Source organism: Arachis hypogaea, chromosome 7, assembly GCF_003086295.3.
Source record: "Arachis hypogaea cultivar Tifrunner chromosome 7, arahy.Tifrunner.gnm2.J5K5, whole genome shotgun sequence".
Classification (NCBI taxonomy): Eukaryota; Viridiplantae; Streptophyta; class Magnoliopsida; order Fabales; family Fabaceae; genus Arachis; species Arachis hypogaea.
The window spans coordinates 18,563,483-18,635,571 of NC_092042.1; the positions used below are offsets into that span (position 1 = coordinate 18,563,483).

At 35.1% G+C, this 72,089-nt stretch overlaps 1 protein-coding gene, 1 long non-coding RNA gene and 1 other non-coding gene across 6 annotated transcripts; 2 read left to right on the forward strand and 1 right to left on the reverse strand.

The window, feature by feature from the left end:
- Positions 1-24,662: 24,662 nt before the first annotated feature.
- LOC112702710 (UPF0481 protein At3g47200) lies at positions 24,663-26,905 on the forward strand. Its single transcript, XM_025753863.3, has 2 exons — positions 24,663-24,774; positions 25,494-26,905. Exon 2 carries the CDS (start codon positions 25,496-25,498, stop codon positions 26,771-26,773), a length of 1,278 nt encoding a protein of 425 aa, XP_025609648.1. The 5' UTR covers positions 24,663-24,774; positions 25,494-25,495; the 3' UTR covers positions 26,774-26,905.
- A 14,086-nt stretch (positions 26,906-40,991) lies between these two features.
- LOC112702711 (uncharacterized) lies at positions 40,992-44,326 on the reverse strand. 4 transcript variants are annotated; one of them, XR_011863801.1, is made up of 4 exons: positions 42,261-43,590; positions 41,912-42,074; positions 41,474-41,514; positions 40,992-41,248 (listed from the first exon to the last, which is right to left on the reverse strand). It is a non-coding gene; the product is annotated as an uncharacterized lncRNA (long non-coding RNA). The 4 variants fall into 4 exon arrangements; XR_011863800.1 differs by adding an exon at positions 43,957-44,326 and having other exon boundaries at positions 40,992-42,074; positions 42,261-43,005; XR_003154237.3 differs by having other exon boundaries at positions 41,474-42,074.
- Positions 44,327-67,646: 23,320 nt separating this feature from the next.
- Positions 67,647-67,754, forward strand: LOC112704837 (small nucleolar RNA R71). The gene has a single exon (XR_003155440.1). It is a non-coding gene; the product is annotated as a small nucleolar RNA R71 (small nucleolar RNA).
- Positions 67,755-72,089: the final 4,335 nt, after the last annotated feature.

Sequence of the window (72,089 nt, forward strand, 5' to 3'; positions counted from 1 at the left end):
TTTTAAGAAATTATACCATTACCCATCTCAAATAGTAATTATAAAATAATTTAATTATGGTTAAGATAATGACCAATTAGAATGTAACACATCATGAAGAATAACTTACATTTTATTTTAGAGAGAGTTGGATATAATAATAATAATAATAATAATAATAATAATAATAATAATAATAATGCACGTACGGAATGTCGGCAAAACGCTAGTAATAATAAAGTCGCTTTTATCGAGTTGACCAAATTGCGTATTAAAATTAGGAGAAATTAATATATCAGACCAATTAGAGTGCCAAACGATTTGAATTTATCGGACAGAGTTGCTTAATTAACTCGCCCAAAAAAAATGAGTTATATTAGAATTTTGAGTTTGCTAAAATAAAAAAAAGAGTCGATTTTGTTATAAAATAACTAAATAAATAAATAAGGAAGATGTAACAAATATAAAATAAAGAAATGTAAAGAGAGAGAAGTATTGCAAGGTAAGGGAGATAAAGAATAGTTTATTGATTGTGTGTGTAAAAGCTTCAGCCTATGCCCCTATTTATACATGTGCAAGGCTTTACTTTTTCAAATTATATTAAATACAATCATCCTTGGTAAACTAAGTCTCATGAAAAACGGTCATCCACATCATTCATCCTTATCACCACAATCCTTATCACAACACTCCCCCTTAGATGACCATTTAAGATTATTGCCTCGTTAAAACCTTACTAAAGAAAACCCAATAGGAAAAAAATTTTAGTGAAGGAAAAAGAGTACAATATCCTTTGTGATGGGGACTGCCTCATTAAAAACTTTGTCAAGAAAAACCCAGTGGGAAAAAACATGACTAAGGAAAAAAGAGTACAGTCTCCCCCTCTTGCCGACATCATTTAATGTCATGAAATCGGCGCATCCCAATCTCATGTACCAATCTTTCAAAGGAGGATTTTGGGAGTGACTTTGTGAACAAATCTGCCAGATTGTCACTTGAGCGGATCTTTTGGACATCAATTGTCCCTTGATTTTGAAGATCATGAGTGAAGAAGAATTTGGGAGAAATATGCTTTGTTCTATCACCTTTGATATATCCGCCTTTAAGTTGAGCAATACATGCTGTATTATCTTCAAACAGGACAGTTGGAGCTATCTTCTGATCAATCAGTCCACATGATGACAGAATATATTGGATCAGACTCCTCAGCCAAAAACACTCGCGACTAGTTTCATGTATCGCTAGTATTTCAGCATGATTAGAGGATGTTGTAATACCCGGTCTAACCGAAATTTATTAAATAATAAGTTAAGTAGGAGCGAATATGGTTGGAAGATGGCAATTGAAATTTGATGATTTAAATATGATATTTGGATTCAGTGAATTTTCCCGAGTCGGAAGACATAGTTTTCTGCGTAAAAGCGCGCAGTGGAATTTTGACCGGCAGTACCGGCTGAGATCTGTCTGGTACTGCAGCTGAGAAAACTGATTATGAGTAAATATGATTAAGAAATGAGGAATTATAATTAGGGGAGGTAGAAATATTTGAAATGCGATTTAGAGCGCTAATCTTAAAGGTTTTGGTCCAAAATTGGGCCAACGGGCAAAAATAAGTGAACCGGGCCTAAGTGGGCCCAAGACCCAACATATATAAACATTAGTTATGAGCATTTAAGCTTATTTTACCCTAAAAGGAAGGGTTGGGCCGCTGAAATTGAGAAGAGAGAAGAGAAGAGAGAAAACCTAACTCTCTTTGATCTTCAAACCACCATAACTTGAGCTACGGAGCTCCGATTGACGAGCCGTTTGCGGTCACACATCGCTCTTCTCATCCTCTACATTTTTATCTAAGTTTTGTGGTGAGTATTCCATTTATCTCTGCCCAATTTTTGAAATTCCCCACTGTTACACATTTTTGGGTAGTTAGTGTTAAAATCTTATGATTTTTGGGTGTTTAGGGATACTCCAACATGGATTCCAAGTGGGTTCTATCCCTACTTCATATGGGCTGAGGTAAGAAGTGCTCAAACCCTTGTGATTTGTCATTTTTATGAGCCCTAGGTTGATGTATGTATGTGATATTGGTTATGTTAGTGTATTTGATGATCTTGGTGCACAATTGGGAGATTGGTGTTGCTTGAGGAGCTTGGTGAGGCTTGGGACTAAGGTTGGTGGAGACTTCTAAAGAAGAGGCTCAATTGATTTAGCTACAAGAGGTACGGTTTAAGTTTCATTTAAGTACTGTGTGGTGTGATGAGAATTCCTAGGCTAGATGCCCCTAGGATTAAGTTTAGATTATGTAAATGGTTGGTGCTAATATGCATAGTTGGTATGTAATGTGAATTAATGATTGGGTTGAAAATTGTGTGGCCTTGTATGCTTGGTGTATTGAGAATTTGAAGTACTGGGTAATGAGTATTGATTTGTGGTTTATGCATTTAAATTGTGAACTTGGGCTGGAGGCCGAAAAGAGGTAAGGAAGGTAAGTTGATGTGTGCATTGTATGATGACACAAGCGATTGGATGAATTTCAGATAATGAATATATGAATGATTGGGTTGGTTATTAAATAATAAGGTTTGAGGAGTTGAAGTGTGGAATTTGGTAATTTTGGGTGAAGTTATATAGATGAGGTATGTTTGGTTTTGGTTGAGGTATGTTATGTGGTCATATATGTGATCATGATTATTGATGCCTTGATGGTATGATGATGCATGAGAGATATGTATGTTGTGATATATGCTTGAGAAATGATTAAGGTTGAATTGTGAGTGAAACCTTGTGATAGTGAGTATGATATTGATTATGTATAATGATGATTGATTGAAAATAGTATTGTTAGAAATTGGGATGAGGAAGGATGTATGACATGTTAATGTGTTTGTAATTTAGCCATTTGTTCGAAATGGGTAAAAATGGTTATATGGCGGTTTTGTGAATTGTGGTAATGTGTTAGTGTATGAGTTGAGGAGGTTTAATGTTGATTTTTATATACTTTTATTGATTTCAAAGAAAAGGGATGAAATTGGCATGTTTTGGTTGATTTTGAAAAGAGTTGGAAATGGTTTGTTTTGAAAATGGCACTTTGCGGTTTTGAGTGAAAACATGGTTTTTGGGCATACTTTGACGGGACATAACTTAGACTACATATTTCTATTTTGTGCCAAACTTGTTTAGAAGTGAAATTAGATTCAGGATGTCCATGCCGTTTGAAGAACGGGCAAAAAACGATTTAAAATGAGAAAGTTATGTCCGTCGGAAGATTGGGGGTTGAATATGTGAATTATGTAGCTTTTAACTTAGAAAATTTTTGGCAGAATGACCCTCCACGCGTAGGCGCACTTGGCGCGTACGCGTCGTTTTTCAAGAAGGCACCATCCACGCGTGCGCGTCGATGCGCTGCACCCATTGCCCAGCCATTTTCTCGAAAGTTGTACTAGAGTTGTGCCAGTTTTGTGCCTGGGGCGCAAATGCACCCACGCGTATGCGTGGTTGACGCGTACGCGTCGTCTGGCTATGTTTCAATCCGGGCGTCCACGTGTATGACGCATACGCGTTGATGAGCTTTGTGGCCATCCACGCGTGCGCGTGAAGTACGCGTGCGCGTGGCCCTGTTTTCATGCCAAAGTTGATTTTTGAGTTTTAAAAACTAAATCTCATACTTCTAAGCCCGGCTCACCCCTTATGTATTAAATCATTATGATATGCCTAGCAAAGAGGAAGGAGCTAGGGGATGTGGTAACTTGCGAATGAAGCAAGGGGAAAAGTTGTGATCAATGATGATCAAAGATGATTATATGAGATATGGAGGATGACAGTAGAAGTACCGTGTATGCCATGAGCCAAAGGGCTATATTTATGGATAAATGGCTGGTTCTTGATTGAACCATGAGCCGGATAGCTGAGTTATTGCCGGGTTACGACAAAGCCATTATTGATTATGGCTGAGTATAAATGCATGTATGATTAATGAATGAATATGTTAAATGGATAATAATGGTAAATGTTGAAATGTGATGTGTAACCCCGGGTAGTAGGCATTGGCGTTGTCCACTTGCTCCGGGTATGAGACAAAAAAGGATGTTTATGATAAATGAGTTTAATTATGGAGTTTTGAATGAATGTATTTGTGATGCCTGGGTAGTAGTAAGGGTTGTGGTTCGTCCCACTTGCTCCAGGTTAATGTTTGAGATTTGATAACAATGATGATTGCTTTTAAACTGAACGAATGTATGTTTTGAGATTCTGGGCAGTAGCAAGGGTTGTGGTTCGTCTCACTTGCTCCAGGTCAGAGATTGTGACGCCTGGGTAGTAGTGGCAGTAGTGGTGAATCCACTCGCTCCAGGTTGAGCTTTTGAACACCCGCCTGGGTAGTAGCCACAGTAGTGGTTATTCCACTGGCTCTGGGTTGAGCGGGTTGTAGCAAGGGGGTTGTAGCTCAAGCCTACTTGTTCCGCAAGGGGTGTTTCTGTCCAATGGTTAGCTACCAGGACATGTCGGGTTGGCTATATAACCAACAGATGATATCATCAGCCATAGGGCAGGCATACATCATTTACATATGTTTGAATTGTTTGGGTTTGCCTATTTGTTTTGGATTTCTACATCATATATGCTATGTTACCTGATTATGTGCTACTTGTTCTACTTGTACATTATTTGTATATTACTTGCCTGTATTGCTTGTGTTTGTACAACTGAGAGACCCCTCATGTTGGTGTCGGTGGATGTTGAGGCTGTTCTTGATGAGATGATTTGATGATATGATTGCATGATGATGATGATCATTGAATGAGATAATTTGAGCTCCATGGGAAGACGCAGTGATGTGGTTTCACTAGCTCCAGGTGAGGATAGATGTATTGATACAAAATTACTGAGGTAGAACAACTGGTGATGGTTTTGCTTATGATTCTGAGTCTCATTCGTGGAAGATTCAGCGAGTTGGGAAACATGTGTAACATGAACAAGATTTAGTATCCCCTTACGACAGTGGCCTATTCATGGATTAGTGAGAATCTAGACTGGATATTTGGTGAAGAAGTTTAGGATGCTTAGTGAGTTTTTATTGCAGTGCATTGTATTTATTTGGCACTTTTACCGTACTAGGAACCCATGGGCCCGGGGTTCTCATTCCGTATATATCTCTTGTTTTTCAGATACAGGTCCAGGTGCTCAGAAGTGAGCTGTGGTTCGTCTGAGAGACGGCGAATATATTTATTTTCTCTACTTTGTGTTTTGCTTAGAATCTCTCCACCTTTGTTTTGAAAAGATTATATTATGTATTGAACTCTTTTGGAACTTGCCTATAGAGGCTCTTATGTTTCCTTTGGGAGAGATTAGGATATACTGTTGTCAACTACTTTCATACTGTACCCTAGTTGGCCTAAACTTCGCGGGTCGCGACTAGTGGCTATTACTTATGTTATATATATCTATTTGTTATCTATCTCTTAATCTCCTTTATGCCTTGTCCGTATATCACTTTCGGCTTCACAGTTTAACTTTTCGTTATCGAAACGTGAGTGATACGTCTTCGCGATTTTATTTCTACTCTTTTCAGGCTTCTCGATTGATACTTCTTTTGAAATTACCTATATTTATATATTAAAAATCCACCTGAGAGTCGTACCACCGTAATATCATTGACTTATGACTCGAGAATAAGGATTTGAATATTAGGGTGTTACAGATGTTGCTGCAATCGTCTGTTTCGTGGACCTCCATGATATAGCTGTACCACCATATGTGAATAGGTATCCTGTTTGAGATCTCCCTTTATGTGGATCAGACAAATATCCAGCATCTGCATAGCCAACTAATTGTGACTTGGATCCATAGGGATAAAACAATCCCATATCAACAGTTCCATGAAGATATCGAAAGATCTGTTTGATTCAACTCCAATGTCTTCTGGTTGGAGAGGAACTATATCTTGCTAGTAAATTCACAGCAAATGATATATCAGGTCGTGTGTTATTAGCAAGATACATTAGTGCGCCAATAGCACTAAGATATGGTACTTCAGGACCAAGGATATCTTCATTCTCTTCTTTAGGACGGAATTGATCCTTCTCCACATCCAAAGATCTTACGATCATTGGGGTACTTAATGGATGTGACTTATCCATATAAAATCTTTTTAGGATCTTATCTGTGTATGTTGTTTGATGAATAAAGATCCCATTTTTTGTATGCTCGATCTGTAGGTCGAGACAAAATTTAGTCATTCCAAGATCTTTCATCTCAAACTCTTCTTTTAGAGTTTTTATAATTGTTGGAATCTCTTCAGGAGTTCCAATGATATTTAAATCATCAACGTACACAGCAATTATAATGAACCCAGATGCAGATTTCTTTATGAAAACGCATGGACAGATATCATCATTCTTAAATCTGTTTTTGGCCAGATACTCAGTAAGACGATTATACCACATTCGTCCAGATTGCTTTAGACCATATAAAGATCTTTGCAATTTGAATGGGTATAACCCTTGCGAATATTCATTGGATGGTTTAGATATCTTTAGTCCTTCAGGGACTTTCATATAGATATCCCGATCTAATGAGCCGTACAAATAGGCTGTTACCACATCCATTAAATGCATATGCAGTTTATGATATGCAGATAAGCTGACCAAATAACGCAATGTTATCGCATCCACTACAGGGGAATACGTTTCTTCATAATCTATACCGGGCCTTTGTGAAAAACCTTGTGCCACAAGTCGGGCTTTATAGTGCACGACTTCATTTTTCTCATTTCGTTTTCTCACAAATACCCATCGGTATCCAACAGGTTTTACATCTTCAGGTGTACGGACTACAGGTCCAAAGACTTCACGTTTTGCAAGTGAGTCTAATTCAGCCTTCATGGCTTCTTTCTATTTTGGCCAATCATTCCTTTGTCGACATTCTTCGACTGATCTTGGCTCAAGATCATTACTTTCGTTCATGATATTCAATGCCACATTATATGCAAATATTTCATTGACAATTGTCTTATTTCGGTCCCATTTCTCTCATGTAAAGACATAAATTTATCGAGATCTCATCATTTTCACAATTTTCAGGTACCTGAACGTCTTCTGGCGTTAACATTATATCAGAATTTTGGACAACTGCAGGTGTCTCTACTATGTCTTTTTCAACAGGAATAGTATTTACCTCTTTTCTCTTTCGAGGATTTTTATCTTTGGAACCAACAGGCCTGCCATGCTTCTGGCGTGTATTTGCTTCAGTGGCTATTTGTCCTATTGGGACATCAATTCGAATTGGGACATTTTCTACCCTACCACGCTTCTGGCGTGAAGTTTCTTCAATGGCTACTTGTCCTACTGGGACATCAATTCGAATTGGAGCATTTTCCGCTGGTATATAAGATTTCGTTATCCTCTTTGTATCAGAAAATGCATCAGGTAATTCATTTGCTATTCTTTGCAAATGTATAATCTTTTGAACTTCTAGTTCACATTACCCTGATCGAGGATCTAAATGCATCAACAATGATGTATTCCAATTAAGTTCCTTTTCATGAAGCTTATTCTCTCCCCCTAATGTTGGAAATTTTGATTCATCAAAATGACAATCCGCAAATCGGGCTTTAAATACATCTCCCGTTCGTATCTCAAGATACCTCACTATAGAGGGAGAATCATATCCAATATATATCCCCAATTTTCTTTGGGGTCCCATTTTGGTGCGATTAGGTGGTACAATGGGAACATATATCGCACACCCAAATATTCTTAAATGGGAGACATTTGGCTGCTGGCCAAAAGCTAATTGCATAGGAGAAAACTGATGGTAACTCGTTGGCCTCAAACGAATAAGTGCCACAGCATGTAAAATAGCATGCCCCCAAACCGAGGTTGAGAGATTTGTTTTCATAAGCAAGGGTCTAGCAATCAATTGGAGGCGTTTAATAAGTGATTCTGCTAACCCATTTTGTGTGTGAACATAAGCTACTAGATGTTCAACACTTATTCCATTAGCCATACAATAAGCATCAAAAGCTTGGGAAGTCACCAGCATTATCAAGGTGAATTGCTTTGATTGGATTTTCTGGAAATTGTGCTTTTAATCGAATAATTTGAGCAGTAATCTCGCAAACGCCAGGTTGCGAGAAGACAATAAGCACACATGTGACCATCTCGAAGATGCGTCTATTAGGACTATAAAATATCTGAAAGATCCACATGGTGGATGAATAGGTCCACATATATCACCTTGAATCCTTTCTAGGAATTCGGGGGACTCAAATCCAATCTTTACTGGTGATGGCCTTAAAATTAACTTTCTCTGAGAACATGCAGCACAACAAAATTCACTAGTTTTAAGAATCTTCTGGTTCTTTAGTGAATGTCCGTGAGAGTTTTCAATAATTCTCCTCATCATAGTTGTTCCCGGATGACCCAATCGGTCGTGCCAAGTTATGAATTCATTTGGACTAGTAAACTTCTAGTTTACAATGGCATGTGATTCAATTGCACTAATCTTTGTATAATATAACCCAGATGAAAGTGAGGGCAACTTTTCTAATATAACCTTTTTATTTAAATCATGAGTTGTGATACATAAATACTCATGAGTTCCCTCATTCGTTGTTTCAATATGATATCCATTTCGGCGAATATCTTTGAAACTCAACAAGTTCCTCAGAGACTTGGTAGATAATAGTGCATTATTTATTACAAATTTTGTTCCTCCAGGAAACAAAATTATAGCTCTTTCGGAGCCTTCTATCACATTGCCCGAGCCAATAATAGTATTAATATACTCTTCTTTTGGCACAAGATGGGTAAAATATATATCACTTTTAAGAATAGTGTGCGAACTTGCACTATCTGCAAGGCAAATATCTTTAGAATATGTCCTTACCATTTTTCTTCAAAAAAATAAATGATAATAATAATAAAATGAGTAGAAGTACATACACAGTAAAATTATTCATATGAATACTTAGCAAACACATATTAAACTATTCCATCATTGATCAAATAGCCAATATTTCCTTCAGAATCCTTAAAGAAATTAGATACATTATAATGAGTGGTAGAATTTTCATCATTTGAAACAAAATTTGTTTCCTTTTCTTTGTCATCCCTTTTCAATGATGCTTGATAAAGATCAACTAGATGCCTTGGGGTATGACAGGTACGTGACCAATGGCCCTTTCCACCACAACGAAAGTATTTATCCTCAATTGATATACTTTGCCCATTGTTTCTTTCTTTATCTCACTTCTGGTGAGATCTTTTCTTGTGAACATAATTTATTTTCCTTTCATAATTTTTCTTGTTATCAAAATCTTGCTATTTACCTCTTCTGTGGTTATAATTTGCCGCATTTGCTTCAGAAAATGGGGCGGCGCCAGTTGAGCGCGCTTCATAATTTCTTAAAAGCAACTCATTGTTGCGTTCAGCAACAAGAAAGTAAGAAATTAGCTCAAAAAAAAAAATTAAATCCTTTTTCTTGATTGCTACTGCAGGAGCACATTCGATGCATGGAAGGTCGAGAAAGTTTTCTCTAACATATCGGGCTTGAGAAGGTATCACCGTTTTTCATGATTATACCTTTTTCAAGGTCTTTCCACAGATCTGCAGGATCTTTTAATGTATGGGATATTCATTTTTCAATCATACTTCAAGATGACGACGAAGGAAAAATATGGCTTTATCTTTATCCTTCTGGGATATATTATTTTCAGCCTCAATGGTATTTTCAAGATCCATTGAATCAAGATAGATTTCAGCATCTAATATCCATGGTAAATAATTATTTCTAAATACATCAAAAGCATTATATTCAAGATGAAAAAGATTCGACATAATAAAAATTTGTTACCTGAAATCTTCCTAATAATTTCGTTAGAGCTTCGTGCTGATAACGTGTTATAAAATAACTAAATAAATAAATAAGGAAGATGTAACAAATATAAAATAAAGAAATGTAAAGAGGGAGAAGTATTGCAACGTAAGGGAGAGAGAGAATAATTTATTGATTGTGTGTGTAAAAGCTTCAGCCTATGCCCCTATTTATACATATGCAAGGCTTTACTTTTTTAAACTATATTAAATACAATCACCCTTGGTAAACTAAGTCTCATGGAAAATAATCATCTACATCATTCATCCTTATCACAACAATCCTTATCACAACAAATTTATTATTTTTTTTAAAGCCTAAAATAAAAACTACCCAAATTCATAAAATTTCAATTATCCAACTCAGAACAAATAATCATATCCTTAAACACAATTTACTTTCGTTAGCCTCCTCACTCATCCCTAATCTTACTTACAAACGCACAATTCACAAATTTGTATTTAGAATATTTGTTTATTTTATTTGGATAATGTTTTGATTGATTAAAGATATAAATAATATTTAAATAAATATTTTAGACCATATTTATTTTAATTTAAATAATATTTATTTAATTATGATGGTTTCAGTGGCTAAGAGAAGGGGGGGTTGAATCTTAGCCCCCTTTTTAAAGCTAACACTTGCTGACCCTTAGAAGAGACTTTTCTGTTTTTGCTCGTCACTTGACACGAGCAACTTTGTTTTGTCTCGTCCCTTGCCACGAGACTTTTTGTTTTGTCTCGTCACTTGGCACGAGATAATTCTGGCTTTTGCTCGTGTGTGGTAGAAAACAGAAATGGAGTAGAAAGAGAAGAAGATTGCACCCAGATATATCCTGGTTCGGCTGCTAAGTGCAGTGCAGCCTACATCCAGTCTCCATCACAAATATGATGGAATTTCACTATAATCAATCTGATTACAACTTGTAAAGTGCTAACCCAACTTACAAGGGGATTCCCACAGAATCATGATACACAACATAGATGAACAAAGGAACTCTAAGACATCTATGGCTTTTTCTTTTAATTTTGCACTCTCTGCCTTTTTCCGCTCTATGGCTTTTTCATTACAAACCTCACTTGTTTGCCTTTTACCATGAGACTCAAGACATGACAAAATTAAACAGAAAATTACAAAACAGAATACATTGAAGGAGATGAGAAATCTGTTAGCTCAGGTAGCTCTGAGAACTCTGTGCCTTGCACTCTCAAATTTTCTCCTTACTTCAAACAGTGGTTGTTCCCCCTTTTTAAAGAAAAAGGAAACCCTCCACACTTGAAGCCAAAACCGAACCAACTTTCTTCCTCCTTCAACAAACCGGTTCGGCCACACAAAGAGAGAAGAGATAACCATGCATTAACCAACATGCAATTACCTCTAGTCCTTTCTTGATCATCAACCTTCATCAATCCGGGCTCTCCATCCTTGGCTTCCTCTCCAAGATGGATTTCTGGCCCTTGATGACTCATGATGATGATGACTTCATCTGCTTCAATCTCTGCCTTCAACCATCACTTCGCCACTCTAGCTACTCCCTGTGGTGGTTGGTCAGAATCGAAGACAAGCCATGCTTCAAGAATCTCCCTCTTGGCCGAATCTTCTTCTTCCCTTTTTGAGCATGAAAGGCTCAAGATTACCTCACCAAATCTAACCACATTTGGTAGTAATCTCAGCCACAGCTCATCTTTCTTTTGGTATGTTTTCTTGCCATCATTAGCTTGATGGTCTTAGGCGCATGCAACATCTTCCTTTCGGTGTTGAAGAACATTTCTTCCATTGTTTCCTGGACAAGGACCGAATAGAGAAGAAGAAAGAGATGAGAGAGAATGAAAAGAATCTGAAGAAAAGCTATGCAAAGAGATTAAACAAATTAATTGGACATAGCTTGCTTTTACTCCCCTAACATAGAGTGGCGTGTTTGACATAATAGCCATCAATCACTTCAGCTGAAAATTTTTCTCTCTCATGTTCCCCATGCATTAATTAACAATGTAATAGATTTTGAAATCCATCACATGGTTACTACTTGGTTCCGTTGGAAGCATTTGGCTTTCATTTCTCTTTGGTTTCGGACCAAGCTTGGAAGCATTCATCACTTGTGAGACTTGGGCTTGTAGTGTTGAAATTAAAGCTGGCCCAATTTGTTAACATTTGCTTTCCTGATGAGTTGTGTAGCGGATCAAGCACAGGAAGCAAACAAGAAAACATTTGGTTGGGCTTGCAACATTAATATTTATTCTGGCCTAATTATAACTAGCTTCAACACACAGCTGAATGAAATAGTTGGGCTTTGTTAATTTTCTTTTGTTTCGGCCCAACAAAATCTGCACAACAAAATTATTAATTAAGCACATTTGAGTTAAGATCAAATTAATAATTTTGTAATCTTAATATTTTAATAATGTTTATTCATCATCAAAATTTAACAAGAGTTTTCCAAACTCATCAATCTCCCCCTTGATGACAAACATTATTAAAATTGAAATGGAAAGAAATTTAAAATATTGAGTAAAGAATACTCCCTTTGATTTTGAATTTCTCCCCCTTTCAAAATGTCACATGGCTCCCCCTTAATATATGCTACTTTACCAAGGGAAGCATAAACCTGTAACATTTAAATCAAGCTTCAAGTAACAATGTTATTTAGCAGATTTTATAATGCTAAATGCTTGATTTATGAGCAGTTTTAATTGACAATCAAAACTCATTTGATATCATAAACTGATTTACTGCTCAATCTAATTCATACAACACAAAGCTATCCAAATATTTTTCAAACATTTTCCTATTTTAGAATATCAAAGCGAAACAATATGATGAAAAATAATTGAAGAAACAAAACAAGGCAGTTTTGATATTTTACACAATTTAAAGGAACTGCCAAAAATAAATTTTTAATCCAGCAAGTTTATCAATGATGAATCAATCAGCCAGGCATCAAAATAAATCAATCATTATAAACCAAATGCCAAATAAACTAATCATGATAAACTACAACATGCAGTTCAAACAGTAATGATCATATTAAAACAGATGCATTAACAGCATGCATTCTTTGAACAAGGGTGATCATGAATTTTCAAATGAAAATTTCATCCCCTGTTCCCTTTGTTCATGAATTTTCAAATGAAAATTTCATCCCCTGTTCCTTTGTTTTTCCAGCCCCTGTTTCGTTCCAATTTCAATTTTGGAACCTAAATTTTCTCCCCCTTTTGTCATCAAAGGGGCACCTGCACAAACCATGATTAATATAGCAAGGAGTTCAAGATAAAATAGCAGAAATGGATCAAAGCATCCTAGGGATTATCCTAAAGCAGTGAGTATCAAGTCATGCTTATACAAAAAAAGATTGAGCCTAATGTAGCCAATATCAAACAGAGTAAAAATCACTAATCATCAGAGAACTGAATATCCTCTTCCTCAGCGCCTCCTTCACTATCAGCTCCCAAATCCTTGTTAAGGTGTTCCAGCATCAAGTTGACCCTTTCTTTGCAGTTTTTCCAAGCTTTCTCATTCTCATAAGCTTGCTTCCGGGCTTCTTTATGAGATCGAAACATCATGTCAGCCATGTTTGAGAATTCTCCCAAAATCTGTTGAATGGATCTGATTGTTTTGGAAGACTCTGGCCTTCCTTCATGCTCACTGTCCGATTTTCTCCCTTTGGTTTCTTTAGTCACTCCTCCACCTCGGATTGTAGACACATCGTTTTCTACCTTCTCATTCAACAAATAAACTTTAAAGTACTCAAATATTCCAGTTAAAAACATACCATAAGGCAGATTAGCCTTTCTGGTGCTTCTAACAGAATCCCACATGTGTCTAATCATAATATAACCAAAAGAGATAGGAGTAGAGGTAACCAAAGCAAACAATATGAGACAGTCAGAAAATGTTACTCGGTTGTGTGAGCCACTTTGGGGTGTCAGAATATGAGTGATGATTCTATGAAGCAGGGAGTTGACCGGCCCAAGAGATTTGTGGGTTAGAATGGTGCCATGCAATCCAGAGAGATTCTTGCAAATGTGTTGGAGAACTGTATTGTGTGAAACGCCAACTTGAGTGTCCCATTTTTCCACCATATATGCTCGCGGACCTTCATCCTTGAAGCCCAGGGCCGCTCCAACTGTCTCAGCATCAAGGGCTATTTGAACCCTTTTTACATAGGAATGAAGAGTTCCATCGATGAGTCGCATATTTGCATAAAATTCTCGAACAAGACTTGGGTACACTGGTTTTTTGATAAGGAGCAGAGGTTTCCAGTTGAGAAGTTCAAACAGAAAGGGAATGTTGGTGTTCTTGAGATTGTCGAGACTGACAAGATATGTAGTGCACAGATGACGTTTCTCCACAACCTCTTTGTGGAACTCATAAGAGGTGCATGAGTTAAACCTGCTTGGATCAAAGTGAGAGTGAGACTTGCCAAACTTGTCTCAGAATTCCATGGATTCCAAGTTCGCAGGTTCGGTTGTGTCATTTAGTGCAAACCCTTGATTTTTCTTTGAGCCTTTTCCGGGGGTTGTCTTCTTCGGTGATGATGGAGGAGGTGAAGGAGTAGGAGAGGTATGAGATTCTTGCTCTTCTTCTTCGACTGCGGGTTGTTTGTTCTTTCCTCGGCCTGAGCTCTTGTGAAGGAGAAGATGATGAGGTTGAGTGAATGTGGATATGAGTGTGGGTTTGAGGCGTTGGAGGTTTCTGAGAAAGAAGAATTCTCTCACTCTTTCTTGGCGCGGTTTTCTTTTTCATAGTAATGGAGGAATGAGAATATGAAGGGGTGTGGTTGACAACCGAGTGGAGTGGAAAAGAAGCAAGGTGGATGACGCATTTAATGTGGCGTGGAGAGAGAGAGTGATGGAAATAATGATCATTAGTGGGAGGTTAATGACCATTATGGGCGGTTATTGCCCAAAAAAATGATTTCCTTTTTAACTTTTGAAATCAAAAACTGAAAAGTGGTTACCTTAAATCAAGGGATTAGATGGAGAGAAGGATTTGATTTGATTTAACTAACAAAACTGTTATGGTGGGGTTATGAAAAATTTGGTGGGACCCATAAAATTTGAATTCTGCGTTGCCTCCCCCTAGACCACAGTTCTTTTATTGTGCCATTTACTTTTATCTCGTCCAAACCTACGAGCAAAACAGAACAGAGTCACAAATTCACAGATTTTCAATGAAACTTAAATCAAACATTCCCAAACTTTTTCTCAATGTACAGAATCTGTCTTCACAGAGAGGTTTTGTAAAAATATCAGCAATTTGGTCTTCAGATTTTACAAATTGAACATCAATAGTACCCTTTTGCACATGTTCCCTAATAAAGTGATATTTTATCTCAATGTGCTTAGTTCTTGAGTGCAGAACAGTATTTTTTGAAATGTTTATAGCACTCATGTTATCACAAAATAAGGGTATACTATTGATTTTTAATTTGTAATCTTCCAATTGTGTTTTTAACCAAATTAATTGTGAGCAACAAGCAGATGCGGAAATATATTCGGCTTCGGCAGTGGATAGAGCCACTGTGGCTTGTTTCTTGCTTGACCACATGTTGAGTGAGCTTCCAAGGAAGCAACACATGCCTGAGGTGCTCCTCCTATCTACTCGATCTCCCGCATAATCTGCATCACAAAAACCTACTGCACAAAAGTCATCAAATTTAGGATACCACAATCCATAATTACAAGTTCCCTTAATGTATCTAATGATGCGTTTAACAGCCGTGAGGTGGGATTCTTTTGGATGAGATTGAAACCTTGAACATACACCCACACTTTGGACTATATCCGGTCTAGAGGAGGTAAGGCACATGAGTGAACCTATCATTCCTCTATACCTTGTTTCGTCCACATCTTGGCCATCATCATCTTTTTCAAGTTTAGTATTGGGATGCATAGGAGTGCCCATTGATTTGGAATTTTCTAGGCCAAACTTTTTGATAAGTTCTTTTGCATACTTTCCTTGGTGAATAAAAGTGCCACTAGGAGTTTGCTTAATTTGGAGGCCAAGAAAGAAAGTAAGCTCTCCCATTAAACTCATCTCAAACTCACTAGTCATGAGTTTTCCAAACTCTTCACACAAGGAAACATTGGCCGAACCAAATACAATGTCATCAACATAAACTTGAACAAGAAGAATATCATCATTAGATGCTTTAATGAATAAGGTAGTGTCGGTGGTTCCCCTTTGAAAATGATTTTCCAATAAGAAGGCACTAAGCCTTTCATACCAAGCTCTTGGAGCTTGTCTAAGACCATAAAGAGCCTTAGTTAATTTGAAAACATAATTTGGAAATTCTTTATGTTCAAAACCGGGGGGTTGAGCCACATACACTTCCCTATCAATAAAACCATTAAGGAAAGCACACTTAACATCCATTTGAAACATTTTGAAACCCTTATGGGCAGCGTAGGCAAGAAGCAACCTAATTGCTTCCATTCTAGCTACCGGAGCAAAAGACTCATCAAAATCAATACCTTCTTCTTGATCGTAACCTTGGGCCACTAATCTAGCCTTGTTACGAACAACTTGTCCATCCTCACCAAGTTTATTCTTAAAAACCCACTTAGTACCCGTTACCTTCTTACCATCCGGATGAGGTACTAGTGTCCAAACCTTATTCTTGTCAAATTGAGCAAGCTCCTCTTGCATTGCTTTGACCCATGATGGATCCTCAAGAGCTTGTTTGACATTGTTGGGTTCTATTTGTGACAAGAGGGCAAGATTGCTAGGTTCGGATGGCCTTTTGGTGGATGATCTTGTTGTTACTCCTTGAGAGGGATCACCAATGATGAAGTCATGAGGATAACCCTTCATAGACTTCCATTCTCTAGGCTTTCGAACAGGTGTTGAGCTTTGATGAACTTCTAGTGGTCTCACTGTTTCAGTTTCTCGTCCCTGCTCAGGAGACAAATCGGAAGTTTCTCCTTCAATCTGACGAGACAAAACTGGACTGGCAGATTCTTCATTCTGGACAGATTTGGGATTTTCTTTGCTTGTTTCAGCTCCTTCTCCATCTGAATCATTATCTATCACAGTACTGGGAATTAAGTTAGAATCACAAAAAGTAACATGTATGGATTCCTCTATTGTCCTATGTTCCTTGAGATAAACTCTATAAGCCTTGCTTGTGTTGGAATATCCAACAAACATTCCTTCATAGGATTTTGGATCAAATTTTCCAAGATTTTCTTTATTATTAAGTACAAAGTTGCATCCAAAAACATGAAAGTACTTAAGATTTGGAGGGGTTCCTTTCCATAGTTCATAAGGAGTTTTCTTTAACCCTTTTCTAATGATTGTTCTATTCAAAATATAACATGCTGTGTTCACAGCTTCAGCCCACAAAAATTTAGGAATTTCATTCTCACATAGCATGGCCCTAGTCATTTCTTGAAGGCTTCGATTCCTTCTTTCAACCACCCCATTTTGTTGAGGTGTTCTAGGGCATGAGAAATTATGAGAAATCCCTAAGTCATCACAGAATTTTTCAAAATCTTGATTTTCAAATTCTCTTCCATGATCACTTCTCAAATGAGCAATTTTCAAATCCTTTTCATTTTGAATTTTCTTACAAAGGGTGGAAAAGGCATAAAACGCATCATTCTTATGAGCAAGGAAAAGTACCCAACCAAATCTAGAGTAATCATCAACAACAACAAGACCATAATGTTTACCTCCCAAACTTTGAGTTCTAGTAGGACCAAAAAGATCAATATGTAACATTTCCAATGGCCTTTTGGTTGATATTTCATCTTTTAATTTAAAAGAGGATTTTACTTGTTTGCCCAATTGGCAAGCATCACAAGTAAGGTCCTTATCAAACTTGATGTTTGGAATTCCTCTAACCAAATTCTTTTTGACTAGCTTAGAAATTTGGTACATGCTAGCATGTCCCAACTTTCTATGCCAAAGCCATTTTTCAGATTCAAGAGAGGTGAAGCATGTTACATTTTGTTCCTTTAAATCCTCAAGAGTTAATCCATACACATTATTGTATCTTTTAGCTTCAAATAAAACATCCCCAGTTTTCTCACAAACAACCAAACAAACAAACTTCTTAAAGATAACATCAAAACCTAAATCACACAATTGACTAACACTAAGTAAGTTATGTTTCAAACTATTTACAAGAAGCACATCATTTATACAAGAAGAAAAGTTTTTACCAACTTTCCCAACAGCCACTATTTTTCCTTTTGCATCATCACCAAAGGTAACAAGTCCTCCATCATATTCATCAAGCTTTATGAAGAAGGTTGTTTTTCCGGTCATATGCCTAGAGCATCCGCTATCCATGTACCACATATTTTCTTTTTTCTTGGATGCTAGGCAGACCTGATCTATCTCTTTTGCCATGAGACAGTGCTGTGATTTAGTCTCAGACTCTTCATCATCATCATCTGAGTCATTTTCCAAATCTTCCCAAGTAGCCATCAGTCCCTTCTTCTTCACCTTTTTCGGCTTCTCTTCTTTTTTCAACTTGGGACAGTCAGATTTGAAATGACCCATTTCCTTGCAATTGTAACAAGTTACTTTGCTAAGGTCTTTCTTTGTCCTCCTTGAGCTGCTGCCTTTGCCTTTGAGCTTTGCCATTTTCCTGAATTTTTTTGCAAACAACACAAACTCATTTTCAGAAGAGTTATCACTGGATTCATCATCCAGAGGGTTAGTCACAGAAGAAAAAGCGATTCCTTTCTTTTTTGATTCTTTTTTCAAATAGGAGTTTTCAAAAGCAAGAAGATTTCCTCTCAAATCATCAAGTGTCATGGAATCTAAATTACTACTCTCAGAAATAATTAAAGCTTTTGTTTCCCACTCTTTTGTGAGACATCTCAACACTCTTCTCACTAGCACAGATTCTAAATGTGTGATTCCAAGAGCATCTAAGCCAACAGTGATGATATTGAACCGTTCGAACAGTTCATCAATGGACTCTCCTTCCTTCATTGCAAACATCTCATATTCCCTATTTAACATGTCTGTCCGAGACTTCTTCACAATGGTAGTTCCTTCATGAGTGATTTGCAACTTGTCCCAGATTTCCTTTGCCGTTGTGCATCGTGATACTTGTCGGTATTCCTCAAAGCTGATAGCACAGTTGAGCAGATTGGTTGCCTTGGCATTTAACTCCACCGTCTTCCTATCTTCCTCAGTCCAGCTTGCTTCTGGTTTAAGAGAGACTACTCCTTGAGCATCTGTGGTAGTTGGAAATTTAGGACCCTCCAAGATGATCTTCCAAAGTCTGTAATCCACAGCTTGTACAAATATCTTCATCCTCTCCTTCCAATAGTTATAATTCTTCCCATTGAAGATGGGAGGTCTGTTGCTTGATTGACCTTCAGCCAGATTGTATGATAACACATTTGTGCCACTGTTTTTCGCCATGAGGATCTTTACTCCAAGCTGCAAAGCTTGATCTCTTTGAGACCAAGCTCTGATACCAATTGATGGTTTCAGTGGCTAAGAGAAGGGGGGGGGTTGAATCTTAGCCCCCTTTTTAAAGCTAACACTTGCTGACCCTTGGAAGAGACTTTTCTGTTTTTGCTCGTCACTTGACACGAGCAACTTTGTTTTGTCTCGTCCCTTGCCACGAGACTTTTTGTTTTGTCTCGTCACTTGGCACGAGATAATTCTGGCTTTTGCTCGTGTGTGGTAGAAAACAGAAATGGAGTAGAAAGAGAAGAAGATTGCACCCAGATATATCCTGGTTCGGCTGCTAAGTGCAGTGCAGCCTACATCCAGTCTCCATCACAAATATGATGGAATTTCACTATAATCAATCTGATTACAACTTGTAAAGTGCTAACCCAACTTACAAGGGGATTCCCACAGAATCATGATACACAACATAGATGAACAAAGGAACTCTAAGACATCTATGGCTTTTTCTTTTAATTTTGCACTCTCTGCCTTTTTCCGCTCTATGGCTTTTTCATTACAAACCTCACTTGTTTGCCTTTTACCATGAGACTCAAGACATGACAAAATTAAACAGAAAATTACAAAACAGAATACATTGAAGGAGAAGAGAAATCTGTTAGCTCAGGTAGCTCTGAGAACTCTGTGCCTTGCACTCTCAAATTTTCTCCTTACTTCAAACAGTGGTTGTTCCCCCTTTTTAAAGAAAAAGGAAACCCTCCACACTTGAAGCCAAAACCGAACCAACTTTCTTCCTCCTTCAACAAACCGGTTCGGCCACACAAAGAGAGAAGAGATAACCATGCATTAACCAACATGCAATTACCTCTAGTCCTTTCTTGATCATCAACCTTCATCAATCCGGGCTCTCCATCCTTGGCTTCCTCTCCAAGATGGATTTCTGGCCCTTGATGACTCATGATGATGATGACTTCATCTGCTTCAATCTCTGCCTTCAACCATCACTTCGCCACTCTAGCTACTCCCTGTGGTGGTTGGTCAGAATCGAAGACAAGCCATGCTTCAAGAATCTCCCTCTTGGCCGAATCTTCTTCTTCCCTTTTTGAGCATGAAAGGCTCAAGATTACCTCACCAAATCTAACCACATTTGGTAGTAATCTCAGCCACAACTCATCTTTCTTTTGGTATGTTTTCTTGCCATCATTAGCTTGATGGTCTTAGGCGCATGCAACATCTTCCTTTCGGTGTTGAAGAACATTTCTTCCATTGTTTCCTGGACAAGGACCGAATAGAGAAGAAGAAAGAGATGAGAGAGAATGAAAAGAATCTGAAGAAAAGCTATGCAAAGAGATTAAACAAATTAATTGGACATAGCTTGCTTTTACTCCCCTAACATAGAGTGGCATGTTTGACATAATAGCCATCAATCACTTCAGCTGAAAATTTTTCTCTCTCATGTTCCCCATGCATTAATTAACAATGTAATAGATTTTGAAATCCATCACATGGTTACTACTTGGTTCCGTTGGAAGCATTTGGCTTTCATTTCTCTTTGGTTTCGGACCAAGCTTGGAAGCATTCATCACTTGTGAGACTTGGGCTTGTAGTGTTGAAATTAAAGCTGGCCCAATTTGTTAACATTTGCTTTCCTGATGAGTTGTGTAGCGGATCAAGCACAGGAAGCAAACAAGAAAACATTTGGTTGGGCTTGCAACATTAATATTTATTCTGGCCCAATTATAACTAGCTTCAACACACAGCTGAATGAAATAGTTGGGCTTTGTTAATTTTCTTTTGTTTCGGCCCAACAAAATCTGCACAACAAAATTATTAATTAAGCACATTTGAGTTAAGATCAAATTAATAATTTTGTAATCTTAATATTTTAATAATGTTTATTCATCATCAAAATTTAACAAGAGTTTTCCAAACTCATCAAATTATTTTGTTCAAAAAATATGACTGAAAATGTCGTTTATTATAAATTTAGAATCATATGAATTTAAAAATTATAAATTTATTAAAGTATTTATAAAATTATTTTTTTAATATTTAATAATTTAAAAATAAAAAAAAAAACAAAAATGAGAGAATAGGCCGGCGGACTTAGGGTGTGTTTGGCAAACCCGTTTGAAGAGAAAAAGCACGTTTAAGCTTATTGAAAGTTTCAATTTTTTGTTTGGCTAACTTTTGATTTGGCAAACGCAGAAGTGATTTTGATGTCAAACCCAAGTTTGCTAGAAGCAACAATTTCTAGCTTCTGCGTTTCATTAACGAGCTTTTAGCTATTTACATTAAACATCTATTTTTCTTTACCAATTTTATCCTTGAAACATGTTATTGTATTATTTATGGAATTTTTATTATTTCTCCTTATATATGAACTCTCTTTTTCTATTATTTATTATTTTTATTTTTTGTTAAATTTTTATTTAACCTTATACACTCTTATAATTGTGATTTTTGTATATTATATTTATTATTATCTTTTCATAATATGATTTATTGATCACATTAGGTAAAGTAAATTAAACAAAAAATTAACCATAAATAATAATAATAGTAAAAAACTATAGGTACTAAAAAAGAGTACTAAAAGAACTAAAAATATACTATATAAAATACATCATCAAGAATTTTTAGATTTATTTCTATCGCTACAAGGATAAATATTTAATTTTGTTATTTTTAGTATTCTTTTGTATAATTATAATTCTGGTATATACAATTTTTTATTGTAATTTTTTATAATATAAATTATGATCCCATTAAAAAAAATAAATTAAATAAAAAAATTAATCATATGTATTAATAAAATTATATGTTGAATTCTAAAATAATATTAAGAATAAGATTATTGAGAGTATTAAAACAAAAATAAAATGTAAAAAAATACTAAATTAATATTTTCATGTTAATATTTAAAATTTGAAAAAATGTAATATATTTGATTAAATACTCTTATATATATAATTCATATTTCTTATTTTTAATATAAAATATATTTTGCTAATTTTTATATGTTATTTTTATTTTAATAAATAAATATTAATTTTATTATAAAATTAATTAATAAAATTATTCAAATATCTAAATTAAAATAACTGGATAATATAAAAAAATTATTTAAGTTGATGTCTATTTTAGTAATTTTTCATCTAAAAGTGATTTTGAATAGTGTAATCCAAACAATATTTATTTTACTATAATTCATTTTGATATAAAGATAGCCAAACATAAATCATTTCAATACAAACTTACTTTTCATCAAAATTAAGTTTGCAAAATTAATTTTATACAAACTCCCGTTTACAAACTATAATCCAAACACACACTTAGCCCGTTGGCTCACCAACCCGCCGTTAAACTATTTCAAGCACTTTCACTCCTACCTCAACACCAAATATTACTAGCAGTACCGATTCTAATAATTCCACATCTCAAACTCTCAATTCCACAATACCAATTGGTGTGCTTCCACCACTCTCATCACCAGTTACTCCACCTCCAACAAATTCTCATCATATATGATAACCAGATCTAAAATTAGTATTACCAAACAAAGAGCCTTAACTGCCAAAAACCCCTATAGCTGAACCTGATTTGATACACAATATTCCTGAGACAGTTGCTCAGGCCTTAGACACTGAATTTAAGGCTTTAATGAATGTCAAACCTGGAAACTAAAGGAACGACCACCAAATGCCACTGATATATGTAACAAATGGATTTTCACCGTTAAAAATGATCAATTTGGCAAGATTCTTATGTCTAAAGTTAGATTGGTTGGAAAGAACTTCCATCAAAGCGAAGAAATTGATTATGAACAAATTTATAGTCCTATGATTAGGCCTAGTACTATTCGAGTCATTTTGTCTATTGTAGTTTTTTTAGGTTGGCTATTTAGACAATTTGATTTTGATAATGTCTTTCTCAATGACAGACTAAAAGAAACTGTCTATATGGCTCAGCTACATGGCTATACAGACTTAAATCCATCTCTTATGTGCTGTTTGAACAAAGCAATTTATGGTTTGAAATAAACTCCAAGAACTTGGCTTAATATATTGGCTACCACTCTTCATAAATTTAGTTTTTACAATGCTATATCAGATATATCTCTCTTTATTTGTTAAACGTAGTATAACCTTTGTTATTTATGTTATTATTTATGTTGATGATATAATTATTACAGACAACGACAAACAAAAAATAAATCCTTTAATTATTGATTTGAATAAAATTTTTTCTCTCAAAGATTTGGGTCACTTTAGTCATTTTTAGGCCTTGAAGCTAATTGTATGCCTCATGGAAACTTGTTAATTACACAAACTAAATATGCTTATAAACTTTTGGCAAAATTCGAAATGGAAGCTTTAAGATATTTGTCACAGATTTAGAGTTCTTTCACAATCCCATATTATGTCAATCTATAGTTGACAGATTACAATATTTGAATACGTAAATTTTTCCAGAATTACATATATTAACAAATAAAATATTTATGTTATTTATGTGAAAAAATCTCTATCAATGTTGTAATTTTTATTGATGTTGAAATGTGATTTGATTTATCAATTTTTACGAGATTAATAACCTACTATGCTAAAGATAACCAAGAATTTATTTTGCTTGGCCAAACCAAAAATCTAAACCTAGAGAAAAAAACAAACACAAAACTTATCATAATTCGATTCAACTTCACCTATAAATAATATTTTTTAAACAAAGAAGGCTACATATAGGTTATTTATTCTAATAAAAAAGAAAAAATATTTACAAATTAGATAATATACGACTTCTAAAAAAGCAAAATGCATTATCCTAATTAATGTGATATTTGTATTTCTTTCAAGGTGAAGATAATAGTTGAGGAGAATATATCATTAAATAATTTAACATATTCGATTAAATTACTCAATAACCCATGTCAACATCTAAATTATCATAAGATCAGAGTATGCAGTTTATATACCTTGATTTGATCCCCATTACTTCTAAGGAGAAGGTATCGATCGACACAAGAAACCTGGAGCAACCTTATCATGGACCCCTCTTCTTGTGCTTCAACTTTAAGCTGCATACAAATACATCAATACCTTCGTTGTTTATTCGTTTAAAACTAAAAATATTTCCTTAAACATTATTAGTTTTAAAACTAAAAAGACTAAAAAATTCCTTAAATTAGAGAGGTCATCAAAATTTTTTATTTCCGTCTAATTATCTTCATATTTTGTTTTAGAGAAAGAATCTAAATAGAATCTAACAGAAACCAGTATAAGAATAAAGTAAAGAGAAAAACGTAGTTAAGAATTGGTACCTAACCAAACTATATTAAATCATTAAGGAACAGATTCAATTCTTTGCTTCGTTCGCATTCTTTTTTTTTTTTTTTTTTTTACAAATTATATATATAGTCGTCAGCTTCCTTCAATAATATAGTCATCACTAGTTTCAATCATTTTTTAAATCTTTCGGCTCTCTAGCATTATTCTACTTCTTCTATTTTTTCTTCCTTTCGCTCATTTGCCATGTATGTATGTTATTGAGGTATACCATATAATATATGTACATAGAAATACTAGTAGTAGGCTTTGTGCTTTTACATATAAAAAAAAAGTTTTTAATCAATTTTTTGTTTACACATTTATTTAATTTTTTTTATAGTATAAAAGATAAATATTTTATCTTCGCTTGCTTCCTATCAACTATTGAACAAAATTTATTAACCCTCTTTATTTAACCAAAAATATTAGAGTGACAGTAGAATTTATTATTTTTTATCAGCAGTTAGTCAATAATGTTTAAAAATATGGACTAAAATTATATTGTTAGATTGTTAAACTAAAATAATTAAATTAATAACTAAAAATATTGGATAAAAACAATAAATTCTATTAGTCATTGAACTTCTCTCTTATTTAATTTTTATTGATAACATAGTGTGATGATGATTGCAGTAGGCAAGTCAATTAGAATAAATAAAAAAACAATCTTTACCTACATCTCAAAATTGAGTGTTATTTTAACTTGGTACAGCCCTTTGTTTTCAAATTAATATCTCTGTTATTTATTATTTAGAAAAAATTTTATTAGATAAACTATTATTTTTATTTACGAATGTTCAAACTTATAATATTTGTGGATAAATTTATATCAACGTTCTGAATATTTATAGGTAGAAATAATAATTTACCAATTTTATTAAGCATGCATGCACATGCACATTACATTGTTTGGTAACATCAGTTTTTTTAATTTATATATAGATATGGGAAATCAGGATCATGTTACTCTAGAGCTTCAAGCATTGCTGGACAAACAGCCTCTGATTGAAACAAAAAACTGCAGCATCTACAAGGTGTCTGATGAAATCCGCCAATCAAATGTAGAAGCATACATTCCAATGGTGGTTTCAATTGGCCCTCTTCATCATGGAGATTCAAGGCTGCAAAAGATGGAGGACCACAAGCTCCTTTATTACAAACATTTCATTCAAAGTTCCAATGCAAGTTTATCTGAATTGGTGAGTTGCGTGCGAGAGTTGGAGCCACAAATCCGTGCATGTTATTCCGAGAAGATCGATCTCACAGCTGATGAATTCGTGAGGGTAATATTGGTAGACTCTGCTTTCATAATTGAGCTTCTCTTAACAGATGAATGGGCAAAGGATGATGTTATCTTCTTACAACCATGGCTGTTGAGTCGAATAGCATCAGATTTGATATTACTTGAGAATCAACTTCCTTTCTTTGTTTTCCAGAAGCTTCACAATTTAGCTTTTTCATCTTTTCTCTTGAATAACGGTCATCATGAATTCCCTTCGTTTATGAAGCTTGCTTTTCGTTTCTTTTCATTTACTCTCAATTTCAACAAACCGCCGGAACCACCACATGATAGCAGCATATTGCACTTCACAGATCTGATTAGATACTTGTACTTGATGAAGCAACGACCTTCTAAAAGAGAACATAAACCGTTAGTTCTCGGTTACACTGCATACGAGTTAGTTGAAGCGGGAGTGAAGTTTGTAGTAAATGAATCATCATCAAGTCATGGATGCATGTTAGACTTGGAATTTGAACATGGTACTCTTAAAATTCCACATATTGGCGTGGATGATGGGACAGAAATTTTGTTGAGGAACATTGTGGCTTTGGAACAGTGTCATTATCCTCAAGAACACTACATCATTGACTATGTTAGATTCTTTGGTCAACTCATCAACACAAATAAGGATGCTGGTGTCCTTATTAAAGCTGGAATAATTGATGACATGGTTGGTGGTAATTATGAAAGCTCAGTGGCTAAGCTATTCAGCGATGTTAGGAAGAATATTACAGTGACGACTGCTAATGTTGATTATCTCAAACTTTGCCATGATTTGAATGCCTACTATAATCATCCATGGCACAGTAAAATGGCAACTCTGAGGCGCGATTATTTTACCACTCCATGGAAGACAGCAGCTTCCATTGCTGGAATTTTTTTGCTAATTCTCACTGTTATTCAAACTGTATGTTCTATTCTCCAAGTTTTACTTTCTTAAATAATAATGTAGACATTCACAATTCACTAAGAAGGTGTGGATTACTGCAAATGCTGCTAACAATGTTATGTTCTTTGTATGTGACTATTATTTTGAGGTTTTGAATTGATATTGTTTCTTCCATTGTTCTAATTGCATTCCATTTTGTCAATGAGATAATGTTGAGAAGATCTAGCCAGAAAACAAAACACTGGTAAAGCTGATATGTAATTGAAAAGGAAAACAATATAATATAGGTGGAAATTCATGTGCAGTCGACGTCATGTGAAGTTGATAATTAAGAGCCATTAAATGATTTGACTGATTTGACTAAATTTTTATCTAACGACTCTCAACTATTAACTTCACATGAAGTCGACTGGGCCTGAATATTTATCTATAATATAATCAGGAGTTAACAGTAAACAGAACAAGTTAGAGCCTACTAAAGTAAAAAATCCTCTGGTCCGTGTCTTAAAGTACCATACACAGCAGGATCTGCCAAATTAGGATTGTCGGATCCACCTGCCAAAATAAAAATAGTGATTACCTTTTGGTTTGACAAAATCAAATCGAACAAAAGTGAAGCTAAACTAGTTGGACTTGGACATATATATTATATACATAGATTGTAGTTTTATAATTGAACTCCTCATCACGTATTATTAGATTGTGTTTGTCTATAAGTATCAGACATTAAGAAAAAAAATACAAAGACAAAGATAAATAATATTAGTGAGTCTGTGTTTGTGTGAACTTTTAAAAAAAGATTTTTTTTAGTTATTTTTTTTTAAAGATCTTAGGAAAAAGTAAAAATAATTTTGTTTGGATATTTTATGCAAAAAGATCTTTTTATTTATCAATTATGTTTGAGTATAACAATATAAAAGTACTTTTTTGTTTATTTATTACATGAAAAGCATTTTTTTTTAAAAAATCTTTTAAAAAAAGATGTAAATTGCAATTTTTAAAAAAAAATATTTTTCTTATTATTCCAGTGCTTTTACTTTTATTACTAAAAATTTGCCAAACACGCCAAAAAATAATAAAGATCTCTTTTTATTAAAAAATATCTTTTTTATCAAGATAATGACATCCAAACAAGCATTAAAGCCACATGAAGTTTGAGAGAGATTCTCTAATTTTATTTAAAAAAAAAGTAAAGAAAGATATCGAGAGAGTGAGCGAGATGGAATTGACAAAGAGAAGAGAAAAAAGAGAAAAAAGAATAGTTTTAATGTGTTTTTATTGAACTGATAAACTTACTTCATTTTTTATGAAATTTTAGTATGTTGTTTCTGGTGTAGAGATGAACATTAAGACAAACTTGCTATTTGTATTGCCTTTTCTTTTGTCTGATTTGAGATACCCATTTATGTGAAAAATTTATGTTGATTCCATCAATTTTAATGATGTATCTTATTGATTGTTGAGATACTCTATTACTACTAGAATATCTGTTTGTGTACCCATTATTTTGATAGGGAAAAAATTTTATTGGACTAGATCCCGTGAATTGTTTGTCTTTCTTTTGAAAGTTTTTCTACGATAAAAATTCTGGTATTTGATTATTTATTTTTTGCTATTGTATTTGCTGCTTGAAGTATCTTTGATATTGCCTATTTATTTGTACAAATTGTAAAAAAATTATTTTGGTACTTCTTCTGTTAGACAGGTTCTTGTCTGAACCTCAATTTTTTTCAACAAAGTGGTGTCAAAGTTTTGATTGTTTATTTCTATACTGATTAAATGAAGGAAATTATTCAGGGGCCAAATATAGTTAAATTAAATTCCAAATATTACTCGATCTGAAAGACCCTCATAAAAGATATGTTGTATAATAAGGACTTATATGATTCTGTGGAGGGAGATAAATCCAAAGGTACCAAATCCAATGATGAATGAAAGAAGTTGAATCGGAAGACAGTTGTTTTGATTAGGCAATGACTTGATCTTAGTGTGTATTCACATGTTAACAGCGAAACTAATGCTGAAAAGATGTGAAAGAAATTAAAGGAGTTATATAAGAAGAAAAATGTGCAAAACAAAGCATTCTTGATTAAGAAGCTAGTAAAAATGAAATATATTAATGGTAAATCAATGCCTGAGCACTTGAGTATATTTCAGGAGGCTGTGAACCAACTGACAAACAATGATATCACTTTAAATGATGAGTTACAAGTTTTATTATTGTTGAGTTCTTTGCCTAATAATTGAAAAGTTCTGGTTGTGACACTGACTAACTCAATTCCAAAAAAGAAATTAACGTTAGCAATGGTTACCATGTTGAATGAAGAAGTTAGAAGAAAAAAGTGAGGTTTGATTAATGCCTCCTCCCAGTCAGAAGCATTTGTTTCAGTGTCACAGAGGAGAAGTCAAAGTAGAAAATCTCACAGTTCTGACAGGTCAGAGAGCCGAAACAAGTCAAGAAAAAAGTACAAGTCAAGAAAGGATTTCATTTATCACAACTGTGTCAAGTCGAGGCATATCAAGAAGTATTATAGGGGAAGAAATAAAGACAAAAGTAAATATAATGATAAAGAAACTGCTGTTATTCTTTATGAATATGTTTTTATCATATATGATGAAAACTATGTTAATCTTGTTTGTGATGATTAAACTTGGATTATGGACTCTGGTGCCTTATGTCATGTCACTCCAAGGTGTGGATTTTTTATTTCTTATACTGTTGAAAATTTTGGCAAGATTAAATTGAAAGATAAAGGGGTGTGTGATATCATTGGCATGGGTGATGTGTGGCTCAAAATTAACATGGGATGCAAATTATAGTTGAAGAATGTTAGGCATACGCCAGATATGCGGTTCAATTTGATTTCTGAAGGCATTAGATCAAGAGAGTTATTACACTTTTTTTAGTAGTGAAAAATAAAAGATTATCAAAAGGGCTCTCATTGTTGCTAAAGAAGACAATAGTCTCACAACTCTCTACGGTTGCAAGCAAAGTTGGACAAAACAGAGGTGCATGTAGCTAATAATTCCTCCTCTGATTTGTGGCATATGCGTCATGGTCACTTAAGCGAGAAAGGACTTAGCATCTTAGTCAAAAGGTACTCACTTCCCGTGAAAGGTACAATTTTAAATACTTGTATTCATTATTTTAGAGTATCATTTCATAATTCTGAACTTCATAGGAGATCACATGTTCTAAATTTAGTTCATACTGATGTTTGCACTATGAATACTAAGACACTAGATAGTATATCATACTTTATTACTTTTATTGATGGTTATTCTCGATAAGTGTGGACGTTTGTTTTGAAATCTAAAGGTCAGGTGTTCAGTATCTTTAAGCACTTTTATGCAAGTATTGAAAGAGAAACAGAAAAAAAAATTAAAATGTGTTCGAGCAGATAATGGTGGTGAATATAGGAGATCATTTGAAGAGTATTATAAAGGACATGATACCAAGATTGAGAAGACAATTCCTAAGACTCCTCAACATAATGGAGTTATAGAGAGAATGAAGCGTACTATCAATGATAGAGTCAGGTGTATACTCTCTCATGCAAAGTTACCTAAATTCTTTTGGGGTGAAGCGTTGAGGACTACAATAGATTTGATCAATCTTTCTCCTTCAGTTCTACTAAATTGTGATGTTCCAGAGAAAGTATGGAGAGAGAAAGATGTCTCCTATAGTCACTTGCGAGTGTTCAGTTGTAGGACATTTGTACACATTCCAAAATATAAAAGATCCAAACTTGATGGAAAGTCAAAGAAGTGTATCTTCATGGGTTATGGTCACAAAAAATTTGGGTACAGATTATGGGATCTGGTGAGCAAGAAAATAATTAGAAGTCGAGATGTGATTTTTTTTAGACTAAACTATTGAAGACCTTGAGAAGACAAATAAGCCAACAACTATTATTAGATGTTTCTACTGATGATAAACCTCGTTCTTCTACTAGACCTCCTGTTGATGGGGGAGGTTCACAAGTTGATAATGATGGTGATGATTTACATGATGAACCTACACTTTAACCTAAGGTGCCAGATACAGAAGTTTCACCAGATGTTGATTTTCACCTGAATCATCAGTTAAGCCTGAATTGAGAAGATCTACTAGAGAGCGTCATTCTTTGCAGAGATACTCTCCTCGTGAGTATGTTATAAACACTGAGATTGGCGAGTTAGAAAACTACCAGGAAGTTATATCTGATGAGCATAAGAAAGATTACTTGAAGGCCATGCAAGAAGAAATGAAACCTTTGCATGAGAATCATACGTTTGAATTTGTGAAGTTGTCAACTGATAAGAGAGTATTTAGGAATAAATGGGTGTTTAAGTTGAAAGCAAAGAAAAATACTTCATGGCCAAGGTACAAAACTCGTTTGGTTGTGAAAGGCTTTGAGCAAAAGAAATGTCTTTATTTTGATGAGATTTTCTCTCCAGTTGTAAACATGCCCTCTATTCAAGTTGTGTTTGGATTGACGGCTAGTTTGAATTTAGAGGTTGAATAGCTTGATGTAAAGACTGCATTTCTTTATGGTAACATAGATAAAAAAATTTTTTATGGAACAACCATAGGGTTTCGAGATTAAAAGAAAGAAGCATCTTGTATGCAAGTTAAAAAACAACTTATATGGGCTAAAGCAGGCACTAAGACAGTGGTACACAAAATTTAATTCCTTCATGGTAGGTCATGGATATAGTGAGACTTATTAATTCTCTGATGGTGACTTTATAACTCTCTTACTTTATGTTAATGACATGTTGATTGTTGGTCATGACATTAAGAAAATTGAAAGTCTTAATAAAGACTTAACAAATCCTTTGCTATAAAGGATTTGGGTCCTACAAAGAAAATTCTCGGAATTATCACTCGTATAGGAAGAATGAAATCTGTGGTTGTTGCAGTAGAAGTATATTGAGAAGGTTTAAAGAGGTTTAGCATGAGTAATTTCAAACTTGTTAATACTCCATTTGCTAGTCATTTCAAGCTGAGTTCACAACAATGTCCTACAAATGAGAAAGAAAAAGAAGAAATGAAGAAGATTCTATATGCATCTGTGGTTGGCAGTTTGATGTATGCTATGGTTTGTACCAGGCTGGATGTTGTTCATGCCGTTAGAGTTGTTAGTCGATTTCTCTCTAATCCTGGCAAGGAACACTAGCAAACAGTGAAGTGGATTCTCAGATACCTTAATGGTACTTCCAGAGTTTATTTATGCTTTGGGAGTAGCCAACCTGTATTGGATAGTTATACTGATGCGAATATGGCTGGGAATCTTGATTCAAGAAAGTCTACTTTGTAGGTAGGATTGGAAGTGAGTCGAGCTAGACCAAGCTCAAGCTCGACTTACAAAAATTGAGATTTTCTCACGGCTCGACTCATTAATAATCGAGCCTATTTCTTAAGCTCAAACTCGGGTCACCGAAAGCTCACGAGTTGGCTCGAGCTCACCAGCCGACTCAAATAATAGGAACATCATCTATAATTCTATATCAATAAATTATAACATATATTTTAAAAAATATTTAAAAAGATCAATTTTATATATTGTTTATCTATCAATAAATTATAAATTTTTTATTTATATCCTACATCAAAATTATATATAAAAAATAAATATAAAATTTTAAATAGTTTAGATCATTAATATATATAATTATATATCACTATTTCATATGTATATATAATATTAAAAATATAAATTAAATGCATATATATATATATATATATATATATATATATATATATATATATATATATATATATATATATATATATATAATCGAGCCAGCTCACGAGCTAATGAGCTGAGCTTATCCAAACTCAAGCTCGACTCATTTAATTTATGAGCTCAATTTCAGGCTCAAACTTGACTCACCAGCTTACGAGTTTAACTTATAGAGCTATTAACGAGTCGCGTTCGAACTGGCTCATGAGTTGGCTTGAGTCACTTCCAACCTTATTTGCATGGAGAGTTCTATCGTGACAATTTCGACTTTAGAAATATGTTGCTTTGTCTACTACAGATGCAGAATACATTATTGTTATTGATGCTTCTAAGGAACTCTTGTGGATGAAGAAATTTCTACAAAAGTTAGGCATCAATCAAGAGAAGTTTGTGTTATTTTGTGACAATCAAAGTGTTATTCACCTCAGCAAGAATTTTAGACTTCATTCTAGATCGAAGCACATAGAGGTGAGGTATTATTGAATACGTCAAGAGCTTGAGATAAAGTCATATGCACTTGAGAAGATCCATACCGATGATAATGGTTAAGATATAATAACTAAGAGTTTACCTGTAGTAAAGTTTAATTCTTACAAAGAGAAAAAAGTCTTGGTGAAACAGCCTATCCTCACTTGAGTCGGTGAGAAAAAGATTTGTTGGTGAGTCTCCAATTTAAATACGAGCCACAGTTAAACTTTAAAAAAAGAAAAGAAAGTGACTTAAAGCCACATGAAGTAAAGAGAGAGACTCTCTCATTTTTATTTCAAAAAAAAAAGAAGAAAAGAAAGATACAGAAGAAAAGAGTAGTTCTAATATGTTTCTACTAAACTGGTAAATTTGTTATTTTTCTTATGAAATTTTAGTATGTTGTTCTTGATGTAGAGATAAATATTATTAGGATAAACTTGCTACTTGTATTACCTTTTCTTTTGTCTGATTTGAGATATACACTTATGTAAAGGATTTATGTTAATTTCATCAGTTTTGATAATTTATTTTGTTGATTGTTGAGATGTCCTAGTATTATTAGAAATACTGTTTGTGTACCCATTATTTTGATAGTGAAAAAATTTTGATGGACTAGATTTTGTGGGTTTTTAGTCCTCTTTTTAAGAGTTTTTTTAAATAAAAATTATAGTGTTTAATAATTTAATTTCTGTCATTATATTTATTATTTGGAGTATTTTTAATATTGTCCATTTAATTATACAAATTATAGAAAAATTATTTTAATGCTTCTACTGATAACAAACTCTTATATCGATTTTTTTCAACAAATAAAATATAAATACAAATATTGTGTCTTAACATATTTAATTAATGTATTTTGTGATAAAAAAATAGCACAAAAACATTAATATAAAATATAGCGTATTTTTTTTTTTCCTTTTATATTTTTATCAATTTTTTATTATTTTATTTTTTTGTTAAATTTTGTACGAGAAAAAAAAAGACATTTCATAGTTTATTTTATTTTATATATAATTTATCGTTAAATGTTTATGTATTTATTCTTTGTGTCAAGTTTTTACCCTGCACTAATTTTATTCTCTGTAAAAAATTCTTTATCCTTTAATTCATCCATGCTTACCCTATTGCTCCCACCAAATTTGGTGTGAAAGGGCTGACATCAACAATAAGATCGAAACCCCCAAATGTATTCATCAGCTTCTCGATATGATAATTTAATTTTAAATATTCGCTTTGAGCTCAATAATTTCTATAGCACTTTATATTATTATTTTTATTTGCTCTTATATACATATAACAAACTTTTATACATAACAATAATCTGTAGAACAATAAAATCACATACCAGCAGATTAGAGAACAGCAAAATAATTTACTAACTAAAAATTAAGAAAGAACTAAATCGTAATGAATTAATTCAGAGAACACCAAAACCAGTTTTCTCAATTGAAAACGGAGGAATAAAAGAAGAACGAGAAGGAATAAAGAAGGGAAAGGGATTTTTCGCGATTGAACACCGTGTCCGTTGAGGAGAGCACCGCGCCATCCTCGTACATAGAGGAGTGCACCGCGATTGAGCACTGTTGTCCCTGTTAGGGCTTCTGAAGAAACGGTCTGTGAGTTATTGCAGTGGCCATGTTAGGGCTTCTGGAGAGCACCGCGCCGTCGTCCGTTGAGGATAGTACCGTACCATCGCTGTATGTGAAGGAGTGCACCGGCGATTGAATGCTGCTGACCTGCTGTCGCTGTTAGGAAGGAGAGTTAGGATACGGTGGTGTTGTTGCAGGGGAGAAGGCCTTCTCTTGTGTGTGCGTGAAGTGGAACTGAAGTATTTCAAAATTTTGTTTTTTTTTAAGTTATTTTTTTATTGAAAAAATAATTGGTGGAAATATGATTAAAAGTTTTTCTCTAAAATTTTTAGCCATAAACAATTTTAGGTAATATTTTATAAATGTTATTTGTTTAATTTTTTGACAACTCTTATAAAATGTATTTTTATTTATAAATGTTGTCTTAAAGTTTTTATTTTATAACATTTTGTAAATATTACTTTAGATATTGATCCGGCCGTTACAAATCCAACATCATAACTCGGCATTATCTATCATAACTCGGCATTATCCACGTTATTACTCGGCAAGCTGACGTTATAGCTCGGTAGTTCAAATAATCTCAACGGACATCTTATAATCAAAACGTCCGATTAGATTTTATCACCCAATTATTACTCTTCAATTTAGACAATGAAACGGAAACATAACCGACCTATCCATCTTCACTCATTAAAGGTATAGTCTTCTATCCCTAGAGGACATATTGAATTCTCAATACTGACTTAAGTTTCGGAGTGCCTTTGCAGGTACACTCCCCCCTTGTTTCTTTCTCACACTTTGCGCAATTGGACATCCCCTTGGAGTAAAGCTCGGACTTTTCCAAGGCTCAAAGATCGACACCGAATATAACAACTCGGCGCCGACTCGCAGAAGTCGAGCTCACCCTTCAGGTATCCATACAAGAACAATTGATGCCCACCGTGGGGCCGATAATATAATTCTTTCCATATATCATCGGCCTCGACGTTCTCGCTTGGAGCCATGGCTGAACAGCTTCCACCCACACCATCTGAACTCCTTCAGATGGTGACCGAGTTACAGCAAGCCAACCAGCGCATGGCCGAAGAGAACCAAAGAATGGCAAATCAGATTGCTAATTTGAATAAACTCCATAAACTTATGAATTTCTTCAAAGGGAAGCTCATCAACTCCATCATCCGATTCCCCAAACAGATCAACCACATCCGACTTTCTTTTCTTCAAGATGACCTTCTTCCTTCTCAGACGAGGTTGATTAACCTCTCCTGCAGCAGCGGCAACCTTCTCCGGCTTAGAGGTCGATCCATCTTTGTCCACATTCTTATCCTAACCTGAGCTCTCAACGTAGCTGCAGAGACTCCAGGATACTTACCTCCTACAGAAAACACCAACAAAATTTTCTTTCGTAAGAAAAACTAAATATCAGAATAAACAGAAGGGCAAAAAACACAGAATGGATACCTAAGTAATCTATCACAACCTGTCTATTATTATCCCACTGTAACAACTCAAAAATAGATATCAAATCCTTACGGTCAACAGCTTCAACCAGATACTCAATCACACACTCAACCCTCGGACTAATGGTTTTCAATTCGAGGATATTCTGAGGTTCTGAATACCACCACAAAGGAAACCTCTCACACAAGTTCTCGTCTAAATAAAAAGAAAAATCATCCTCAACACTCCGAACTTTGAGGTACATCTCCTTAAAGTTCTTAAACGAATATTTATAAAGTTTGAAAATACCAAAACCCGGTGAGCTATTCAGATTCACCCAATCTCCCTTCCACACCCCTTTCGCCTGAAACATCATAAAGAACAACTCCAATGTAAGTTTTTCCTCCAAATACTCCATCAACACTTCAAAACCTTGAAGAAAGGTCCAACCATTAGGATGAAGTTGAGATGAAGCACAATTCATCTGTTTCAAAACTTGGCACTGGAACTCCGAAAAAGGAAGCTTCACCCTCGACTCCTCTAAGACGCAACTATACATGTAGAAGAACTCAGAAGAATCACCTCTATGAAAAACACGATATCCGCAGAACAAGATAACAACTCCAAACGTATCCCAGAGCCTACTCTCACTACCTTTTTCAAATCTATCTCTTTAATGGCATCTGAGTCACAAAACAGAGACACTCGACTACTCACATCTTTATTAACCCAATCATACGACCAATCTATCCTCCCCTTCTTGTCTTTCTCAAACCCCATTAGCAACAAAATCAGAAACAGAAAAACAAACATAGAAACTCAATAAAGCAGAGAGAAGAAGTAGAAAAATCTACCACATACCTCTTTTACTCATTCTCTTTTCTCTGGAACCTTCAAACCCAACTTTATCTCAAAAACGTCAAAATGATTCGCAAACCCAACTCTTGATTCTCCAATGCAGTTAACTAAGAGTTACATAACCCATTCGATTTCACTATACCCACTACTAATCACATCAAACCGCCCTAGGAAGCATTGGAAATGACAAAAACCACTTAATGCCATCATTACTTCTCTCTCCTCATTAAAAACTGTCACTTTTTCCATTCTTTTATCTTTTCAAATTTTTTAATTAAGCATCTTGAAGTGGGTACTCCAAGCCTAACCCATCTGCTGAAGTTATGCACCTACTCAATAGCCGACTTATGCTTCATTAAAAACTCAACCTGCTTCATCAAAACACTTTTCCAAGCTAAGCTTGGGGGCTATGATCCGGCCGTTACAAATCCAACATCATAACCTGGCATTATCTATCATAACTCGGCATTATCCATGTTATTACTCGGCAAGCTGACGTTATAGTTCGGCAGTTCAAATAATCTCAACGGACATCTTATAATCAAAACGTCCGATTGGATTTTATCACCCAATTATTACTCTTCAATTCAGACGATGAAACGGAAACATAACCGACCTGTCCATCTTCACTCATAAAATGTATAGTCTTCTATCCCTAGAGGACACATTGAATTTTCAATACTGACTTAAGTTTCGTAGTGCCTTTGCAGGTACACTCTCCCCTTGTTTCTTACTCACGCTCTGCACAATTGGACATCTCCTCGGAGTAAAGCTCGGACTTCCTTAAGGTTCAAAGATCGGCACCGAATATAACAACTCGGCGCCGACTCCCAAAAGCCGAACTCACCTTTCAGATATCCATACAAAAACAGATATTATAGACAACTTTTTTTTTTTATAGATGACTAAAATTTTATTATTTTTGCCTTATTCAAAGGTAACTAGTCGAAAATATTATTTTTGTTTATTTAAAACATCTTTTATTAAATGTTTTTTCGAATAAAAATTACTTTAGACAAAAAAAATATTGTAATGTAAGATGATATTATGCTAAAACCATGGTTGTTGGAGAAGATGCTTTTCTATTAAATGCCGCCTTTCTTTTTTTAAGAAGCTATGGAATTTAGCTTTGCCGTCGTCTTTCTTGAATAGTGACTATCACCGTACCTTTCCTTTCTGAGCTTGCTTCTTGTTATTCATGTTTCACCAAACCAATAATGTTAGAATCTTTTAACCGTGTAACGCACTTCACGAATCTGAACAGAATTTTTTGTTTGAAACTATTCCGTGAGTGTTTGGATTGGTGTTTATTAAATTAAAGTTTGAATAAAAATGACTTTATAGAATTAATTTTTAGTAGAAATAAATTTGTGTCAATGATTTAATGATTTATATTTGACAATTGTGTATTAAAATTAATTTTAATAAAATAAATATTAGAGTAATTCTAGAATCTATCTCCAAAGATTTTGAAAACGAATATTTTAGTCCAAAAAAAATTAATACATAAAAATATTTTTAAGATTTTATTCCGTCAGACAAATTAATTTTTTAATTTATTTTCTGACAAAGTAATTATCTAAATAAGTTCTTAAGGAGGAGTAAGAATTTTAAAATTGGCTATTTTAGTCCTAAAAAAATAAGGTGAATACTATAGTACCTATCACATTGTACCTAAGTTACTAAAAAAAGTAAATGAATAATATTTAATAAATTTTACATGATTTATTTTTTACTTTAAACATTTTATTTTTTACTTTAAAAGGTAAATTAAACAATTTAGGCATCATAACAAAAACACCATAGAACTCACAAAAAAATTAATACACAGATAAATTTTTAACGTTTTTTTCCTGTCAAACATAAAAATTTTCATCCATAAAAAAAAGAGTAAAATAAAATTATTATTATTATTATTATTATTATTATTATTATTATTAATTATACAATAATACTGTATCATAATTTTTTGTATTTTTTGGACTAAAATAAAGATAAATTTATTCATTAAATTCTTATGTATGATTTATGATATAAAAAAAAATTGCATAAAAAATATAAAATAATATATTCACTCAATAATAATAATAATAATAATAATAATAATAATAATAATAATAATAAAATTATTAGAGATTATTCCACAAGAAATTTAATATTAAAATTATTTGATATTTTTATATTTAATATAATTAAAAGATGTCCTATTTTAAAAAGTATGTTTATATTAAAAAAAATATTTTAATTTGAATTTCAAAACATCATTATTCATTTTGCTTATTTTCAACAAAAAAAAGTGTATCAATATATTAGTGTCATCATTCACATGCACAAAGTTAAATTAATAACAATAAAAGTTGATATATAGTAAAAGTAAAATAGATTAAGATTGTTATGTCTGACAGAGAAGAATGTTAAAGATTGATCTGTGTATTAATTTTTTTTAGGAACAAAAATATCTGTTTTTAAAATCCTTCAAGACTAATTTATTTAGTAAAATCTTGGAAATTAATCTATGTATTAATTTTTTTAAAGACTAAAATATCTACTTTTAAAATTCTTAGAAACGGATTTAAGTAATTACTTTAAATAATAAAAATTACTAAAATAGATATAATTTTATATTATTTAAAATTATATTTTTTTACCAAATGTAATACTCTCTTAATCATAATTTTTTTATACTCATTTTTAAATATTCTTCTTTTTATTTAATTTGATCTTTCTAATAGAATCAATGATTTATAATATATAAAATTAACAACGATAAATAAAAGACACTTTAATTCAAGAACTCACGATAAATAAAGTTCACCACTGAGTATGTTTTATAATTAAATGAAATGGTGATGAGAAAATAAAATAAAATCTATTTTAGTATTATTGCATGGGACAAGTTTTTGCTACACTCATTACAAACTAAATATTATTTCTACTATAATAATTATTCTTCAAATTTTTAAATGAATAAAAGTTTAATTATATAAAATATTAAAACTTTCTCTATTTAAAAGATTTAAAAATTAGTTATAGGATGAAAATGTACTTTAGCCTATCTTTTATGAATATAAGATACTATAAATCTCTATTAATTTTTAGAAATAATATTAGGAAGATACAAAAGTCAAAATTTATTTTATTTAATTTTATTAATTCTTATAATAATTAATTATTATAAGAATTAATAAAGGCTAAATAATAAAATAAGTTAGGACAGTTTTTAGTTAATTTTTTTTATTATCAAATAATTCTAAATTTTTTAGTATATAGATAAAGTTATTACTCTAATAAGAGATAAATTGCAATAATATTATACTCTATAAGAACGTGATAAAAAAAAAAACAAACAATAAAAACAAAACTACTAATCTTAACATAAAAAATAAAATTAAATTCTAGCTCCACAAGTGAAAAACAATGGAGGAATAGCGGTCCAAAAGCTTAAAATAAAAAGCAAAGAGATTCAATTATTGAGACTAAGGGTTAGTTTGGATAAATAGTTTAAAAAATAGTTTAAATAATAAATTATTATATTAAAAATAATTTATAAATAAGTTATTTTGTGTTTGGGTTTTTAATTTTAAAAGTGTTTATTTAAAAGAAATGTAATAAAAAAAATTTATTATGAAAAAAGTCATTTTTTTTAATTTTTCTATAACATCTTAAATAGTTTCTTAAAAAGTTATAATTTAATTTTAAAATTTATACTAAATATTAATATTATTACTATTCATAAGTCAAAAGTTAAAAAAAAATTACTTTTAAAAACTCAAAAAAGTTATTTTAAAACTTTTTCCTTAAGGATACCATCCACCTGCCTGATGAGTCACTACAAGATTTTTGTTTATTTGTGGAGGTTTTTTTTCTTATTTGTGGAGGTTTATAACCCCATCAAATAGTTTTTGGGGGTGTCTAAAACCTCCAAAATTTGAGGTGCCACGAGGTCTTTTGTGGGGATTTTTAAAAACCTCCACAATCTATTCAGTGGGGGTTTTGTGTGTGTTTAGTAGGGGTTTTATACTAGTGTTTTGTGACAGTTTTAAATTACTTTTGTGGCAGTTTAAAACCCCCACAAATTAATTTTCTCATTTACGCACTATTCAAATTAAAATTTTTAATATTAAAATTTAAAAACTAAATCTTTTATAACACAATAATTCCTCAATGACACCAAAAAAATAATCATTTCTCAATACAAGATAACTATATATATATATATAAAAGTTCTCAATGTCAATAGTTCCATACATAATTGCATATGCTATTGTTCTTCATAACTATTACTTGTCTTTCATTAAAAAAATAAAATAACATAACTTCAATGTTTCAATATCATATAACTACATAATTGCAACAACAGCAACTTCAGTAATGCACATGCCCATGGAGTTCTCCACACAAATGATTGTCACGTAGTGTAACTAAATAGCATGACCCTGCAGATTATTCACAAAAAATTATTCTATGAATAGCATGACCTTGCATGCCATTGATCAAGGACTAAATTTAAAAATTATTCAATGATACTGATAAACCAAAGCCTGAAAACAGTAAACTCTTCTAATTATTCACAGAAAAATAAAGTATGGACAAGCTTAGGAAAAACAAACATAAGGAAAAGAAAAAAAATGCACAATACTGATTGAATGATGAATGCATACCACACTTTTCGCAGTGGAAATAGTTCTCTTGACCACCAACCCTGTTTTCAAATTAGATCATAAAAAATTAGTTTGTATGTCATAAATTCAGGTGACATAAGATATGGATATACTCAAACACAGCTAAGTGAACTACACCTACATATTCCACAATCATCGCAATGAAACTGTTGTTTTCCTATATGCAAATTGATTAAAAAAACATTCAGCATCATTGAGGAAGCAAGAATATTAACAATTCCTAGCTGGAATTATGCATCAAATTCGGCTTAGTTCATCTCCAAGAAATAAGTTGGAAGAAAATACTTATCCGCTGCTCAGTGTTACAAATTGCACAAACAACCTGAAACACTTTAGAAACTATTTAAAATTTGGAAGACATTGAACTGATAGAAATTTTAAAATGGCCAAAAAGATAAGAAATTTTTCCATCCAAACCTCATCATAGCAGTAGGACCACCAATCTCTATCTCATCTAAAATATGCTTCAAAGATGGATCTCCTTTTATGCGTGCCATTCTCTCCTCAAGCTGATCTATTCAGCCAGTTCCTTGATACTTGGATCCTATGCATTCCATATTTTAGCATTAGTAATATGGACCTGAAATGCATGGTTTATATTATTGTCTCACTATTGGCTTTAAAACAATACACCACTAAGATTCAAAAAAACTGCATGTACAAAAATAAAATTTTCTATAAGATAGAATATGTCCATAAAGTGAAATGAAATGCTAATTAACAATAACATGTCCATGAGCTGAAAATATATAATTGATTGACCTACCTTAAGAACATTCTGAAGCTTGTTGGGGATCGTACTTTGTTCATTTTTAGGGAATACACCTTTTCCAGTCTTCTTGATGTTTAGGCTTCACCCCTGACTCGGTCATCATAAAAACCTGAATTTTTACTAGTGGTGGTGGCAGAGACTTTAATGGGTCGTGTGATCCCAGATGCCCCTTAAATAAATAAAATATTGTAATTCTATTTTTTTTTTCTAATTTTTCGTGATATCTCCTACTATTTGTTTTTCTCAATGGGTTGGTTGTTGTATATGTAAAATAAAATTCGAATTCTAATACTTAAGTACACGAGTAAAATAATTATTCAGTCAATTCAAATTGATTTAACTCTTGAATCATTATTTTGAAACAAAACTAACGTTATTTTATATATGATTTTAACTATTTCAAAATGAAGTGTTTACTTAGTCGATTTGAAAGAAAAAGAGCAATTATATTGATTTAAATATCGACTAATAAAATAAATTAATTTGCTATTTCTCAACAATTCAATCATGAATCCTTATTGTAACTGAATCAATTTTCATTAGCAAGCACACATTCATCTTGTAATAATTAATAACCGGAGTTATTATTTCCTAGTTTTGTTACAAAAGCCCCCTATGCACACAGCACATGCGTGGAGGCTCCAGTCCAACCGGCTGCCGTTATTGGTCAGGGATGTGAACCTCGGCCTTTTGTCGGCGAAGGCGGGGATGTATTGGTTCATCACTGGTACGGCCGCCCCTTTTGATGGAGGAGGTGGTTTGTAACATTAAAAAAACAGCCAAATCATTCAAATAGAGATGTAAATCATTTTACCTAAAATAATATTTTGTATATGGAGTCCATTAGAGGAACAATAGACTATTTATATAACTGATTTTAGAGTTCACCAAAAATCGAACTCTTGATCTTTCAAATTTAACGCTCTAATATCATATCGTGATACCACTCATCTCAAAAATTTTAGCTGATGAAAAAAATAATATTAATAATTATATTTCTAATACTTCATAACTTCCATTGTACAATACTTTTCCTTTGTATATTAATCGAGGAGCATCTAGTTTCATTCTTATCTATTATTACTAAAAGAAATATGCGACTCATCTAGTTATTATATATAGAATCTTGATGGACTTCACATCTATTTAATGGTACGTAAAAGAATGTCGTTATAGTATACAAGATAAAAGTACTGATGAGTATTATTTTATTCGAAAATTTAGTAATTAAAAAAAAATAAAGTATATTTTTTATTCTTAAGATTTATAATTTTTTTAAAAATATCTCTGACGTTTAATTTTATTTAATTTTATTTTTAATATTTTTTATTTATTTAATTTTATTTTTAATATTTTTTATTTATTTCTAAATTATTCCTAAATATTTTTAATTTTGTCTTCAACATTTGAGATGAAATTAACATTAAGAAACAATTTTAATATAAATAAAAAATATATACAAAATTAAATACAATTAAATATTAAAATATTTTTTAAAAAATCACAAATATTAAAGATAAAAAATATTTTATCTTTAAAAAACTAACTAAAAATAATTAAAATTTATTTTATTTAATATTTATTAATTATTAATTATTTAATAAATATTAAATAAAATAAATTATGACTAACTTTTTTTAGCATTAGAATATTTTATTAATAAGAAGAGTTAATAAATAGTATAACCTACCTAGGAGCAAATGAAGGATGAATGAGAAGCAGTGCGAGAAAAATCAAGCATTGAAGGAATAATAAGAACTTTCTCATGTTATTTGCTCTACTTCTGTCTTCTCTGGAAAGAAAAAGTGGGAACCTTCTATTCTATGTATTTGGTGATGTTTATTATCTCTTGCGACAGAATTGTTCTATTTATCAATAACAGCAAAAAAGGGAAAACCGCGTAACGCGGTGTGGGGAGGTGGAGAGGGGGGTGGGCCGTCGACTTTGAGCAGAGGTCATCGACTTTGAGCAGAGGCCGTCGACGTCAGAGTCTTGTAATTGAACAAAGAATGTTGATTCTTTTTTTTAGTTATTATTTTTCCACTCTAATTATAATCAGATTTGAATTCGCTCTCAACTGTTTGGGTTGTTGGAAGGGATTCGGTATTTAAAAATGTGGATCACATGACTAACATTGAAATATAGTGTTAATTAAACTGAATTTAAATAGAAAGCGCTCATATTTAAAATTTTTAATTTAAGTTTAAATTAAAACTTTTGTAATTTAAAAATTATTTTATATCGTTACCTTTTTTTTAACAGAATATTAACATGAGCACATTATATAAGTAGGACTTTTTTCTAATTAAATTAAATTAATAATTTTAATTATATTTATCTAAATTTTAAATTAAAAAAAATAAAAATTAAATTAGTATTATCTAAATCGTCACAAATTATATGAATTTTATTGAGTCTCCAATTTATTTATATCTCAATTAATGAGCATGTGAGATGTCTTTCCACATATTTTTTTTCCTCTAAGATAGATGCTTTTATTCTAAATTGAAATAAAATGTTTGGTGAATAAATGACCAAATGTACCCATAAAAGATGAAAACGCTGACAATTGTACCCATAGAAGACCGAAACTAACTTTGTACCCATTGAAGATGCGGTCCGTGTGACAGATATACCCTGTCTTGGTTTGACACCAGCTTCGTGCTTAAACGAACCTACGTGGCACTCCAAACCCCCCAAACCTCTATCTACGTGGATTTGAACGTTATTATAAGGATTAACCCATGAAGTGGAAACCCTAGGGAGTCATCTTCCCCAATTCGAACCACACCCCAGTAAATGCAATTGACTTCAACCTCATCCAGTTTTAAGTGCATATAAGGAGAGAAGGAATTTTCTCGTGAGCCCTGGCATGTCGTTGCGAAGATATAACTCTCCTGCAAGTGATGGAACTCGCAGCAGTTCATCGAGTTCGAAGAGGATGAAGGGAAAGATGCTCGACGGGAAATGCTTCTGTGGGAGGGATGTTGTGTTGATAGAGTTTGGCACCATGACAAATCCTAACAGATGGTTCATCAGATGTCCTGGGTGGGGGGTAATGTACACGCTGTGTTCTTGTTCAGGTTAGAAATCTATTTTTGATATTATTGTTGACTATTCGGTTGGTTTATTTTTTCTAGACAAGAGATTGCAAATACTTTGTGTGGGTGGATGAAATTGAAGAAGGATGGGAGGGCTTAGCAAGAGCTTTAGCAAAAAGAAATTCCGATCAGTCTTATCCAAGGCATGAGGATGGCGTGACTGTAACGACTGGTCTGGAAAATCAGGCAGCATCGTCGATGATGTCCAGGAAATTGAAAAAATTTAGGGGTGAAGTTAGGGGGGAACTTAGGGGAATGAGACTGTTGCTCTCAACCATTGCGTTGGGGGTTGCCTTGTGTTTAATTTTTGAGTTGTATTTGGTTATGAAAGTGTAAGATGTGTATGAGTTGGGAACTTTGGTATGACATGCTGCTTAAGTGATTGTATAACTTTGATCTGGTTTTTATTAATTCTGATGCATTAACATAGGCATGAAGATTTCGATCTCTGGTAGTGTTATGTTTAGTTGTAGTTGATGCAGCCATGTAGATTGACATAAAGTTTATCTTGAAACAATGCTATTGTACACTCACCTGAATCTGTCTCTTCCTCTTAAGAAGCAAGTATAAGTAGAACAAGAAACATAGCAACAGTATGCTTTCGGTTTCTATTCTAAGGATTCATCCAAAATTAAAAAATGCTGTGCTGTCAAAAGACTGATAACATAACCATTGTAAATAGAGGATTCTGATTTACAAAAAATAAGACTTATGACATAAGCCAAACCAGACCATGTTTGGTTGCTCAAAAAAACACCCTGAAATCAAGTTTAACTACCTTATCCTAAACCAGACCATGATAATTACACAATACAAGAGTCTCGAGTTGCTCTTTAATATAACAAAACAACCAAATGCCAGCATTAGTTTTTGACGACCATTGTCGAGTACATTAAAAAAAGAAAACATAACATTAATGAACCATGAAATTCCTATGCTGATTGAGTCTCCAAACCCATGAGTTTCTATCAAAGTAGAGTTGAGTTGCTGCTCCCACTTGAAACACCTGTTTTTGATCTACTGAATGCGCCTTTCCTTCCACGTCCCCTACTATGAAATCCACCCCGACCAGCTATTCCTCGGCCTGTAGCACCCGTAGTCACTCCCGGCGTTGGCATGAATTGCACGAACCGTGTGGATGTCCCAACACTAGCACCTCGCAATGGATGCGCTGTAGTTTCAGAGTTGTGTGTTGATGGGGTGTGTGTTGGTTTGTTGGCAGATGGGGTAGGTGGTTGCTGTGTTTTTGCATTGGGAGGGGGTCGCTTAACACTTCTCCTTTTAACTTGTTTCCTAGTTGTTGCATTGTTGGTTGGAGGTGGCTGTTGTGTGGTTGTTGGCGGTGGCATTCCCTGTGGTGTGCCATGTTGCAGATAAGAAACAGATCTTAGAACAAAAGAATCATAACTAATGTAATGCACTTACATGAGCAGGGTGTGGTGTTGCGGAATCATTTCCATCCTCAGTGGCTGCTGCTTCAGCCTCTGCAGCCTCTAATGTCTCCTCCCAGAACATTTCAGCCATCATGTCATCATGATAATCCCCTTCAGGCACCTGCGAAGCAGCACTCTCTTCACCCATTGCCACTTTTCTCTTTTTACAGGTCCTTTTATTATGACCAGCCTACAGCAAATAACACTTAATGTAAGTTGAACATACATCATAATTACATACGTATTGCATCCTGAACTGATATGAATTAATAACACATATGAGCAGTACTACCTGTGGCAGAATTTGCAGACAATAGTTCCAATCTTCCTTTTTGTTCTATGAGGGTCACTCTTATCAGCAGGGGCATCGTTTCTCTTGTCTCTCTTGTATGAAGGTCTCCCAATTGGTTTTCTATACCGTGGTGGCAGAATAGGTAGGGTGTCTAGCTGCTCCTAGAACTCCTGGCTTGGAACTGGCTGCATAGAACACTGATAGGCCGCATTATATGCACCCATAGTCAGCCAGTTATGGGCGTACTCCTCTGGTCGCCTGTTTTGGTAAGCTAACGCAGCACATGCATGTCTACACGGGAGTCCAGTTAGTTGCCAAAGCCTACAACTGCAGGTAGCCTTGCCCAAATCCACACTGACCTTCACGGGCATACATTGGACTTCGTAAACATTGCCCGCATCATCTCCGGTTGGTAGAGGCCTCCACTTGTTGTTCTCTCTCTTCTCCCTTTCTAACCTGCTCTGCTGGGTTGGGGCCAACCGTCCACTATACCCAACCAAGGCCTTCTTATTCCTAGCCATAATCCTCATTACATAGCACCTCACTTCCTCTAACATTGTAATTATTGGTTTGCCTCTCATTTTCTTCACCTTGGCATTGAACACTTTGCAATTGTTGTTTGTGTAGTTGTCTGCTTTCGGATATTCACTAAAATGGGCCCTGCTCCATTGTTTCGGACTGATCTTATCCAAGTATTCCCATGCTCCAACATTGATCTTCTTTAACTTATCCATGGCAGCATTGAAGTCCTGTGTTGTGGTTGACTTAGCACATGACCACAGACACATTTTCAACTCTAAGTCACTCCATCTCTTGCGGAAGTTTTGCCATATATGCATGGCACAGAATCTATGATTTGCATTTGGATAAATTTCCTGCACTGCAGGTATTAACCCCTGCATGTAGACATAAAAATCAAGCAAGCACAATATTCAGCATAATTAACACTTTCAGCAAGCATGCATATGTTTAACATATTCAGCAAGTAACATATCAGCCATGAACATATTCAGCAATACAGTAGATAAATAAAAACACCAAAGTATAATATTATTCAAGGCCACAAGCTTGTTATAGTACAACTAGTATGATTGCAGGAGTCCAGTGCAGTAAAATTCTTGACAATAACACAATGCCCACTACTGAAAAACTATTAACATTCTAACATTCCTCTTAAATCTCAAGGTTATACTGCTTTTAGAATTTTTTTAATAGACTAGAAATGGTCCGGAAGAGAAGAGAACGTACAGAAAAAGATAAGGCATCATATATCATACATATATGAAAGAAACAGCTAAGACCGAAAGAGACAGAGCATGTAACAACACTTGTCAGTCCCTTGGAATATCAGCTAGAGAAAACACCATTAAACAGACAATGTACAGAGCACCAAATGGAATTCAAAAAACTAATCCTATCCCAAATAAAGTCAATACTCGATAACTATATACATAAGCAATTAACTCTAATTCGCACCATACATCAACTATGTACATCAACTACACTAAACAGGCATAATGAAAAAGAAGAAGACTCTCTACATAATACACCAGATTTCATTGCACTAAATTAATCAAAAAGGGTACCTTCTGCATATCTAACATAAAGTTGAAGCCATTCGCCTGAAAATCTCCGACGTCCTCTTGTAGTATCTCTAGGAACCACTTCCAACTTTCTTTATTTTCTGACTCCACAATTGCATAGGCAATAGGATAGATATGATTATTTGCATCCTGTCCTATTGCTGTCAGTAACTGCCCCCCGTAGTACTGATAAATCCCATTTTTAGGGTTTATCTTGTATTGAATTTAGAGTATTTTGATAACCTTTTCTCGCATTTAACCTATGAATTGGCATGGTTTTGTAATCTCTCCCGTATTTGTGCTTAAGTGTAAAAACATGCTTTTTAAGCCTTATTTTGATGAATTCTAGTTCCTCTTTTATTCCATAAGATGCCTTGATATGTTTGCTAGTAATCTCAGGTTGAAATAGGCTAGTCATGGATCAAGGGAGCAAGGAAGAAAGCATGCAAGTGGAGAGAAGCACAAAAGCCAAAGAAATTGATCTCGACCAAGTACGCGCACGCGCACAAGGCGCTCGCGCGCACATTGCAGAATCGGCCAGGGACGCGCACGCGTACCGTGCGCGCACGCGTCGATGATAGCACATGACTTCATTAATGCAACACGTGCCTAGCGATTTGAGAGGTTTTCTGAACCCATTTTGGCGCCAATTGCTAAGGGAAAGGAATAAAAGGATGAAGGATTAAGGGAAAGGAATCACTCAATGAATCATCTAAGTCTAATATAGAATATACTTAGGATTAGTTTAGAATTTTAGAGAGAGAAGCTCTCACTTCTCTCTAGGATTAGGATTAGGGTTTGATTAATCTCTCTTCTTAGATCTAGGTTTAATTCTTGCTTCAATTTACTTCTCTTTCATCAAGTCTTAATCTTCTCCTCTTCTCCTTTCTAGTTATGCACTTTAATAATTGTAATTCTTCATTTTGTTTTGGATAGATTGTTGTTCATTTGTTTTTTTTCAATAATGCAATTTGAGGTAATTCATGATAATTGTGATTTCCTTGATTTGTTGTTGTTCATTCTTTGCAATAATTGTTGCTAGATTTCATTCTTGTTGTTGATTTACTATGTTTTCCTTTTATGCCTTCCAAGTGTTTGATGAAATGCTTGGTTGGATTTTAGTGTAGGTTTTGCTCCTCTTGGCTTAGGTAGGGTAATTAGTGACACTTGAGTTATCTAATTCCTTTGTTGATTGATAATTAGAAATTGCTAATTGACTTGAATGCCTTTAAAGCTAGTTAATCCTCTAGGAGTTAATTAAGACTAGAGGAATCAACTTGATTCATCCACTTGACTTACCTCCATGGTTAGAGGTTAACTAAGTGGGAGCAATGAACAATTCTCATCACAATTGAGGAGGATAACTAGGATAGGACTTCTAGTTCTCATATCTTGCCAAGAGCCTTTTATAGTTGTTAGTTTATTTTCATTACCATTTACTTTTCATGCTTCTTATCCAAAACCCCAAAATAACTCATAACCAATAACAAGACACTTTATTGTAATTCCTAGGGAGGACGACCCGAGGTTTGAATACATCGGTTTATAAAATTAGGGGTTTGTTACTTGTGACAAACAATCTTTTGTATGAAAGGGTTATTGTTGGTTTAGAAACTATACTTTACAACGAGATTTTATTAGTGAAATTCTAAACCGTCAAAAATCCAATCATCAAGTACCCTCTAAGAAAGGTCCCATCCAAACCTATTAAAGGTCTACAACCTCCCACAAATCCCTTCTTGCACGCATCAAAGCATACATATATCCTCAGAAACAAAGGATTCGAATCAGGCATAGGATTCGTATGTATCCTTACTGTCGAGCCAGGGTTTGTCTTTAGTATTTCATTACCATAATCACGCAGTCTTGCATACTATGCAATCTCGAAACCCTCAATCCTCTCATTCGCCTTCTTCATAGATCTGTAAATTTTCCTCTCATTGATGAGTACATCATACTCAGACCTGAAATATTGGTCAGCCTCCCTCACTGTCAAGTTTGGTTGAACTCTAATCCTCTTCTCTAGCTCATCAATTACCCATTTCCCATCTGCTGACTTACAGTGATTATCTCTGCTACAAGTGTGTTCATTAACAAATGTCTTTACCTGATAGCTTGGGGGAAACGTTCTCTTGGCACAGTAGATTTGCCAAGGACAGTCCTCATCATAGCATATAGCCTTGGATCTTGTTGAGTCACAACGAGCAAAGAATATGCTCCTGCCAATGTGGATATTAAACTTTCGGACAGCCTTCCTGAACTGGTTCAGAGTCTCAAACTCCATCCCCAATTCCAACCTCACCTGGCTAACCGGGGCATCAGCATTGCTCTGAGGAAAAACCGGAGTCTCAGTATCATCGTCACTTGCTATGCTATGCAAGTCCTCTGAAGAATAGCAATGATGTCCAGGGTTTTCATCAGAGAATTCATCCTCCTGAACTGGCACATAAAAGGTTGGTGGCTTGTCCAGATCAGGGTTCAGGATAAAGGATTGCCCTGTAGGGAGAGGCCTCCTGGTTGATCTCCTCTTTTTCCCCTTTTGCCCTCCATCAACCTCAAATGAAGGATTGCTTTGATTAGTTTGGGGGACCCTATTGGAATCAGAGGATCGACCTGAATCGGAGATCGATTGGGAAAGTGGATTCCTACACGAATGTGGGGTGTATTGGGTAAGTTGTTCAGGTTCAACAGGTTCATAAACATTGGCTTCAGGCTGCTGGGAGGGTTGTGACTGACTTGATGGTGGCTGATCTGGTAGGACAGGGGTTGGAGGAGGCTGATAAAATTGTCCTGCTCCATGGGATGATGCTGCTGGTGGATCTGCTGTCTCCTGGGGCACACTGTGAGTATCCTTTTTTTGGGGCACACTGTGACTGTCCTCACCCATTCTTTGGTTCTCTTTCACAACTTGCACATTACCTACAATTTCAGCATCATCATGATCTTCCACTATTACCAATCTTCTCTTTGGACTCTTCTTTGGTGTTGGCGTCCTTTTGGCACATGTCTTTACTCTCCTCTTTGACGGAGTCATATTGTTCTCCTCAACAATCACAGCCTGGTCCACCGGATGCTCTGTATACACATTGATTTTGTTAGGATTCTTCACGGCTGCCTCATACATTCTAACTACGTCCATATCAACCCTTAGGTCCCTCAACCCATCATGAAGCTCCTTCCCTGGTTCTTGCCAGTAAAAATTAGAAACGGACATATATCCAATGTCCTTCAACAAATCAGTTATTAAAAAACCGTCCAGTGTATCAACATTCACCCTATTGATTTCTGTGACTTCACCACCAGTATAACTAATTAACCCACCATGCCCTCTCTCAAACCGTCCTCTATGATTAATACAGAGTGTTATATGGATGGTGGCCATTCCTGGAAATGAAAATACCCAACACAAGCTCAGAAAACATTGTATCTAACCACAGGTAACACAAACCCTAACCCAACTTTTCTACCAATCTTCAGCAATCACATGATTTCATTAGGTACAAGAATATGTCTAACTAATGGGAATGAAATGAAATTAATCAACAATGGCTATGACATACCTCTGTTCGTTGAGCAGCAAAGGTCGTGACCTTTGCGTCGTCCACCACGACACCCTTGGGCGACGTATTGGCTTTGTACTGGCTTCTTCGACTTGGGGACGACGATGACGAAACCCCTTGATTCACCTTCTTTGCCTGGGAGTTATTCACAACACGTCTCCGACTGGGAAAGCAAGCGATCGCGACCTAAAGTCTTCTGCTAGGGCACACCATTCCTCTCCTGCGCAATGTTCCTCAAAAACCAAACAGTTAGCAAAAAAAAAAGGTTTAATCCACGTAGATAGGGGTTTGGGGGGTTTGGAGTGCCACGTAGGTTCGTTTAAGCACGAAGCTGGTGTCAAACCAAGGCAGGGTATATCTGTCACACGGACCGCATCTTCAATGGGTACAAAGTTAGTTTCGGTCTTCTATGGGTACAATTGTCAGCGTTTTCATCTTTCATGGGTACATTTGGTAATTTATTCAATGTTTGGTCTAATAAGGACTACAAGCAACAGCCAAAAACGGAAAAGATCCAACTAAAAAAATTCAAAGACAATTAAAATAGAGTGTGAAAGAAATCAAATGAGGTGGCTAATGTATTTCATGCTTCAAAAGTAACGAAGAAGTAAATAGAATAGAAAGTGAGGTTAGATGGGACTTGGGTCTTTCTCCAATGCTCGACGTGCATGCTCTACAACTAAAAGAGGGGGTTTCTTGTCTCCTTCAAAGATGAGCTAGAGTTGTAGTGTCTTCTCCCTTTCTTCCCTTTCCTACTACTTTGATGAATCGGAACCACCACTTTCATGGATCTTCCATCTGAACTGGAGTGGGGATGGCATTTGCTTCCCAAACTTCAATGGCATATGGACATTCCCAAAGGCAGTGAAAAACGTATTGAGTTGATTCTTTCGTGCAATTTCATCTTCGCAGATAAGCCTTCATACGTCACTTTCCATAAGAAATTCTTGATTTTTGATTGACATTTGAGCCCTTAAATTACAGACCAGAGTTCTTTATGGCGGCACTGTTCTGGGAGAAAATTAGTGCGTGAAAAAATTGGAACACCAAGCTATAGCCGGATGCTACTGTGTAAGCTCCTTTCTTGTCTCTCACCCAGGTAATTTCATCTTCCCCTTCTTTAATTGGAGTTCTAAGAATAACTTCTGCAATTCTGTCTAGTAGAATCAATTCTAAGACCCACTGTGGAGTGTACCCTGTTGCTTGAATATGATTAGAGTAAATTTATTTAGCCAGAAATCCTCTGTAATTCTGATTGAGTTTCTCTTGTCAACCTTCCGCAAAATCTCCTTCTCCAATACCTTCCTACCCTCTAGTACACTTCTCCAGCCTTAAAAAGGGTTGTTTCCAGCTTCTGCTATTAGAAAGTTACAATATTAAAAATATTTACTTTTATAAATTTTGTGTAGAAGTGAATAAGGCTTCGTCAATAATCTCCAGTCTTATTTTGCTAACATGGCAAAATTAAATACTTTTAAGTCTTTAAATTAAGTCCTCCCTATGATCTTAGCCTACACGAGGTCTTCCATTCAACCAATTGCTGTCGTCTCTCCAAACCACATTGTCTCCACCAAAACTGGAGCAAAGCTCTTTGTATTTCATCAACTAAGGTCTCCGGAAGTTAAAGAAGCTTAATGTATAAATTGGGAATGCTGTTGCAACAACTTTAATCAAGATCTTCTGTCCGCTTGATGATAATAAAGAGCGCTTTTAATATTGCAGTTTCTGTAGCACCTTGTCTTTAATATAGGAGATAGTAATTCGTTTGAATCTTTGAATAATTGTTGGTAGCCCGAGATATTTATTTTGGTTCTTAACATGAAAATATGTAAAATCTGAGTCAAACTATTTCGGATAGGAATAAGAGTGTTTTTACCGAAGAAGACAAATGATTTATCTAAGTTTATCACTTGTCCACTAATTTCCTCATAAATTTGTAGGATGCGAATTAGATTTTGACAGCCTTTCTCAGTAGTTTTGCTGAATAAAATTGAGTCATCAGCAAAAAAATAGATGATTGACTTTCGAACATTTATGGTTAAGTCTCAATCTTAAAATTTTCAAGTTCTGTTCTCCTTTGTGGAGAAGGTGAAAATTTTTCTCTGCACAAAATAGAAAAAGGTTGAGAAAAACAGGATCACCTTAACGTAATTCTCTACATGGTTTGAAAAAACTATGAGGTTGACCATCCACAGTAACAAAATAAAAGACTGTTGTCAAGAGTTCCTGAATCCAATTCATCCATTTGTTACAAAAGCCCAAATTTCACATAATATTCCAAACAAACTTGCACTCCACCCTGTCATATGCCTTACTCATATCTAATTTCATAACCAATTCAAAGTCACCATATTTCTTATTCTTTAAGAAGTGCTTAAATTCATGGGCGATCAGTATATTATCACTAATCAAGCGACTTATTATGAAAGCGCTCTGGTTGTCACTAATGATTTTGTTCATTACAAACTGAGCTCTATGCAGTAGAATTTTAGATAAAATTTTGTAAAAAACACTGCTTAAGTTTATAGGCCAAATATCTTTCATGGTTCTAGCATTTGAAATTTTTGGAATAAGATAAATATGGGTGAGATTAAATACTTTTAAAATTTTACTTCCAAAAAAAAAAAAACTCCTGACTGCTCTCATAGAATTTCTCTTTACATATCATAATTACTTAGTAATCGAGATATGCGATTTTTGTAAATGTGTCTTGTTGTGTATATATTTTAAATATGCACAATAACCAAAACATAGTTTAATAATATTTAAATACGTAAATTTTTCAAAAATTATAATATTGACAAATAATATATTTCTTTTATTTATATAAAAAAATTGATCAATGCTACTATCGTTAAAACTTTGTTGATGTTGAAATGTGCTTTGATTCCTTAATTTTTATGAAATTATGCTAAAAATAGGTAAGAATTTATTTTGGTTGGTCAAGCAAAGAATATAAAACTAACCTCTTATATATTTTTTTAAAATAACTCTAGAAAATATAAACATAAAATTTATTATAAATAAATCATAATACAATTCAAATTCATTTATAAATAAATCATATATAATTCAATGTAACTATTTTTTTAAAACAAAAAAGGATACAAAGATTATTTATACTAGTAAAAAGAAAAAAATCTTTACAAATTAATGAATATAATACTTTTAAAAAGGACAAAGTTCTCTACCCTAAACAATAGAGTATCAGAGGTTAGTATCAGATCTGAAGATCCAACATAGTAGCTTCAATGAAAAATAATATATGAGGCTAGTATCATATTATTATTATTACAGACCTGTTACACATACAAATTTTATTGGCAAATAAGTCCAAATAAGTTGGTCCAAACCCAACAAAAATAATCCTCAGGTTAGAATGCGTGTAAACATGCACTTTGAAGACTATCGAATAGCACAAACCTTATTATGAAAAATGATTCTTCTCCCTCGATCAAAACTGCAATGCTCAAAATTCAAACAACGATCAAAACCTCTAAAAAAATCTCTTAAATTGTCGCAAAAAGTCAAGAAAGTTTCAAAGATGAAGTCAAAATCTTCACCAACAAACACAAAAAGAAAAGACGAAAGATTATTGAAGGTAATGTTCATTAATCTTGCAGTTTTCTCACTTTTCTCTTTCTCATTCTGATCGTAAAATGCTACGTAGTAATTTTGCAGTTTATTTTGTGTTCTTGTGTTACTGTTCTCATTATATGCTTCATTTGGTCATAACTATGTTAGGTCGGTGTAATGTTATGTAGTGATAACTGTGTTAGGTCGGTGTAAAAATATCACATAGTGTTTGTTGTATAGTTTAACCTATATTTGCATGTGTTTGGGGATTTGAATGTATTTTTGTGCATGTTTGAGTTTTGCATGTTTTGAAATGAGTGTCTGTAGTGCTTCTGGTATCATTGTATTCATGTTTATGTTTCGGTCTATTTGGTTTGTCTTTCGATATATTTGGTCTATGTTTCTGTGTATTTCACCGGAATTGAGGTATACTTGGTAGTTTTGTACTCTTTATGTTGTAGGTGGACAACAGAATATTGTTCTTATGCTTCTAATATTATTATGTACATATTTGAGTGATTTGTAGTGATTTGTAACTGTTTTTGTCCATTTATCAGGACTTTTGTTCATCGATTTCTTGAAAAAAAAACCATAGAATTTTATTGTAATGCTTCTGGTATTATTTTATCCATGTTTGATTTAGTTGCATGCTTTTCTGATTTCACATTGTATGATGTAATCAAAAAACAATAGTGGCATGTTTGGTTTGTATTTCGATTATTTGGTTTGTATTTCGATATATATGGTTTCTCTTTCGGTGTATTAACCTTTTTTTATTCCTTACAGAAAAAATGACACCAAAGATAGAACCAAAATATAATGTAAACATATATATGTTTAAACAACTCAATTTATTTTGTATAAATATAGTTTATTTACATGATTCTCATTTATTTACAGAAAATCCATAATTTGAGATATTTGACAAGTTCAATTCATGATAAATTTCAAAACATGAGCGAGGACAAGAAAACAATTGTTCGAGACTGGGATTTGGTGGTTTGATACATATCCCTCCAATGAATGTGCCACATAACCTATTGAAACAATTGGCATATTCATTTGATCTGTCCCGTTACAGACTGAGCACACGGTGTAGTAAAATCAACATCACCCAAGAAAATATAGCTTCTGCCCTTGGCTTGAGTATAGCTGGTAAAAATCTATTTCCTAATATATTCTGTGAATCAAATTTTGGTGTATTATCAAATTATTTCTGTCTCATTGAAATATTTCTTATCGCTTTTGCAAGGCTACTGATACGTGGTTAGAAGGACATTTTTGTCATCTTAGAGTTAAGAGACAGAATGGTAATCTTGTCATATTCAAGGATCTGAATTTTAGAAGAATTGTACCATGCCAGTCTTGGACATCAAGAAGACCAAGAGTCCATCTCAAAAACAGTGGTGCTGAAAGGGCAACAATTCATAAGGCCCATTGGGCTAAGGTAAGACAACAAGAAGCCCAATAAAGCTTTTCAAACTCAATGGGAGGCATAATTTATTATCTATTTTTGAATTTTTAGGCCTTTATTTTAAGTTTGTTTTGTTGTTAAAGTTTGTTGAAAGATTTGATTTACTTTTGATTTGTTTAGTAGTATTTTTAGGGATTTTAAATTTAAATCAAATCAAATCTGATCTAATCTAATAAGATCAAATCTGATTTGAATTAGTTATCATATCTTTAGGATTTTAAAATTTAAATCAAATCTGATCTAATCCAATAAGATCAAATCTGATTTAAATTAGTTATCTTATCTTATCTTTTAGCTAATTTGTTAGGACTCTATTTAAACACTTTTGGTGAGACAATTTACATAACTTTGAAGAATAAAATTTTCTTAGTGCTTTATGCACATTTTTTTTAGTGTGATTAAATGAGGTGAGTGATTTGTTTCGCTTGTTGCATGGAGAAGATTGAGTAATTCAATTTTCATCCTTCTAATCTAGGTTATCAAGGACATGTTCTTTGAAGGTCTAGTAGGGAATCCTTTCCGGTGACTTAGGTTGCTAAGAACAGGTATCTTAGAGGTCTAGTAGGAAAATCTTTATCTATCTTTTATGTTTCCGCTGTGTCTTTGGGTATGCCCTTTATTGAATAATTCTTATCTATTGTGATATAACCCCTAATCCCAATTAAATTCTTATCAGCTACGCTATCCATAAAAAACTAACTTCCAAGAACTTAGTGAGGAGAATAAGGAAGTTGTTAGAAGCTTCCAAGGTAAGTCCTTGTTGCAATTATCAACCTCTATGATGGAGATGAATGTCGATGGAAAGGAAAATCGGATGAAATTCAAGAGGACATTCATCCTATACATTCATATGTCTTTCTTGTTGCCGAAAACGGTAAATAAAATTTCTCCAGTTCACATGCTGACCATTCTTCACGAGGACGCAATACGTCAACGTAATTGGGTTGCACATATGCTCAAAGTAAATACATCATTCTAGTATTTTTGGAGGCAGATTCAATCACCAAGGGATTCTGTGTGCTGCTGTCTGCAGAATTTCCTTCAGATTCATGAGACAAAATGGAATTGTCTCTTGAATTTTTAGCATTTGCTGTTTCTGGTTCAGCTTGTCTAGAATTTTCTTTTCCATGATTCTGAGCAGTTTCATCCTCCTTTTGAGCTTGATTTCCTGCATCACCATCTTCCAAAATGCTTTGCACCAAGTTAGTATCACAAAATGTAACATGTATGGACTCTTCAATAATTCTAGTATCTTGATGATAAACTCTATATGCTTTACTAGTTGTGGAATATCCTACAAACAAACACTCATAAGCTTTTGGATCAAATTTCCCCAGGTTTTCTTTGTTATTTAAAACAAAACATTTGCATCCAAAGATGTGCAAGTAATCTAAGTTTGGTGGGTAGCCTTTCCAAAGTTCATAAGGGGTTTTCTTAAAAAATTTCCTTATGATTGTTCTATTTAAAATGTGGCAAGTTGTGTTAACCGCTTTAGCCCAAAGGAATTTTGGAACATTACTCTCACAAAGCATAGCTCTTGTCATCTCTTGTATGCTTCTATTTCTTCTTTCCACAACACCATTTTGTTGTGGTGTTCTAGGACAAGAAAAGTTGTGAGATATTCCAAATTCCTCACAAAAGGATTCAAACAAATTATTTTCAAATTCAGTTCCATGATCGCTTCTTATAGAAGAGATTTTCAAATCCTTTTCATTTTGAATTTTCTTGCAAAAAGGTTCAAAGGCCGAAAAGGCTTCATTTTTGTGTGCAAGAAATAAAACCCAACCAAACCTAGTGTAGTCATCCACAATTACTAAACCATAATGTTTACCACCTAGGCTTTGAGTTCTTGTTGGACCAAATAAATCAATGTGTAGCAACTCAAGTGGTCTTTTAGTAGAGATGTCTTCCTTAGGTTTAAAAGAACTTTTTGTTTGTTTTCCCATTTGGCAAGCATCACAAGTGATGTCTTTGTCAAACTTTATCAAAGGAAGACCTCTTACTAATTCTTTCTTTACAAGTTTGTTTATTTGAAACATACTTGCATGGCCCAATCTCTTGTGCCACAACCACTTTTCAGATTCTTTAGAGTGAAGACAAGCTACATTTTGATCCTTTAGTTCATCAAGAGTAAGTCCATACATGTTATTGAAACACTTGGCAACAAACATCACTTCATTTGTCTTTTCATTAACAACACAGCATTCAAGCCTTTTGAACATAACTAAATATCCTAAATCACACAGCTGACTTATACTCAAAAGATTGTGCTTTAAACCACAAACCAAAAGCACATCATCAATGAAAGTAGATTGCTCATTACCTACTTTTCCAACAGCAATGATTTTACCTTTACCATCATCTCCAAAGGTCACAAAACCTCCGTCTGACTTATTTAGTTTGATGAAGTAGGTTGACCTTCCAGTCATGTGCCTTGAACATCCACTATCCATGTACCACATGTCCTTTTTGTTCTTGGATGCTAGGCAAATCTGCAAGATGAGTTTCAGGTAGCCTTAGGTATCCAAATTAATTTGGATCCGTTGAAGTTAATCCATCTTGGTTGTCCAAGTGCATTGAAATCACAAACAACATTGTAGACTTTGTTTCCTATAACTCTCTTTTCAATGAAGCATTGTGCATATGAGTGACCAAATTTTTTGCAATTAACACAATGATTTTCTAGTGTGTGTCGCTGAAACTTAGGTGAGTTAAATTGCTTGAAGTGATTAACTGGTTGAAATTTTCTGGTTTTTGGAGGAGACACATTTCCTTTAATAAATTGATTTTTGTTATAATTGTTCCTCTTTGCAAAACTGTTTTCACCAGAATTTTTAAAACTCTTTGGATTTTTCGAGAATGAGGTTTTGTTATAGAAAAATGGTTTCTTGAAAGCAGCCTCATTTTTCGAAATATAACCCAAACCTGGCCGGTTTGAATTCGGACCAGTTCTTGGTGAAGGCTCAGCTTCATTTGTGTATTCTTCATCAGATTTTTCTTCACAAGTTGAAACATATCCGATACCTGATTTGTTTGGTATGGATTTAGTATTTGATGAAGAGGCCACAAATTTCATAGAGGAAGTGTTGGAAACTGCATCTTCCTTGGCTATGTAGCCTAAACCAGATTTTTCAAACAATGGTCTTTGACTTGCAAGTAATTTGTCCAAGTTACTAGAACCTTGAGCAAATTTTACCAAGTCACCATTCAGCCTTTTAATCATATCATTTAATCTTTCATTTTCAGCAATTAACTCATGAGAAGGATCCATAATGTGCTTTCCTTTTAATTTTTCAAGTTCAGGTTTTAGAAATCTGTTTTCTTCAATTATGTCCAAAGCACATTCAGTTTCCTTTACTTTTTCTTTTAAAAATTCATTTTCAGCTCTTAACACATCTCTTTCAGATTTACATTCATTGTATTTGTCAAGCAGTTTTGATGTATTTAAAGTGAGATCATCAATAATAGCATGCAAGTCTTCAATGGTCAAATCATAATAATTTACCTCATCAAGATTGTTGTTTCCAGCCATGAAACAGTCTTTGTCATCTCCTTCAAATTCTTCTTCTTCATTTGAGTCATTCTCAAGATCTTCCTAAGCTGCCATGAGTACTCTCTTCCTTTCCTTCTTTCCTTTGTCCTCCTTTTTGAGTTTTGGACCGTTTGACTTGAAGTGTCCAGCCTCCTTGCAGTGATGACACGCCACCTTGCTCAAGTCTATCTTTTGCTCCTTTGAACTTGAACCCTTGTATTTGCCTTTGCTTTTCATCATCTTTCTAAATCTCCTAGCAAAAAACAAAAGCTTGTCATCTGAAATACCATCACTCGACTCACTCTCTTTTGGTTCTATTTGTGACTTGAGGGCTATTCCCTTTTTCTTTGAGTCTGTGTTTGTGTGTGTGGCTTCATAGGCAAGGAGTTTTCCTCTCAGCTCATCATAGGTTATGGAACTTATGTTGTTACTCTCGGTTAGGACAGTGGCAGTGTTTTTCCACTCTTTTGTGAGGCTTCTAAGGAGTTTTCTCACCAAGGTTTGTTCTGAATAGTTTGTACCCTGGTGTGCGAAATTGTGATCACTACTTTTCACAACTCAAATAATCCCTAGTAATGGCTCCAAAGACTTGGTGCTCAATACCATGGCATAAACACAACTTTGCACAACTAACCAGCAAGTGCACTGGGTCGTCCAAGTAATAAACCTTACGTGAGTAAGGGTCGATCCCACGGAGATTGTTGGTATGAAGCAAGCTATAGTCACATTGTAAATCTTAGTCAGGCAGACTCAAATGGGTATGGGTGATATATGAATAAAACATAAAGATAAAGATAGAGATACTTATGCAATTCATTGGTGAGAACTTCAGATAAGCGTATGAAGATGCTTGTCCCTTCCGTCTCTCTGCTTTCCTGCTGTCTTCATCCAACCCTTCTTACTCCTTTCCATGGCAAGCTTATGCAAGGGTTTCACTGTTGTCAGTGGCTACCTCCCATCCTCTCAGTGGAAATGTTCAACGCACCCTGTCACGGCACGACTATCCATCTGTCGGTTCTCGATCAGGCCGGAATAGAATCCATTGATTCTTTTGCGTCTGTCACTAACGCCCCGCCCTCAGGAGTTTGAAGCACGTCACAGTCATTCAATCATTGAATCCTACTCAGAATACCACAGACAAGGTTAGACCTTCCGGATTCTCTTGAATGCCGCCATCAGTTCTTGCCTATACCACGAAGACTCTGATCTCACGGAATGGCTGGCTCGTTTGTCAGGCGAGCGCTCGGTTGTCAGGCGATCAACCATGCATCGTGTATCAGGAATCCAAAAGATAAACATTAGAGCCTTGTTGCTTGTAGAACGACAGTGGTTGTCAATCACGCGTTCATAAGTGAGAATGATGATGAGCGTCACATAATCATCACATTCATCAAGTTCTTGAGTGCAAATGAATATCTTGGAACAAGAACAAGCGGAATTGAATAGAAGAACAATAGTAATTGCATTAATACTCGAGGTACAGTAGAGCTCCACACCTTAATCTATGGTGTGTAGAAACTCCACCGTTGAAAATACATAAGAACAAGGTCTAGGCATGGCCGAATGGCCAGCCTCCCAAAGTGATCAAAAGATCTAAAGATCAAAAGATTCCAAAGATCAGAAGATGAAAATACAGTAGTAAAAGGTCCTATATATAGAGAACTAGTAGCCTAGGGTGTACAGAGATGAGTAAATGACATAAAAATCCACTTCCGGGCCCACTTGGTGTGTGCTTGGGCTGAGCAATGAAGCATTTTCGTGTAGAGACTCTTCTTGGAGTTAAACGCCAGCTTTTGTGCCAGTTTGGGCGTTTAACTCCCATTTTGGTGCCAGTTCCGGCGTTTAACGCTGGGAATTCTGAAGGTGACTTTGAACGCCGGTTTGGGCCATCAAATCTTGGGCAAAGTATGGACTATTATATATTGCTGGAAAGCCCAGGATGTCTACTTTCCAACGCCGTTGAGAGCGCGCCAATTGGGCTTCTGTAGCTCCAGAAAATCCACTTCGAGTGCAGGGAGGTCAGAATCCAACAGCATCTGCAGTCCTTTTCAGTCTCTGAATCAGATTTTTGCTCAGGTCCCTCAATTTCAGCCAGAAAATACCTGAAATCACAGAAAAACACACAAACTCATAGTAAAGTCCAGAAAAGTGAATTTTAACTAAAAACTAATAAAAATATACTAAAAACTCAACTAAAACTACTAAAAACATACTAAAAACAATGCCAAAAAGCGTACAAATTATCCGCTCATCACAACACCAAACTTAAATTGTTGCTTGTCCTCAAGCAACTGAAAATCAAATAAGATAAAAAGAAGAGAATATGCAATGAACTCCAAAAACATCTATGAAGATCAGTATTAATTAGATGAGCGGGGCTTTTAGCTTTTTGCCTCTGAATAGTTTTGACATCTCACTTTATCCTTTGAAATTCAGAATGATTGGCTTCTTTAGGAACTCAGAATCCAGATAGTGTTATTGATTCTCCTAGTTAAGTATGATGATTCTTGAACACAGCTACTTTATGAGTCTTGGCCGTGGCCCAAAGCACTCTGTCTTCCAGTATTACCACCGGATACATACATGCCACAGACACATAATTGGGTGAACCTTTTCAGATTGTGACTCAGCTTTGCTAGAGTCCCCAATTAGAGGTGTCCAGGGTTCTTAAGCACACTCTTTTTGCCTTGGATCACAACCTTATTTCTTTCTTTTTCTTTCTTTTTCTTTTTCCCCCTTTTTTTCGTTTTTCTCCTTCTCTCTTTTTTTTTTGTATTCACTGCTTTTTCTTGCTTCAAGAATCATTTTTATGATTTTTCAGATCCTCAGTAACATGTCTCCTTTTTCATCATTCTTTCAAGAGCCAACCAATCATGAACAACAAATTCAAAAGACATATGCACTGTTTAAGCATACATTCAGAAAACAAAAGTGTTGCCTCCACATCAAAATAATCAATCTGTTATAAAATCTGAAATTCATGCAATTCTTTTCTTTTTCAATTAAGAACATTGTTTATTTAAGAAAGGTGATGGATTCATAGGACATTCATAACTTTAAGGCATAGACACTAAGACACTAATGATCATAAGACACAAACATGGACAAACATAAAGCACAATTTTCGAAAAACAAGAAAATAAAGAACAAGGAGATTAAAGAACGGGTCCACCTTAGTGATGGCGGCTTGTTCTTCCTCTTGAAGGTCTTATGGAGTGATTAAGCTCCTCAATGTCTCTTCCTTGTCTTTGTTGTTCCTCTCTCATGATTCTTTGATCTTCTCTAATTTCATGGAGGAGGATGGAATGTTCTTGGTGCTCCACCCTTAGTTGTCCCATGTTGGAACTTAATTCTCCTAGGGAGGTGTTCAGTTGCTCCCAATAGTCTTGTGGAGGAAAGTGCATCTCTTGAGGCATCTCAGGGATTTCATGATGAGATGGGTCTCTTGTTTGCTCCATCCTTTTCTTAGTGATGGGCTTGTCCTCATCAATGAGGATGTCTCCTTCTATGTCCACTCCAACTGAATAACAGAGGTGGCAAATGAGATGTGGAAAGGCTAACCTTGCCAAGGTGGAAGACTTGTCCGCCACCTTGTAGAGTTCTTGGGCTATGACCTCATGAACTTCCACTTCTTCTCCAATCATGATGCTGTGGATCATGATGGCCCGGTCTAGAGTAACTTCGGACCGGTTGCTAGTGAGAATGATTGAGCATTGGATAAACTCCAACCATCCTCTAGCCACGGGCTTGAGGTCATGCCTTCTTAATTGAACCGGCTTCCCTCTTGAATCTCTCTTCCATTGGGCGCCCTCTTCACAGATGTCTATGAGGACTTGGTCCAACCTTTGATCAAAGTTGACCCTTCTAGTGTAAGGATGTTCATCTCCTTGCATCATGGGCAAGTTGAATGCTAACCTTACATTTTCCGGACTAAAATCCAAGTATTTCCCCCGAACCATAGTGAGCCAATTCTTTGGATCCGGGTTCACACTTTGATCATGGTTCTTGGTGATCCATGCATTGGCATAGAACTCTTGAACCATTAAGATTCCGACTTGTTGAATGGGGTTGGTGAGGACTTCCCAACCTCTTCTTCGAATCTCATGTCGGATCTCCGGATATTCACTCTTTTTGAGTGAAAAAGGGACCTCGGGGATCACCTTCTTCAAGGCCACAACTTCATAGAAGTGATCTTGATGCACCCTTGAGATGAATCTCTCCATCTCCCATGACTCGGAGGTGGAAGCTTTTGCCTTCCCTTTCCTCTTTCTAGAGGTTTCTCCGGCCTTGGATGCCATAAATGGTTATGGAAAAACAAAAAGCAACGCTTTTACCACACCAAACTTAAAAGGTTTGCTCGTCCTCGAGCAAAAGAAGAAAGAAGAGAGTAGAAGAAGAAAAAATGGAGGAGAGGGAGATGGCTTTGTGTTCGGCCAAAGAGGGGGAGAAGTGGTGTTTAGGTTGTGTGAAAATGAAGGGGTGAAGAAGGGTTTATATAGGAGAGGGGGGCTCATGGTTCGGTCATGTATGGGTGGGTTTGGGAGGGAAAGTGGTTTGAATTTGAAGGGTGAGGTAGGTGGGGTTTTATGAAGGATGGATGTGAGTGGTGAAGAGAAAGATGGGATTTGATAGGTGAAGGGTTTTTGGGGAAGAGGTGTTGAGGTGATTGGTGAATGGGTGAAGAAGAGAGAGAGTGGTGGGGTAGGTGGGGATCCTGTGGGGTCCACAGATCCTGAGGTGTCAAGAAAAAGTCATCCCTGCACCAAATGGCATGCAAAAACGCGTTTTGAGTCAATTCTGGCGTTAAACGCCGGGCTGGTGCCCATTTCTGGCGTTTGACGCCAGGTTCTTGCCCTTTCCTGGCGTTTAACGCCAGTCTGGTGCCCCTTTCTGGTGTTAAACGCCCAGAATGGTGCCAGACTGGGCGTTAAACGCCCACCTGCTAGCCTCACTGGCGTTTAAACGCCGGTAGGTTCTTCCTCCAGGGTGTGCTGTTTTTCTTCCTGTTTTTCATTCTGTTTTGCTTTTTCAATTAATTTTGTGACTTCTTATGATCATCAACCTACAAAAAACATAAAATAACAAAGGGAAATAGATAAAATATAACATTGGGTTGCCTCCCAACAAGCGCTTCTTTAATGTTAGTAGCTTGACAGAGGGCTCTCATGGAGCCTCACAGATACTCAGAGCAATGTTGGAACCTCCCAACACCAAACTTAGAGTTTGGTTGTGGCCTCCCAACACCAAACTTAGAGTTTGACTGTGGGGGCTCTGTTTGACTCTGTTTTGAGAGAAGCTCTTCATGCTTCCTCTCCATGGTGACAGAGGGATATCCTTGAGCCTTAAACACAAAGGATTCTTCATTCACTTGAATGATCAGTTCACCTCTGTCAACATCAATCACAGCCTTTGCTGTAGCTAGGAAGGGTCTGCCAAGGATGATGGATTCATCCATGCACTTCCCAGTCTCTAGGACTATGAAATCAGTAGGGATGTAATGGTCTTCAACTTTTACCAGAACAACCTCTACAAGTCCATAAGCTTGTTTTCTTGAGTTGTCTGCCATCTCTAGTGAGATTCTTGCAGCTTGTACCTCAAAGATCCCTAGCTTCTCCATTACAGAGAGAGGCATGGGGTTTACACTTGACCCTAAGTCACACAGAGCCTTCTTGAAGGTCATGGTGCCTATGGTACAAGGTATTGAAAACTTCTCAGGATCTTGTTTCTTTTGAGGTAATTCCTGCCTAGACAAGTCATCCAGTTCTTTGGTGAGCAAAGGAGGTTCATTCTCCCAAGTCTCATTACCAAATAACTTGTCATTTAGCTTCATGATTGCTCCAAGGTATTTAACAACTTGCTCTTCAGTGACATACTCATCCTCTTCAGAGGAAGAATACTCATCAGAGCTCATGAATGGCAGAAGTAAGTCCAATGGAATCTCTATGGTCTCATTTTGAGCCTCAGATTCCCATGGTTCCTCATTAGGGAACTCATTGGAGGTCAGTGCACGCCCATTGAGGTCTTCCTCAGTGGCGTTCACTTCCTCTCCTTCCTCTCCAAATTCGGCCATATTGATGGCCTTGCACTCTCCTTTTGGATTTTCTTCTGTATTGCTTGGAAGAGTACTAGGAGGGAGTTCAGTAATTTTCTTGCTCAGCTGTCCCACTTGTGCCTCCAAATTCCTAATGGAGGACCTTGTTTCAGTCATGAAACTTTGAGTGGTTTTGATTAGATCAGAGACCATGGTTGCTAAGTCAGAGTGGTTCTGCTTAGAATTCTCTGTCTGTTGCTGAGAAGATGATGGAAAAGGCTTGCCATTGCTAAACCTGTTTCTTCCACCATTATTGTTGTTGAAACCTTGTTGAGGTCTCTCTTGATTCTTCCATGAGAAATTTGGATGATTTCTCCATGAAGAATTATAGGTGTTTCCATAGGGTTCTCCTAGGTAATTCACCTCTTCCATTGAAGGGTTCTCAGGATCATAAGCTTCTTCTTCAGATGAAGCATCCTTAGTACTGCTTGGTGCATTTTGCATTCCAGACAGACTTTGAGAAATCAAATTAACTTGTTGAGTCAATATATTATTCTGAGCCAGAATGGCATTCAGAGTATCAATCTCAAGAACTCCTTTCTTCTGACTTGTCCCATTGTTCACAGGATTTCTTTCAGAAGTATACATGAATTGGTTATTTGCAACCATTTCAATGAGCTCTTGAGCTTCTGTAGGCGTCTTCTTCAAATGAAGAGATCCTCCAGCAGAGCTATCCAAAGACATCTTGGACAGTTCAGATAGACCATCATAGAAAATACCTATGATGCTCCATTCAGAAAGCATGTCAGAAGGACATTTTCTGATCAATTGTTTGTATCTTTCCCAAGCTTCATAGAGGGATTCACCATCCTTCTGTCTGAAGGTTTGGACTTCCACTCTAAGCTTACTCAATTTTTGAGGTGGAAAGAACTTTGCCAAGAAGGCATTGACTAACTTTTCCCATGAGTCCAGGATTTCTTTAGGTTGTGAGTCCAACCATGTTCTAGCTCTGTCTCTTACAGCAAAAGGGAATAGCATAAGTCTGTAGACCTCAGGGTCAACCCCATTAGTCTTGACAGTGTCACAGATTTGCAAGAATTCAGCTAAGAACTGATGAGGATCTTCCAATGGAAGTCCATGGAACTTGCAATTCTGTTGCATTAGAGAAACTAATTGAGGCTTAAGCTCAAAGTTGTTTGCTCTAATGGCAGGGATAGAGATGCTTCTCCCATAGAAGTCGGGAGTAGGTGCAGTGAAGTCACCCAGCACCTTCCTTGCATTGTTGTTGTTTTCGGCTGCCATGGGTTCTTCTTCTTTGAAGATTTCTGTTAGGTCCTCTACAGAGAGTTGTGCCTTAGCTTCTCTTAGCTTTCGCTTCAAGGTCCTTTCAGGTTCAGGGTCAGCTTCAACAAGAATGCCTTTGTCTTTGCTCCTACTCATATGAAAGAGAAGAGAACAAGAAAATGTAGAATCCTCTATGTCACAGTATAGAGATTCCTTGAGGTGTCAGAGGAAAAGAAAAATAGAAGGAAGAAGTAGAGAATTCGAACTTATCAAGAAAGATGAAGTTCGAATTGTTCATTAAGGAATAGTGTTAGTCCGTAAATAGAAGGATGTGAGAAGAGGGGAAGAAATTTTCGAAAATAATTTAAAAAGATTTAAAAAACATTTTGAAAAACTTTAATTGATTTTCGAAAATTAAGAGTGGAAAAGAAATCAAGTGATTTTTGAAAAAAATTTTGAAATTAGAAATCAAAAAGATATGATTGAAAACTATTTTGAAAAAGATGTGATTAAAAAGATATGATTGAAAAGTTATGGTTTTAAAAAGATATGATTGAAAGATATGTTTTGAAAAACAATTTTTAAAAAGATTTGATTTTAAAAATTAATGACTTGCCTAACAAGAAAAGATATGATTCAAACATTAAACCTTTCTCAATAGAAAAGGCAACATACTTGAATTGTTCAATCAAATCATTAATTGATAGCAAGTATCTTTGAAAAAGGAAAGAAATTGATTTTGAAAACATTTGATTGAAAAGATTTGATTTGAAAAAGATTTGATTTTGAAAAACTTTGAAAACTTGAAAAAAATTGATTTGAAAACAAAATCTTCCCTCTTGTGCCATCCTGGCGTTAAACGCCCAGAATGGTGCACATTCTGGCGTTTAACGCCCAATGCACTACCTTTTTGGGCGTTAAATGCCCAACCAGGCACCCTGGCTGTCGTTTAAACGCCAGTCTGTCCTTTTTCACTGGGCGTTTTGAACGCCCAGCTTTTTCTGTGTAATTCCTCTACTGCATGTTCTGAATCTTCAGTTCCCTGTACTATTGACTTGAAAATAGAACCAAGATCAAATAAACAATGCATGCAAGACACCAAACTTAAAATTAGACACTAGACTCAAACAATAAACATAAAATATTTTTGGTTTTTATGATTTTGTAATTTTTTTGTGCTTTTTCGAAAATTAAGTGGAAAAGAAAATAAAGGTATCAAAATTCTTAATGAGAATTCCAGGAATCATGCAATGTTAGTCTAAAGCTTTAGTCTAAAGAAATTAGACATGGCTAGCTAAGCTTCAGCAGAACATTGCATTCAAGAGCTAAATTGATGAAGATCAATCAGCTTGGTGATGATAAGAACATCACCTTGAAACACTAGAATTCATTCTTTAAGAACTCTAAAAAAAAATACCTAATCTAAGCAACAAGATGAACCGTCAGTTGTCCAAACTCAACAATCCCCGGCAACGGCGCCAAAAACTTAGTGTGCGAAATTGTGATCACTACTTTTCACAACTCAAATAATCCCTAGTAATGGCTCCAAAGACTTGGTGCTCAATACCATGGCATAAACACAACTTTGCACAACTAACCAGCAAGTGCACTGGGTCGTCCAAGTAATAAACCTTACGCGAGTAAGGGTCGATCCCACGGAGATTGTTGGTATGAAGCAAGCTATGGTCACATTGTAAATCTTAGTCAGGCAGACTCAAATGGGTATGGGTGATATATGAATAAAACATAAAGATAAAGATAGAGATACTTATGCAATTCATTGGTGAGAACTTCAGATAAGCGTATGAAGATGCTTGTCCCTTCCGTCTCTCTGCTTTCCTGCTGTCTTCATCCAACCCTTCTTACTCCTTTCCATGGCAAGCTTATGCAAGGGTTTCACCGTTGTCAGTGGCTACCTCCCATCCTCTCAGTGAAAATGTTCAACGCACCCTGTCACGGCACGGCTATCCATCTGTCGGTTCTCGATCAGGCCGGAATAGAATCCATTGATTCTTTTGCGTCTGTCACTAACGCCCCGCCCTCAGGAGTTTGAAGCACGTCACAGTCATTCAATCATTGAATCCTACTCAGAATACCACAGACAAGGTTAGACCTTCCGGATTCTCTTGAATGCCGCCATCAGTTCTTGCCTATACCACGAAGACTCTAATCTCACGGAATGGCTGGCTCGTTTGTCAGGCGAGCACTCGGTTGTCAGGCGATCAACCATGCATCGTGTATCAGGAATCCAAGAGATAAACATTAGAGCCTTGTTGCTTGTAGAACGACAGTGGTTGTCAATCACGCGTTCATAAGTGAGAATGATGATGAGCGTCACATAATCATCACATTCATCAAGTTCTTGAGTGCAAATGAATATCTTGGAACAAGAACAAGCGGAATTGAATAGAAGAACAATAGTAATTGCATTAATACTCGAGGTACAGTAGAGCTCCACACCTTAATCTATGGTGTGTAGAAACTCCACCGTTGAAAATACATAAGAACAAGGTCTAGGCATGGCCGAATGGCCAGCCTCCCAAAGTGATCAAAAGATCTAAAGATCAAAAGATTCCAAAGATCAGAAGATGAAAATACAGTAGTAAAAGGTCCTATATATAGAGAACTAGTAGCCTAGGGTGTACAGAGATGAGTAAATGACATAAAAATCCACTTCCGGGCCCACTTGGTGTGTGCTTGGGCTGAGCAATGAAGCATTTTCGTGTAGAGACTCTTCTTGGAGTTAAACGCCAGCTTTTGTGCCAGTTTGGGCGTTTAACTCCCATTTTGGTGCCAGTTCCGGCGTTTAACGCTGGGAATTCTGAAGGTGACTTTGAACGCCGGTTTGGGCCATCAAATCTTGGGCAAAGTATAGATTATTATATATTGCTGGAAAGCCCAGGATGTCTACTTTCCAACGCCGTTGAGAGCGCGCCAATTGGGCTTCTGTAGCTCCAGAAAATCTACTTCGAGTGTAGAGAGGTCAGAATCCAACAGCATCTGCAGTCCTTTTCAGTCTCTGAATCAGATGTTTGCTCAGGTCCCTCAATTTCAGCCAGAAAATACCTGAAATCACAGAAAAACACACAAACTCATAGTAAAGTCCAGAAAAGTGAATTTTAACTAAAAACTAATAAAAATATACTAAAAACTCAACTAAAACTACTAAAAACATACTAAAAACAATGCCAAAAAGCGTACAAATTATCCGCTCATCATACCCATAGCATCAAGGTTGTTGATTATTATTGAGAATCTCTCAAAAACTTCATCAATGCTTTCTCCATCCTTCATGCTAAACATCTCGTACTCTTTTCGCAGCATATCAATCCTCGTTTCTTTGACTTGTTTAGTGCCTTCATGTGTAACCTGGAGTTTTTCCCAGATTTCTTTGGCTGTCTTGCATCTAGACACCTTCCGGTATTCTTCAAAGCTGATAGCACAGTGAAGAAGGTTGATTGCTTTAGCGTTCAGCTCTATCTTCTTCTTGTCATCTTCATTCCATTCAGCTTCTTCTTTCGGAGTTACCACTCCATCAGCACTTGTTTTTGTTGGGATCTTGGGACCACTCATAACGATCTTCCATAAGTTGTAGTCAATGGATTGGATGAAGATTCTTATCCTTTCTTTCCAGTAGGAATAGTTCTTTCCGTTGAAGAAGGGTGGCCGGTTGTTTGACTGGCCTTCAGTGAGGGTGTAAGCAACTGTGGTTGTGTCCAGATTGTTCGCCATTGGATCTTTGCTCCAAGGGGTTAAGCTTGATACTTGAGACCTTAGCTCCTGATACCAATTGAAGGTTGTGGTAGGCTTAGAGAAGGGGGTTGAATCTATGCCTTCCTTTTAAGTTGCTGTTATTACCCTTTTAAAACAAATTTGCAATTCTGTTTCTGTTTGAACTCAACAGCGGAAATTGATGAGACAATTTATTTTTGTCTCATGAATATCAGAAAACAGAAC

Coding starts and splice junctions, on each gene's coding strand:
- LOC112702710 (XM_025753863.3), top strand. CDS start 25,496: ATGGGAAATCAGGATCATGTTACTCTAGAGCTTCAAGCATTGCTGGAC.